Genomic DNA, 72,089 nt, shown 5'->3' with positions numbered 1-72,089 from the left:
TCAGTGTTTCCCCTATAATTGTACAGGCCTAGTGGCCACTAGGCCAATGAGAACCCCTGCCAGGCCAAAAAAATATTTTTCTAATTCCAAAAATGACACCAAACATCCATTCATTCGAAAATCAATAGTGTTTGAGAGCCTCTGTACAGCGCTGTTCCAAAACATGAGTCAACCCCTGTGTTGTTGCCTGGGAAACTCTTGGAGGAATACGGCGGTATGTGATATGTGTGCATAGCAGGGTGAGTGGTTGAGTGAGAGAGTAAGCAGCAGAAAAATTACGGTGAATGCGAGCAGGACAGAGAAAAAGGTTAGCAGTAAGTTGTCAATCTGGCAGTAAATGTACAGTACAGAATCAGTGTGTCAGTTAATAAATGCTGCAGCACCCCCACCCACCAGGCCAAAGCAATCAACCTAGGGGAAACACTGTCCTTTGATTCAACACCGGCAACAGTGGAACCATTTCTGGCCGTGTGACGTTTCTCTCTGCTGCATCATCAGTGACCCAGAGCTAGAGATAGATCCCCATGTTGGTGATGAGTCCTCCGCTTCCTCCAGTACCCCAACGCCACAGCCGTTGTCGGACACCTCAGCTGAGGCTGTCTTAGTGGCTTCACCAATGGATGATGATGACAACCTCTCGTCTATGTCTGTGTCATCGCTGACCTTCAGAAATCCACCTCCAACTTCAGTTTGCCATGATTTCCCAAAGGTTATGGCCATGGCGATGGAGTGTTTAGGGCTCTACTGCCCCCGCCTGTCTCACTCAAACCAGTTAGCCAGCTACGTGAAGGCTTTTACGGCCTGGCTCATCCCACTCAACCCGCCTTTGTTTCGCCTCCTCTCCAAGACATTTGGCAGTGTGTCGAAATGTCCTGGAAGGAGCTGCTGAAAACAGAGTTACCAGTCACAGGACTGATTTCCTTCCTGAGAATGCAGGGCCACAGAGAGACAGGCTGCCCTGGTCTATCCCCTGGAGGAGTGAAACAGACATGATGTCTCCTCTCCTCAGTTCATGTGCAGGCCAAGGGCATTACTCTCTAAAGAGGAAATAACGTCATTGGCTACACTATCATTAACTCGAGAGACAAGCTGTGCTGGTCCCGTGAAGGATAGCGGTGAGAACAGAGGGAAACAGCCCTCACAACCCTCCTGATTCCTCACTCAGCTGACTGCTGAGCAAGCAGGAAGCTGCAGCCTCCACTAGTGCAGGACAGGGACACGCTGGAATATTTTGAGAACATATTCTGGCTGGACATGCAGCTGGCTGCAACAGCCAACAAACTAAGAGTGTTGGGCATTGCTGCAGCTAATATTCTGCTAGAAGTGAAATTTCTAGAGGTCTAGGTCAGCCAGATAAATAACCTGATTCTGGTTATTGCTACTGCCGCAGGGCGTGTGATGTCGCTTGCCACACTGGACTCATGTCATGTGTGTCTGGAACTCACTGCCTTACAGAGAAAAGATGGAGAAGACCTCCTGGGAGCTTTCTTAGCTCCAGATGGGCTTTTCAGGTCTATTTCCTCTGTCACTCAGCACTTAAAGAGGCTGGATGAGGAGAAGGTGCAGCTGAGCTGCCACCTGCCACTCGCCCCTTCTTCTAGCAAGGTGCAGTGCCGCAACACCGTGGCGAGGAGGAGAGCACTCAGGCAGGGCAGAGCACCGTCAGCCCCCACCACATCAGCCTCCTCCTACACTACCTTGATGGAGACACCACAGCACCGACCGTCCTGAGACCACAGAGCAGCCCATGCACGGTCGAAAAATTCAATGTGTGTTGAAAGTGTTTTAATAAAAACAAATGACATTTTTCACCAAAGAGCAAAATCCTCCACCCTCTCCTGTTCCACTTCTCCAGGCCTCTATTACGGTGTGATGATAGCAGCTCAGCCTGCTTTATCCAGTTGGTCACAGAGACTGTGTAATGCAGAAAGCGCTCATTCAGCTGGCGCCCCCACTTCTCTTTCCTCAGTTAGGGATGCAGAAAAAGCTCAGCGCTGAGCTCATTCATGACAGCTATGTTAGGTATGATGTTGTGAGAAAGAAACACATTCTGCCTGACACAGAGAAACAGATCTGTTTTTCGCTGTGCTTTCTGGTACTGTTATTTATCAGATGGTCCAGGTCCAGAAAACAGGGACATCAACCTCATGTGAAGAGGTGGCCCTCTGGCAGACAAGTGGGTGCTGCACCCCGAGGTGGTGCATCAGATTTGGAAACAGTTTGAGAAAGTGGAAGTGGACCTGTTCGCAAGTCAAAACAACACCCACTGCACGTTCTGGTTCCTCCTGATGCTGCAAGATGATCCACCTCTGGGGGGGATGCATTTGCACACGTGCCTTGGCCAAGGGGGCTGCTTTGCACCTTTCTTCCTCTTTGTCTCATTCCCCCTATGCTTAAGAGAGTGAGACTGGCTGAGAGTGAGAGAGTGGCTGTTGGGCATTCTGATAGCCCCAGACCACCATTTGGCACCGTGATGACCCAGATGTTGACAGCCCAACCCTGGTCCATCCCCCAAAATTTGAGGGGCCATGTCCCAGTAGGTGGGCTTGATAGGCACGGTGCCCACACTGGATCAACCTCTCCAGGCTTGTCTCCTAAGAGGGACAGGCTGATGCAGGCTGGACTGTCTGCATAGGTGGTGAAGACCATCCAAGTGGCAAGAGCAGGATCTACCATTGCTTGCTACAAAGAAAATTGTTTGGGATTCCAACGCTGGTTCGAGGAAAGGAGACAAGACCCCCTGACATGCAGTGGGAGAGGTCTTCACCTTTCTGCATGCTTTTCAGGGTCCATGCTTGCAGGGGCAACTCAGGACTTGAAAAGGGTCAGCTGTGGTGCACCTGACTCCCTCCAACCCCCACACCTGGGCAATATGCACCTGCATTTTCCCGTGCACCTGCATTTTCCCATGCTCCATGATGACTTGGGGAATGAAGTGGGCAGGGTGTCTGTCGTATGGTTTTTGACCCCTACGAGGTTAACTGGGCTGGGTTGGGCCCTCTACTGCTCTGCTGAAGTGGCTTGAATTAAAAAGTAGTAGGAGGGCCATGGCGACTAACCTATAGCCGGATGGGCTCAGTGAGGCAGTCTGATGACATGTTGTGGCAGGGTGAAAATTCATCAGGCTCTGCCTGTCTGAGATAGAAGGTTATGATATTGTGACCTTAGTTCTATAAGCACAGGCAAAGCCCTCTGCCTATGGACCAACCACTGAAGTGATTTATGGATGTAAGTGGCAGCGAGATGCTGCCTTATATACTGTGTGAGACACACATAATTGGCCCATCCTGACTGGCCAGCTACATACATTCAAATTTCAGTGGGCGATTGTGTGTATGTGTTTGGAGGAGAGTATTACCCATTTAGCCCAGAAGAGGGCCTTGCATGGAACTAGGGTTACAATATCATAACCTTCCTTTTTCTCTAGTGTCATGATACATCTTGAATAATGAGTACATTCTTGGAGATGATTTTACAATTTACTCAATAAGTAGGCAGAAACTGTACTGTAAAAGGAAACCTTGTTTGTTTCCATGGTATTACCACGTTCCTACCATATCCTTTGTAATAACTGTTACATTGTCTATGCAGTTAACAGGAACTTGTACCATATATGTTCCACAACATTACTAAGTAAAACATGATAATTTAGTCAGTAAGTAAGCTGAAACTCTACTGTAAAAGGAAGCTATATCCTATGTAACTGGTTATTCCCTTTTCCATGCCATAAACACAAACTTTACAAACGTCACTAAGACACTACAATTTAAGAAACTGAACTGTAAAACTGTACTGTAAAAGAAAGCAATGTTTAATCCCATGGTAATACAAAGTCCTTACCACATCCTTTCATCAAAATGGATGGTTTGCTTTCCCATGCAATATAGCCAAACTTATACCATATGTCCCTTAGTGTTACTAACTAAAACATGACATTTTATTGAATTAGTATGCTGAAACAGGAGAACTGCCAAAGAAAGTAATGCTTAATGACATGGTAGTTGCATTGTACTAAAAAAGTGCTTGTGATGTAAGGATCATAAAATAAATGCAAAAACACAATGTAACAGTCTGTACCAACACAAAGATTACATTGTTGCTACCATGTATATGACTATTATACACTTAATAGAAACTAGGTGTAGGAGCCATTTATGTTGATTGTTGGCATGTCATTTGTTTAGTTATAACTTGCAGTATTATTTTGGACACTGGGTGGCGGTCATTAGATGCACAGGGTTGTATATCTAGGGGCATAGGTGACAGGAAACGGGAGGCACAGGCAGGTGGAGCACATACAGTTCTTACTAGATCTGGAACAGACGCACACTACAGCTGGCAGGACAGAAATCCGGTATGTTCATGACATGTACAAAGACTTCAATAAAACAAAAAAACTAAACGGCAGCCAACTGGAAAATCTGTTTTTGAATCTGTGTAAGATCACTCCTAACCTAACCTACCTGTGTATTAATGGCAAACTGGAAAAACAGGGAAAGAAAGGACATTGAAAAATGAAAATTGCCATTACACCTAAGTAAGAACTGTCTCTTCGAGTGAAATTGGAGCTCGTGATTAATTCAGACGGACTGAGCATTGTCTTGTGGAACAACAAAGAGGACGCCGCCATTACCAAACCAGGTGGACATCTTCGTCACCTGCGCTTACCTGACGGTGATTGAAAACCGCAAACTGAGTGAGTACATGCAAGCATTAAGCTTTATTGGAGAAGCTATATGCAAAGCTGTATTGGAAGACGGCTATTATAATGGAGTTGGTTGACTGAAGACTGAAAGCTACGATCGCACATCGATCAGCTGTTTGAAACATTGTGCCAGCAGCATACGGCTTTCGTCGACAAGTCTTAAAGAGACAGTGAACAAATATGTCTGTTGTTAAGTCTGATGACGATGTTGAAAAGGAAAAAAGAGTTATCAAACACACTGCCAAAGGCTTGGAATTGTTCATTGCAAATTGTCAGAAGACAAGAAACAGGAAATGTAAACAAGCTAACAAGTTGATGGAAATGCTGAAAGAGCTCATGAAATCAAAGGAAAATGCAAGAGAAGTACAATCTAATTTGTTTCAATTAATCAAGCTCTGTGATGAAGCCAAGGAAAACCATGAATCACTGGTGAATTTACCACTGCCTGAAGATGAACTTGAAAAGCAAAATCAGTGGTTTCAACGAAAAATGGAAATCTTTAAAGGGTTTATACAAGATGTAAAGGTGTGGTTACCTGAGGCTGGACAGAAAATTGCACACTCCATTGCTGAAAGTGTCATACTACAAAGTGTAGTAAATTCAGATGACATTGGACCTGATGACAGCGTTTCAAATGCCTCAAAACCTAAATCAAAGCACAAATCCAGTTCTTCATCACGTGCATCTTCAACATCCTCTGCTCGCATTAAAGCTCAGGCAGAAAAGGCTGCTCTCATGGAACGTGTTGCTGCCCTGAAGGAAAAACATGAGCTTGAGGCACAAGAACAATTGAAAAGAAAGAAAGAGCAACTGGAACTAGAAACTGAACTGGCAGCAACCAATGCAAAAATCAATATACTTGAGGCCCTGGGATCAAGAAGCAGCTCTAGAGTTACTGATCAGATGAACTCTTATTTGAGAAAAGGAACTGCTCAAAATGAAACATGAGCTAAATTAAATCAACACGCAAATGAATATTTACCAGATCAAGTGCAGCAAAGACAGAATGTGTTGATTGAAACTAACTCTTCTTCCCAGCAACAGGTTGTTAGACCAAAAGAAACAGCTCATGGACCATCTGTTCAACCTCATGATACAACCCATCTAATACAATATTCTCCTCAAAGGCAAAATGTACAGAGTCGTATGCAGGGGCATGTTCGCACTACACCCCCTGTATTGAATGATGGCAATCAAGGTGATATGTGTAACCTAATACAGAGGCAAAATTACATCACTGCTCTCCTGGCTCAACAAAGTCTCTCTTCTACTTAACCACCAAGAGTCATTCCTGTTTATGATGGTGATCCTTTACAGTACGAAGTTTTCATTAGGGCATTTGAGAGAGGAGTGGAAAAAAAGTGTGATGACTACAGTGACTGCTTGCATTTCCTAGAGCAATATACAAGAGGGCATCCAAAAGACTTAGTCCGTAGCTGTCAACATCTGCCCCCAGCCCAGGGCTATCAAAGAGCAAAACATCTGCTCAAAGAACATTTTGGTAATGAATATAGGATTGCCACTGCATATATGGACAAAGCATTTGCCTGGTCAGTGATCAAATCAGAGGATATGGAAGCATTGCAAGCATTCTCACTGTTCCTTAGGGGTTGTTGCACTGCAATGGAACATCTCACCTATATGGAGGAAATGAATGTTGCTTCCAATATGAAGACCATCCTTCTGAAACTGCCTTACAGGCTCAGAGACAAGTCAGTTACAGGAGCAGCGTGGACATCAAGCTAGATTTTCTGACCTGGTAGACTTCATAGAGAGACAAGTGAAGATACTATCAGATCCACTTTTTGGAAACATTCAGGATGCTAAGCCAGCTGCAACTGTCAAAAGGTCTACTAAAACAAGAGAAAAGTCAAGACCTAGAGGAAGCAGTTTTGCAACAGCTGTAACACCTGTAAAAACATCAGTACAAGAAAATTTGAAACAAATGGAATGAAAGGAAATGTACCTACTACCAATTCTCAAAGTTCTTGTTTGTTCTGCAACAAGATGTCCACAGATCAGGAAGAAGATGCACAGAGAAAAAATAGACTTCTTAAAGGAGAAGGGAGTCTGTTTTGGATGTTTAAAAATAGGACACATGAGCAAAGACTGCAAGAGTTGTTTGACTTGTGATGTGTGCAACCAAAATCATCCTGAAATACTTCACATTGAACAAAAGGACAAAGGAAAAAAACAGAACATACAGAACAGAGTGAAAAAGCAACTGGGAGTAATGCTGTTCTCTCACCTCATACATGTGGGCATATTGGGGCCGGTGATGAAAACTGTACCTTTTCCATTGTACCAGTACAAGTAAAGAGCCAAAAGGGGGACACAGTGTTGCAAACATATGCATTTTTGGATCATGGAAGTACATCTACCTTTTGCACAGAAAGCTTGATGAGAAGGCTGAACATAACAGGGCAAAGGACCAATATTCTTTTATGTACCATGAACCAAGTGAAGCCTGTGACCAGTCATCATATCTCAGGTTTGGAAATATCTAGTCTGGACAAAGATTTCATTCAAATATCTGATGTGTTCACACATAAAACCATGCCTGTTTCCCAGCTCAACATTCCCAGACAAGAAGATCTGACACAATGGCCTTACTTGAAGGATATCAAGATTCATGAAATAGACTCTGGCATTGACCTACTCATCGGGATAAATGCGTCAAAGGTATTGGAACCTTGGGAGCTGGTCAACAGCCAAGGGGATGGACCATATGCTTTGAGGACCCTACTGGGGTGGGTCATCTATGGTCCCCTGAGGGGAAACAAAAGCATAAGGGATGAAAATGGCTGCCCTGCTGCTGCTGTCAATCGAGTATCCATTGTAAACTTGGAGGAGCTACTGGTCAAACAGTACAATCATGACTTCAGTGAAGGAACCAGCAAGGAAACAGAGGAAATGTCTAAGGAAGATGTAAAATTCTTGGACATTGTGAATCGTTCAGCAAAAGTGACAGATGGACACTACTGTCTAGACTTACCTTTCACACAAGAAAAGCCCAGCATGCCAAACAAACGTTGCATTGCAGTGCAGCACATCCAGAGCCTGAAACGCAAGTTTGCCAAGAATAAGAAATTTCATGATGAATATACATCTTTCCTCACAGAAATGATTGTCAATGGTTATGCTGAGGTGGTACCAGTCGACCAGCTGAATCGAAGCGATGGAGAACTCTGGTACATCCCACATCACGGAGTGTATCACTCAAAGAAAGGAACATTAAGGGTAGTGTTTGACTGTGGTGCAGTCTTTAAAGGAACATCACTTAACTGCCAATTGCTGCAGGGTCCAGACCTTACCAACTCACTCATTGGAGTTCTCATCAGATTCAGACAAGAGCCGGTTGCTTTGATGGCTGACATCAAAGCAATGTTTCATCAAGTCAGAGTATCAGAAAAGCATGTTGACTATCTGCGATTCCTGTGGTGGCCCGATGGTGATGTGCAGCAAGATCTTGTTGAATACCGGATGAAAGTACATCTCTTTGGAGCCGTGCCGTCACCAAGTTGTGCAAACTTTGCATTAAGGAAGACTGCTGATGACAACAAAGGTCACTTTCCATCAGAGGTGACAAACACAGTAAAGAACAACTTCTATGTAGACGATTGTTTGAAATCCCTGCCTTCGGAGCAGGAAGCAGTTCAAATGGTAAGAGACCTGACTGCTCTCTGCAAAATGGGAGGATTCATGCTGTCAAAGTGGATCAGCAACAGCCGTGTTGTATTGGCATCCATTCCCCAAGAAAACCGAACCAAAGAGACTAAGGAGTTGGACTTGGACAAAGACAATCTGCCAATGGAAAGAGCCCTGGGATTGCACTGGTGTGTTGAAACAGATGTCTTCAAGTTCAAAATTGCTGCACAGGAACGACCATACACCAGACGTGGCATCTTGTCCGTAATCGGCTCTATATACGACACTTTAGGATTTGTAGCACCATTTACTCTGCCAGCCAAACTGATTATGCAGGAGCTCTGTAAGAAAAAACTTGGATGGGATGAAAACATACCCCAAACCTTCTTGCATCGGTGGACAGAATGGCTAGCAGACCTTAACAAGATGGCAGAGTTTAAAGTAGACCGGTGCATGAAGCCCACAAGCTTTGGTCAAATCAGATTTGCACAGCTACACCACTTTTCAGATGCCAGTGAAAGTGGCTATGGTACTGCCTCATATATAAGACTGGAAAACTATAACAGAGAAGTGCATGTTGCATTCATAATAGGAAAATCCAGAGTGGCACCATTGAAACAAATAACGATTCCCCGAATGGAGCTCACAGCTGCAGTCCTAGCTGTCAAAGTTGACACAATGCTGCGAAAGGAATTACAGCTTCAACTGGACAAATCCATCTTCTGGACCGATAGCACAACGGTGCTTAAATACATCAACAACGAAACCAAACGCTTCCAAACATTTGTAGCAAACAGGACCTCTTTTATAAGGGATGCTACTGATGTATCACAATGGAGATATGTTAACACAAAGGAAAATCCTGCAGATGAAGCCTCTAGAGGTCTAACAGCAGACCGCTTCTTGAGCTGCAAAAGATGGATCCAGGGACCAGATTTTCTCTGTAAGCCAGACAGAGAATGGCCAAAACCTCACTTGGAATCTGCAATCTCTGCTAATGATCCAGAAATCAAACAAGACATCACAATAAAGGTTATTGTCCAGAGTCCATCGAACCCCACAAACTCTCTGATCAACTATTTCTCATCATGGAGGAATCTGAAGATTGCTGTAGCTTGGCTTCTTAAAGTAAAGACAACACTCCTGCAGCTGGCTCGAATGAGAAAAGAGATTCAGGCTGCTGTGAGTAGCTTTGAAAAAGATCCTGGCAAGCTAAAAGAAAAAGTTGAAAAAGAGATGCAAGTCTTTAAAACAACACTCTGTGGACAGTGTTTATGTCCTGAAGATCTTATCCAAGCAGAAAGCGCCATCATCTCTTTCAGCCAAAGACAAAGATTCAAAGAAGAGCTTCTTGTACTAGAAGCTGGTAAACATGGCGTAAAAAGAAGCAGTCATTTGTACAAACTGGATCCAGTGTTGGATGATGAACTTCTGAGAGTAGGTGGTCGCCTGAATAGACTAGCGATGCCAGACAAGGCCACGCATCCAATTATTCTCTCAAAGGACTTACACATATCCACACTATTGTTACGACATATTCATGAACAACTTGGACATGGAGGAAGAAATTATATGCTGTCTCGCCTCCGAGACAGCATAGCTTTGATAATCCAATACTGGATTATCAAAGCTAACTTTGCCGCAAGAAAGGTCATTACAGACTGTGTTGTGTGTAAACGACAGCGGGGCAGAGTTGGAGAACAAAAAATGGCAGACTTGCCCCTTGAGAGGATTCTACCAGACAAGCCTCCATTTACAGATGTAGGAGTGGACTACTTTGGTCCTATAGAGATCAAGAGAGGACGAAGTCCTGTGAAAAGCTATGGTGTATCTTCACCTGCATGGCAAGCAGGGCAGTACATCTTGAAGTTGGATGCAGGAGTCTGTGTCAAGTATACACTTGACACAGACTCCTGCATCCATGCATTACGGAGATTCATCTGTCGACGAGGTCAAGTTATGTCTTTAAGATCAGAAAACGGCACAAATTTTATCGGAGCGGAAAGAGAATTGAGAGAAGCACTCAGTGGCTTGAATCATAACAAAATCCAGAGTGCTATGCTTCAGCGAGGGATAAAGTGGTACTTAAATCCCCCAGCAGGATCCCATCACGGCGGTGTTTGGGAACGACTGATCCGCATCGTTCGAAATGTGCTGCGCTCTGTTCTTAAGCAACAAGCTTTGGGTGATGAAGGATTGCAGACTTTAATTTGTGAAGTTGAAGCAATCTTGAATGATCGACCCATTACCAAAATCTCTGATGATCCAATGGATCTGGAAGCACTCACACCAAACCATCTTCTTCTGTTGAAGTCTAAGCCAATACTACCACCTGGACTCTTTGTAAAAGAAGACTTGTACATCAAACGCAGATGGAGACAAGTGCAATACATGGCAGATCTCTTTTGGAAACGGTGGACACAGGAATACTTACCTCTTATCCAAGAACGACAACGGTGGTCAAAGGTGAAAAGAAGCTTTGCTCCAGGTGACGTTGTTGTGGTGGTTGATTCTACTGCACCACGAGGCTCATAGCTAATGGGCAGAATACTGGAAACTAAACCAGATGCACAAGGACTTGTGCGCACAGTTCGACTTCAGACGAAGAGCAGCATCTTGGAAAGACCAATAACAAAGATATGTCTGCTCCAAGAAGCCGAGACCTAAACGGCAAGAAAAAAAAGGAAAAAAAAGGGAAGATTGAAGAATCAGTAAAGAAGATTAATGCCAACATATAGTACATGCCTTTTTTGAAAATTGTATATGTAATGTATAATGGATATGGCACCTTTTTTATGTAGGAGCCATTTATGTTGATTGTTGGCATGTCATTTGTTTAGTTATAACTTGCAGTATTATTTTGGACACTGGGTGGCGGTCATTAGATGCACAGGGTTGTATATCTAGGGGCATAGGTGACAGGAAACGGGAGGCACAGGCAGGTGGAGCACATACAGTTCTTACTAGATCTGGAACAGACGCACACTACAGCTGGCAGGACAGAAACCCGGTATGTTCATGACATGTACAAAGACTTCAATAAAACAACAAACTAAATGGCAGCCAACGGACTGGAAAATCTGTTTTTGAATCTGCGTAAGATCACTCCTAACCTAACCTACCTGTGTATTAATGGCAAACTGGAAAAACAGGGAAAGAAAGGACATTGAAAAATGAAAATTGCCATTACACTAGGTTCAAAGAGATAACTCCCTACTGTAGCACTTTTGTTCAATTTAGGCTATGATGCTACTTTGTTTACCTTGGCTCTGAGGATTAAATATGAAAAGATCGAGTGGTAAATGAAACAGTTGCCAGGTTTGTTAAGTTCTTTCAACATTTCTTTCAGTTTACGAAAATTGAAAAAAAAACAACATAATGAAAAATAATATAACCAAAAATAAAATAAAATAAAATAAAATCTCCTTAGTGTCTCTCTTTTTTCCTTAAATGTCTCTCTATCCAGGTAGGAGAAATTGGTGTGTGATGATCATTCCTTATCTGGCAATTTTCTGCAAATCCATTGTGTCAATCCTGTAGAATGGAATCCGAAGTAGCTGGCCACAGTACTTCCAGGTTTCCCTCAGAATATTTCACCACTTGGACTGGCTTGCCATAATATTCCAGCAAAGAGATAACTCCAAGCTACAAATTCAGACACGTCAAAAAAACAATTTGCACGTACAGTACAGAATAAATTAGAAAAATCATCATACAGTCTACTGTAAGTGAGATCTCATCCACTTCAACTTTTAGCTTAATTTCACACAAAGTAACTGAATTGTTCATATTCTTTTAAGCTAGCAAGATGCTATGCTATTAACTATGCTACTAGTTCAGGCTAATTCAACTCACCAGAGCTTCCAGAGTCAGAAAAAAACACAAACAAGCTCCCTTGATTGTGTACAAGACTGATGGCCTAGTTGAGCTTTATAACTCATTTCTGCACTTGTGCTTTCTTATTTATCAATCAGGGTTTTAGCTTTGCAGTTTCACACACTTCCCTTTGTCTCACGATCGGTGGAATCTGGTGCTAACAGGGGCGCACTCTCTCACTGGGTGAGCTGAAAGGATGCACCAAGGATCAAAACAGCCTGACACGTGAGGAGTTAACCCTTTAGTGCCCATATACTTTTATGTGGGTTACACCACCATAAACAGAACCCTTCAAAATACGAAATATGAATTAAGTGTGCCATATAATTAAAGTGCTGGGTTTGTGGCTAAATTCAGAAAGTGAGGGGCCACACTACTGTTTTTCACATTTCAAATTCATATTTCAAACATATTTTGAAGGGTTCTGTGTTTTTGTTTTCTATGGTTAGAGTTGTCTCTTTGAACCCAGTTTCTATTAAGTGTATAATAGTTATATATTTACATGATAACAACAACTTAAGCTTTGTGTTGGTGTAACACTGCTGTAATTTTAATGTTGTCACTTTCATCCAATACTAACGCTCTTTAAGTGTGACAACAGTACTACTTTACAACCACTTTACAGTGGTTGGTTTGTATGAGAACTTGCTGGTAGGCTCAGATGGTTGTAGCTGTAGCAGAGTAAGCCTGAGAGAGCTAGTTGCTCAGTCTCTGCACTCACTGGCCTCAAATTACCTGCTTATGTGATATTTTCCTGTTAGGTGAGCATTCATATTTAAGATGTATAAAATGGTCTGTGTTACTGTAATGTGTTTCTACTTTTTGTGCTAAGTTTACATATCAGGACCAACCCCCTCTTTCAGCTGCGGAGTGGGGCGTTTCAGTAGACTGCTCAGCCTCAACACCTGGCTCTCATCTACACACGACTCCAACAGCATGCACTTCGTTGACAATTTCAATCTCTTCTGGGAACGTGGACATCTTTTCAGAGCAGATGGTCTCCATCTGAACAATGCTGGCTCATGTATGCTTTCTGCCGACCTGGCTTACAACATCCACCATCCTCGTGCGCCCATGTCCACCTGCCCATCACGTCACCACAGCATGCCCACCCACTGGTCAAGTGCTGACCAGTCCGTCGGTCATTGATGCTCCCCTGGTCCTGGTCCCTACCACAATTGTTCCATCGCTTACAGCGGTACACTTTCTACTGGACTCGGACCATCAAATGTCACTTTTAAAATCCCTGTCAGGATTGGCAACAGGCAGTTGCAGGAAAACATTATTATTAATTGTTTCTCTTCACTCCCAGTATCTTCTCCTTTACCTCCTTCACCACTGGTCTGTGCCACTGGCTCCCCCTCCAGGCCAACTTATTTTTATGACAGCCCAGAGAGCAGAGGTGTCATTTCTTAAAATCTTATCATTATTAAATCAATCAGTTTACCTCTTCAAACCCCAACCAGAGTTGCTTTACTGAATGTGAGGTCCCTATCAAATAAATCATTTATATGTCAAGACATTATCTCCTCCAATCAGCTAGATATGTTTTTTGTCATGGAAATGTGGCTAAATACAGATATCATTCCACTAATAGAAGCCACGCCCCCAGGTTATGACTATTTCCATCCGCCAAGACTTTCTGGTCACGGTGGTGGTGTTGCCATAATCTTTAGGAATATTTTAACTTGCTCTCTTGCTTCCTTTGGTGCTTTCTCTACTTTTGAATCTCTGAGTTTTGTACTAAATGGTAAATTATCTGTATTGTGTGTTACAGTCTATAGACAAATCTGTGACCTGCAAAACACATGTTAAAAATCATACTTTGGACCTTAGTCCTCTCCTTTGGCCTTTCACTTAGTGATTGTGTTCTACATGACATAAGGTTATTTTATTTGACACTCAGCTTCCTCTATCCATACCATAACTGCCTACCACAACTCACTCCCATCTAATCAACTCTACCACACCCGTCCTGTTTTCCAGTGCCTATAGTGCTGATTCCACAGTCCCAGTTATTGAATCTTTCTCTACCCATTTAAACATAAATGAACTAATAGACCTCTTCCATAAGTATTGTCTGTCTGTCTTCACTGTCAAACTCTGAGCTTCACAACACAGGTTTGTGGAAGTGTGTCATGGCTCAAACAAAGGAGACTAAAATCGAACTTTTTGGCTTGAATGAGAAGCGTTCTGTTTGGCGATGAGCAAACACTGCATTCCAGCATAAGAACCTTATCCTATCTGTGAAACAAGGTGGTAGTATCATGATTTGGGCTGCTTTGCTGCCTATGAACCTGGACAGCTTGCAATCATTGATGGAGCTATGAGTTCTGAGTTGTACCAGCAAATTCTACAGGAAAATGTCAAGGTATCTGTCTGTGAACTGAAGCTCAACAGAAAGTGGGTCATGCAGTAAGACAACGACATTAAATGACAAGTCATTCTACCAAAGAATGGTTAAAGCAGAAGAAAGATAATGTTTTGGAATGGCTGAGTCAAAGTCCTGACCTTAATCCTAAAGAAATGCTGTGGAAGGACCTGAAGCATGTAGTTCATGCAAAGAAGCCCACAACATCCCTGAGTTGAGACTGTTCTGTAAGGACGAATGGGCTAAAATTCCTCCAAGTTGATGTGCAGGGCTGATAAACAGTTACCGGAAATGTTTGGTTGAAGTTATTGCTACAAAAGGGGGTCACACTAGTTACTGAAAGCAAGGGTTCATATACTTTTGCCCCCCACAAATGTGTAAGATTGGATACTTTTCCTCAATAAATAAATGAAAAAGATGCAAAAAATTATTTTTTTGTCTCATTTGTTTAATTGGGTTCACTTTGTCTAGTTTTAGGACATGTGTAAATATCTGATCACATTTTAGGTCATATTTTTGCAGAAATACAGAAAATTCTAAAGGGTTCACAAACTTTCAAGTAGCACTGTATATGTGTTTATGCTTGTATGTGTATACATAGGCCTGTCTTTGTGAAGCTCTTTGGTGCAAAACCTGTTTGCTTTAAAAGTGCTATATAAATAAAATGAACTTGAAACTTGTTACAGTTATATAGTCTCAGTGATTATTTTATAATAAGCTGAAGCAGCAGTTACATTGGTACATGTTCTTATATTGTATTATCACATTTATTTTATGATCCTTACATCACAAACATTTTTTAATACAATCTAACTGCCATATCATTGTTACTTTCTGTGACAGTTCTCCTGTTTCAGTGTATTCTTCAATAAAATGTCATGTTTTAGTTAATTATACTGTGGAACATATGGTACACAGGTACATTTGTCTGTATTGCATGGGAATGGAAACCATCCATTTTGATGAAAGGATGTGGTAAGGACTTTGTAAAACTATGGGATTAAACATTGTGTTCCTCTGGTTCCAAAGTACCTGGAACTTTTGATCGAAACAAGCCTTAGGATACTAGTGTATTCTGGACCCATAATAAGTCAGTTCAAACCTAATGGGATATGACAATTTGATTCATGAAGCTTGTTACATGGCCTCAAAAGATTCCCCTGATAAATTTACTGAGAAGTGAAATATTATTAACATTTACATAATAAAGAAATAAATGTAAGATGCTTTAACCACTTAAATTAGTAGTAGTACTAAAGTTACTCAGTTTATTGGAAAATAACGCAAAGCAGTTCCCAAATTGCACAGCAAACAGCAAATTCAGTCATACATGGCAAATAATTACAGGCAAAAGTATCTCCTGCTGGGAATAATACTGTATATATCTGTGTACAAGTTTGTTATGAAAATGGACCACATTAGTGTTGTTTCCTCCTTTATTCTGTAACAGTGTGACATTTTAGATGTACTGAAAAGGGCTTTTTCTAATCTTTGGCCATATGTCCCCTAGGAGAACAGCAAGGTGGAGGGGGAGGAGTGGGATGGAATATGTAAGTCAGCCTGAAACACAGGCGTGGTGAAAGAGTGGTGAACTAATCCTTGTTGCCAAACTGTAAGCTAAAGCACTATCTCAGCAGTAAAGCACCATTTGAGTGTGGACACGTTGAGAAACATGGATGGTTGTCTGTGCTATAGTGAATACAAAGAGTTCCATGCATACTCAACTTAAAGTTCTGGATGATGATAACGCTGATGTAATGATGAAGGTGACTGTATACTCCTTCAGACATGCTTGTCGGACGGTGGAAATGCTGATGCATTCACACTTTTGTTCTTCAAATCTCTTATTGTTATTATTATTATTGTATAATCTTTGTTCTTCTTGCTCTTTATTCTGATTATTATTATGATCCTGCTGCCCCGAATGATGTACAAATATGTGGGCCATATGTAGGCAAATCAATTTCTCCTTAACAAATAGGGAGCTTTTTTTCTCCCATTTCATTGTTTACTTGATTGTCTGCCAACTCAGTGGTTTAGAATACTGTTCTTGTGGTCTGCTTTCCCCATTAGATGAAAAGCTTCTGCATTTGATACCTGCTCTTGGCAGTGCTCTTCATAATATTACTCTTATGAACAAAGTTGCATTAGATATTTATCATGTACCATCATTCAATGCGACTTGAGTGCTCTTTAATATTATTTCCTAAAGTGTGGATTCATGCATGCTTAAATCATCTTTTCTTGTGACATAAAGTCTATCTGAGTAGTCTACTGATTTAAGATCATACCACTTCTGTGTAAGATATTGGTTCTGAGTTTTCCAGGTACTTATCTTAAAAATTATATGTATGTGTTTGTGCATGCCAGTATCTGATGTTGTTTTTGTATGTCTTGTTTGTGTCTGTGAGATAAAGACAGTTTTGAACTGTGAATGAAACCTGAAGGTTTGAGATGATTAACAGTTAAAAACAGAAAGAGAGAGTGAGAAGTCTCTTAACTAAAAATAGGGTATTTGTGAATGTTCAAATCCTCTTCAACACAATGTCAAAATGTACATCTCCATAAGGAGATGTATGATATTACTTTTCTTATCTCTAACGTATTCCAGTGATTTTATATTATTTTTTAAAGTATTAAAACTATGGGAGCAATGTTTGAAAGCTCATATCTTAAAAACTAAAAGTGCTGAAGTGTTCAAACTTGATTGACAGGTGACCCATGTGGAACTGCTCAATGTTTGGTAAAATGGGACCTATAGCGCTACCATGTGGTCAATTATGACATGTTTTACATTTTGGCTTATAACTCATTAACCGTGAGGCCTCTCCAAACTATTTTTGCACAGTGTATTCCTTAGGTGATACCAAGTAGACTGATGTAGGCCACTCCCATTTATGCCTAAAATATTTTCTGCCATTTTGAATTTTTTCATAAACACATTTTTTGCTTCTTTTGACACATTTTTTATTCAATCTTAACCAAACTTGGTACATTCCATATTTAGATGACCCCAAATAGAGCTTATGAGTTTGTTTTTTGGTATCGCTTACCGTTTGTCTGTAATTGCTTACCAAACTTTTGAAGGTGTGGCCCGATGCACTTAACGAGCCATAACTCTTCAATGCTAATTCGGATTGACCAAATTTGGGAATCTTGTACAGACCATGACAGTGCACTAATGTGTAAAATTTGACAAGTCTGTGGTATTTGATACAATTTCACCTGTAGGTGGTGCTACAAAATTTTAAATAATTGCTGCTGAAGCAGAAATTTGTAGCGACAATAGCAATGAAAGCAGTGGCAGCAGCCAGCAGTAGCAGCGGCTGCGTCTGGCAGTTTGCAGCTCTTGTTATCATTGTGTGAGAGCTGAGAAGCAGCTCACACACTATGTTATCTTTGCTCTTTATTTTGTGATTGCTGAAAGCAAATGTCAATCTGTGCAGCTCATTCAGCAGATGTTTGCTTGTATTGTACTTTATAGTATTGACAGGTGCTGTCAATCTGGTAATTGAGACTGCAAAACACAATCCTTGTGATACAACCTCTCTCTTTCTGTGTTTTAAACTGTTAGTCACCTCAAACCTTCAGGTTTCATTTACAATTCAAAATTGTCTTCATCTCAGAAACACAAAAAAACAATTCATACATAAACAACATCAGATACTGGCATGTACAGAGACATGCACATAATAGTCGAGAAAACTTTCTGCCTGAAAAATTACAACCCATATATTTCATGCAATTGAAATTCTAAACACCAAAATCTGACCTGGCATTGTTGTGTGACATGTTAGCTTTGTGTATAACATGTCTGACTTATAAACATGAGGAGAGTGTAGGGTCAATTCCACCTGTAGCTGATTTTACTCTTGGTAGATTTTTCAATAGAAATCAGCTTCCAGTAATGCAATCTAAATCAGCTTTCAGCAATCACACCCAATTTCTTTGGAAATTGCATTTTCTAGTTATTGTGTGAGATCTGCAAAGCATTTTTGCTTCTTTTGGTACATTTGTCATCCAATCTTAACCAAACTTAGTACATACCATATTTAGATGATCTCAAATGGAGCTTATGTGTTTTTTGGTATCATGTATTTTTTGTAATTGGTTACCAAACTTTTGAAAGTGTGGCGTGATGCATTTAATGAGCCATAACTCTTCAGTGCTAATTCAGATCGACACCAAATTTGAGAATCTTGTACATTTAATGAAAGTGCACCATTGTGTAAAATTTGATACAATTCTACCCGAAGGGGGTGTTGCTGTAATATTATAACATGATATTTCTACAGTTCTATTGTCTTTAATGAAATTAAACTTGGTACACAATGTGTATGACATATTGACAATGGCGCCGATAGCCCCACCTTGTGGCCATTAGTGAAACACCGCCATACTACTTATCAAGTTCTTATTTCTTAAATTCAACATTCCATAGTGAACAAATACAGCAAAATTGTACAGATGGGGATACTGAACAAGTCTGTGGTATTTGATAAAATTTCACCTGTAGGTGGCGCTACAAAATTTTAAATGATTTCTGCTGAAGCAGAAATTTGCAGTGACAGTAGCAATAACAGCAGTAGCAGCAACTGGCAGTGGCAGAAGCCAGCAGTAGCACTAGCTGTATCTGGCAGTTTGCAGCAGAATTTCCTAGTTATTATTATTATTATTATTATTATTGTTATTATTATTATTATTATTTTGCTGTTTTTTGGCATCTAACTAGTCCTATATGATTTGTTGTATTAATTTCAAAGTCAAAACATACATCTCCAGAAGGAGATGTATGCTATCACTTTTCTCATTTCTAGCATACTTCAGTGATTTTATATAATTTTTTTAAAGTATTAAAATTTAAAATGGAAAGTCTATGGGTGCAATGTTTGAAAGCTCATATCTCAAAAACTAAACATACTAAAGCGTTCAAACTTCATGGAAAGGTGTGGAAATGCTTAACATATTGAAACATGGGATCAACTATCTTTAGGAAGATGTTTATTTTACTTAACACTCATATTTACTTTCCAATCCTTTTGTTAAGTTATCAGTCTTTCATAATTGTCCTTTGTGATATTACCTTGTTTCAACTTAAACAATATCTCATTTTAAACAGAAAAATACTTTCTTTAGATTTTTTCCCATTCAGCCGAATATGTTTTCTAACTCAACCTTTTATGATCTATGTTCAGCTAAACTAGTACCCAATAACAAAATCCTTCAGGTACCTCGCAGTGTGGCTAAGCAATTAATAGCCATGTTGATAATACAATGGCTAGTCTACAGGCAAACGGAGCAGAGAAGAATGCTTGGATCTCATCTGTCAGGTGTTTTCAGCACTGAACACTAAAGCCACTGAGTGCCATTAGTCGCTGGCGTTTCTGTTGTGGTCTGCAGTCGCCTTTAGTCATCTTGACAGTGGAAAATAAATGTTCATACATAGTGAAGGCATTAAAGGGCAAATTTCTTTGTGAGGATATTAGGAATAACCTTCAATACCTTCAGTGCCAAATCATCTGCTTTTACTTTGTGGCCTCTCTATCCATTTCTGTGGCACAAGGCACACACACAGGCAATGTTGTGTGAGCTTTATGTCTGCCTGTGCATCATCTCCTTCCTAACTTGCATCTTGGCTTGAATTAACTACTGGAGGATAGCAGATACATTTTCTTATATGCATATCTACTGTTGCATATTTAGATAAATAGCTTATAACTACATGGATGCAGTCAGAGTCCTTGTTGCATAACCTGTATTAACTATGCTCTTATTATTTGGGTTGTATTATCTAACCAGTGATGTAAAGAACAGAATTTATAGAAACAAAATAATTACAGTTGATTAATGAACTTTACACTGGTTCGTGGTGTGTCGGGGGGGATGGAAATGGATTGAGACAAAAGTCCACGGATTAAAATACTTGTGTAATTATGTCATACCATTTTATCAAAGTCTGGAATATCATGGTATTATGTTTAAGTCAGATTATTCAGCTCTGCCATTTGTCTGAACTGAACAGGAAATGAGCAGTAGTAGTGGAGGTACTGACTTGCAATAACCAATTCAATTCAATACACACATTTCAATTCATAGTGCACGCCAAGGTAGGTAGTGGGTAGTATAGGTAGTGTGATAACTAATGTCAGTCAGCTGACTAAAGGAAATTTTACTTGGAAAAATAATGTTTTTCTAAAGATATACTGAAAAGGGCTTCATCATAAGGCCGTTGAAACTGGCCTTATCATGAAGTCATAGCTTATTCTAATGCAAATATTTGTTAAGCTCAATTACTAAATAAACAGAGGAGGGATTGGCAAGTTTACAAAAAGAACATACTAAAACATCTTGTTATTAACCTTCATTATTTTTATTCACCTTTTTATCTACTACTACAATGTGACCTCCTATTGTGTTCTCTTTAGGCAATGGCCTGATACTGCAGATATCACAGCTGAGTAATTGGATATCTTCCACCTCGGATTATCTGGAAATCTCTGGGTAGTTTTTCCAGTTTCTCTGCAGCAACCCACTACCACCACACACAAGCACACAGTGATGGTGTTGGGGTTGGCTCTGCCACAGTCTTTCAGTTCAGAGAAGGATTTTTCAGCACATACTGGTTCCTCTACTTGTACTGACTGTTGACAGCATCAGGGTGGCTGTTTGTGAGGGACCCCCAACAGGCCCAGGATGCCTTTCACTCAGGACAACGCCCTCGGCATCCTCCCGCTGCTTGAGGAGTGGCTCATGGCTCAGACCAGAACATCACAGCCAGACCACCACCTGAATCAGGACACTTCTTACTACAAGGTACTCCACCTCCTCCTGTTTTTTTATCCACCTTACCTGATGACCTGATGACCTAAAGGCACATTTGTATCTGTTTAGCAAATACAAACCTGAATACACTTGAATTACATCTTTGTGCTTGATTCTACTTAAATATGGAATATCAAATGCAGCATAGCCAATATATAAAAGGTTAACTTTTTTAAGAACCTTTAAAAACCCTAGTTGATTTACCTATGTAACCTTAGCAAGTCCAGTTGCCTTTTGCCTTGCATTTTATTTACTGGGACCATGTACAGTGTTAAACATAAATGTTAACATTTGATGTACTGCACCAGGTTTAGCTTAAAGCTAATTTTCATCTGCAGTCCCTTACAATTAAAACATATAACAGCACAATAACAAACAGTACAAGGCAAAAAAACACACAGGACACAGTATACAAAATACAAAGCTACACACAATAGCACATCATATACACCCACAATGTCAACTAGAAATTAATAATGTAAGCTTGTCAAATTAAAAGCAAGACTTTTTGACATAGCACCTCTAGATATACCGTGACCTGAGTGATTGAGGCTTTTGGCAGAGTCACTACATATATTTGTTAGCCATGCCCTGTGGAGTTTTTTTTTTTTTTTTTTTTTTACAATAAGTTGAGCTACTTAGAAATACCATTATTTGGCATGTGAGTGGTATTATACTGTACATGGTCTATGATATTTTTTATTGAAAAGTGAACTTTACTGTTGGTTGCACTTCCTGATACATAATTACAACTATACAGTATAGTAATATATGATGGATCTAACATTCTGTCTACTCTAAACATGTAGCTCAAGCAGCACATAAACATACAGCATCCATATCTTTCAGAGTTGTAACATAGGTAACTGTAGTATAACAGGCCCCCACCAATCACAATGTTTCATGGAGGTTGGGTATGAAGTTGTCTGAAGGAGGACAGTTTCTACAGTCCGCTAAATTAAAAACCACTTTCTTTCACAAAAGCATGTCAGTAGTTCTGGGTGCTGAAATATACCGTATGTAGAGATGAGTGTCAATTGGCAAGATGGTGGTGCACATGAGTGCAGTGGCTCTTAGCTCTTCAGTTCATTGTTTTTTTGTGTGTCTGTTGCTTTTGCTTGTTGAGTTTTGTCAAGCAAAACAATCATGTCTACAGTCGCCAGGACTTACTTAACTTTGGTCTACAATACAATACAGGTATCACAAGTGACTTTCAACAGACTCACAAATACCAGGGGACAAATTGAGACTACTGGGGTCTCCGTGGATTGTTTTCGGGACTGACAAGCGGCGAAGATGGCACAGGGAGAGAAAGCAGAGGCAAGAATGCCAGGTGGGACTGCTGGCTTGGTTGAGGAAACAACCACACAAACCTCCAACCGAGCATCTTCCTCTGCAATGCCAGATCCATCACTCACAAAATGGACTAATTGGACCTGCATATTACTGCAAAAATTTCATCCAAAATTGCTGTGTGATGATAATAGCGTAAACTTGGCTTCACCTGTCAAGCCCCGACACTGCAATACAGCTAGCAGGCCGCACACTCCACCACGAAGGCAGACACAAAAACTCGATGAGAGCAGAGGAGGAGGACTTTGCATTTATGTGCACAGTGACTGGTGTATACACAGCCGAATGATAGACAATCACTGTTCCCTTTCTATTTGCTAAGAGAGATAACTGTAGTAATTGTCTACTAGAGGTGGGCCTGAATACAAATACATTATTCAGCAAAGCACAAATAGTGGGTCTTTTACGAACGTTTATTTCGTACAAATATTGAAAAAATTATTTGTTTTCAAGAAGAAAAAAAACATGTTATGTACCAGCACACAGGTTGGTTACATCGTTATCTCAGTCTCTCTCCTCTGCTCCACTGTTACGTCTATCAGTAGGTCTCAACGAGGGGAGTCACATCCACCTGCTACATGACGCACATTTCCTTATTTGGACATCACTCCCGGCGTTGGAGGTGTTTCCCAGAGAAGCTGAGCTACTGACACAAGCAAAGTGCTCTCAAGGGACTCTCCATAACCTGTTGTTCCCTTTCTCCTTTCCACAAAGTTAGGTTGTAAAAAATAGGCAATAAATGAAAAGTGCAAAGCAAGAATTGCCTTTGAAGTTCTCTACACATTACACGCTGTGCTGTCTCTGTGTTGTGGGTGTATAAATAAGTAGAGGTCTATCTGCGCATTTGCAATGCACTTGGTTTTAGCTCAATAGTCAGTGTAGTCATCTATGATCTGGGAGACTTGAGTTCAAGACCTAGTGTGGGGACCTCCTTCGTAAGATAGTTTATTCATAAACACTTATTTTAACTCTTTAATATCCTAAAATAAGCATAATAATAGCATAATGAAAACAAAAACTGTATTTTTACACTTATTTCCTCTTATTCATATACAAATACAAATATAAACTAGAAAATGCAATTTCTGTAGAAATTGTGTGTGATTGCTGAAAGCGAATTTAGATTGCATAACTGGAAGCTGAACATTATTGAAAAATCTACCAAGATTAACATCAGCAATGGGTGGAATTGAACCTACACCGTCATGTTTGTAAGACAGAAATGTTATGCACTGAGCTAACATGTCAAATAGTAACATTGGGCCAGATTCTGGAATTTAGCCTGTCCCTTGCATGAAATTGACAAAAAAAGCAGTTCAGCTCAGCTCGCAGATTGACATCACCTGGACTCCTTCATCCTTCAACTCGACTGAGTTCTGCCCTAAGCAGGGCTTGAACTCACAACCTTTGGATCTAAAAGGCAGTCAGAAACAACATGAGCTTAAACCACTGGACTACTCAGACATGCTATATGGCTGGGGAAAAGATGTCTTTAACAAGCATATCAATCCACATTTTAGGTAATAATGTTAAGGTGAGCGGAATTGTGGAATTGAATTATGGTACAGGATAAAGATGTGAAGCAACTTTGTACATGAGAACAATGTTATGAGGAGCACTACAGTGAGCAGGTATGGAACACACAACCTTGTCATCTAAGGTATTGCTGATCATGAGAGCAGTGTTCTAAACCACTGACCCAACAGACATTCACAAAAATGAGAGGAAAAAATCTCCATTTTGATGAGGAAAATGTATTTGTCTCAAACCAGAGCTTGAAGCCCAGAGATTTGTACATCATTAGTGAAAGCAAGACCAGTTTAACATGAGAATGAATTATATGTGTAAAAAGTGTTTGAAGGAAGAGAGAATCTGTAAGTTTAAGAAAGTGCAGTGAGAGAAGACACACATCCTGCAGACTGTATTGCAGTCAATGAGAACATGACAGGGACTCTCTATCAATTAAGGTTCAGATCTCAAAAACTATAAGTCCTATGTGAAATGTACTTACATTTTGAGAGAGAGGAGGCTTGTGGCAACATACTGAGACAAGATATGTGCTTGAGGAGTTAAAATTGTGGGAGTGACAGCAGTTTAGAAAAACATTTCTGGTCTAAAATTATCTGTGCTCTCCACTGTGCCTGATCACATGACACACTGGTGAGACCTGAGAAAGTCTGAAACACCCCTGACTTTGGGCTTAAATTGCTGAAAATTACAAAAGATATCACTAAACAACATGATAACTTCAAAGTGCAAAGCTTTGTGAACATTTTACAGTTTGAATGGCGTCTGTATGATAAGGGACTTCCGAGCAGTTGAGTGTCAAAGTGACCAAGGTTCCAACTCAGTTGGATGGTTCGTCCCATAGACTGCCATTATAAATTTTAATGTTTTAAAAAATTATATAAAATCACTGAAACATGTTACATTTCAGAAAAATACAAGCACACATCTGCTGAATGAGTTGCACAGATTGACAGTTGAATAGTTTTTATAGCACAAAGTATGCAGCAGTTGAAACGCAGCAAAAAACGTACGGAAGACGGAAAAAGAATAAAGAGTGAGAAGAACAATGTTCCAGCAATCACACAATAATTTTTCTGCCTCAACAAATATAGATACAAACACAAATACTGGGCTCTCTGCTCATCCGGACTGTCTACATTCCACCAGATGCTAACGTTAGCACAGCCCTTGCCCACCTACACAGTACCATAAAGAAACAGCAGTGTGCCCATCCTGATGGAGTTTACATTGTAGCTGGGGACTTTAATCAAGCATGCTTAAGGAAAGTAGTCCCCAAATTCAACCAATATGTGAACTGTTCCACCAGGGGGAATAATACACTTGACCATTTGTATTCCAACATAAAGCGTGCCTACAAAACTGTGCCTCTTCCACATCTAGGCCAGTCAGATCATCTCTCATTGCTCCTCATCCGAGCATACACTCCCCTCTAAGGAGGAGGAAAACAAAGTCCAACACAAAGATTATTAAACCTTGGCCTGAGGGAGCTCTCTTTCAGCGACAATACTGCTTTGCATGAGCTGGAATTTATTTGAACAGCAGGACTTGGAGGAATACACAGAAGCTGTACTGTTTTACATCACAACCTGCGCTGACAATGTCACCATGAACAAAGGTATTTAGGTTTTTCCCAGCCAGAAATCCTGAATGACGAATTAAGTCCAGACACTCGTCAGGGACCAAAATACCACCTTTGAGTCAGGGGACAGGGCCTTGTGCAACACTGCTAGAGCTGATTTGAAGAGAGATATAAAGAATGCCAAATGGGTCTACAAGAGGAGAATCGAGGACCACCTCACAGACAACAACCCAAGGCAGGTCCTCCCTCCCACCTTCGACTCACATCAGTTTGCATACAGAGCAAACAGGTCCATGGAGGACGCCATTGCTATAGCTCTCCACATGACACTGAGCCACTCAGATCACAGAGGGAGTTACATAAGGATGCTCTTCATAGATTACAGCTCGGCATTTAACACAATCACAATCGTCATATACTAATGATGATCATATACTATCACAACTGTCTGTGCAGGGCCTCCCCACTCACACCTGCACCTGGATTAAGGACTTTCTTACAAACGGCCCACAAACTTGGCTCCCATCTCTCCTCCACCCTGACACTCAGCACTGGCTCCCCACAAGGCTACATGCTGAGTCCACTACTCTACTCACTTTACACTTTCGACTGTACACCAACCCATCCCACCAACACCATCATTTGTGGTGACATGACTGTGGTCTGGTCTGTGGGATCAATCTGCCTACTGAGATGAGGTCCAGAAACTGACGGCAAGGTATTCAGCAAACAATCTGGCATTTAACACCACAAAAACCATGGAACTCATTATAGATTTCATAAACCACAGCGCAGAGCCCCTCCCTCTATTCATCAATGGAGACTGTGTGGAAGGGGCTCACAACTTTAAATTCCTGGGAACCCACATTTCTGACAACCTCTCCTGGTCTGCCAACACCATGGCTGCTGTCAAGAAGGCACAGCAGCGTCTGCGCTTCCTGAGAGTACTCAGGAAAAACAGACTGAATGAAAAGTTGCTGGTGGCCTTTTATTGCTCCTTGATAGAGAGCATTCTATCTTATTGCATCACAGTGTGATATGCCAACTGCTCAGCAGCAGAAAAGAAGCAGATTAAAAGCTCGATAGCGCCCCCTAGATAATTTCAAATTCAGAGCCCCTCCTTCAGAATTGACATAGATGAACGAAATTTGGTAGGCAAATGTATTATGTCTAGACAGACAAAAAAGCCTCTTGGAGCCATACCCTTAGTCCAACAGGAAGTCAGCCATTTTGATTTTACTTTGCAATTTTTGCACAAGCTTTGCCATTTCCAAGTGTTGAGCCTTGAGATATAAACCGACCAACTTGAAATTTGGTGAATGTCATCTAAAGACCTTTGCGATGAAAATGTATCAAAATGGTGAGTTTTCATTGAACTCCGTTGCTGTGGCGACGTGGCGAACTTCGATGATTCGCCATGTTGTTGTAACTTGAATGTACATCATCCAATCTGCGCCAAAGTTCTGGTGCTTGTTCAGAGTGCTGGTCTGAACACATCTACATGTCAATATTTAGTCACAGTCATAGCACTACCTACTGGCAACAGAAAGTTAAGAGTCTGTGTATTTTTATGAGCTCTGCCCAGGACCTTGACCAGATCCAGGTCAAATTTGGTCAGAAAAGCCTTAAGACCATGGTGATGCTATATTGTCAATCTTGTGAATTTTCAGGAACACCGTTACCTTGGTGATGTGGCGAATTTTGATGTTTCAACATGAAAATATAAACTGTCCTAACTTGACTCCACATCATCAGATCTACCCCAAATTTCACATGCTTGATAAGAGTCCCGGTCTGACGATACGTACAGGCCAATAATGAATCATAATCACAGCGCCACCTACTGGCAACAGGAAGTAGTATAATGCCATTCTTTTACTAACTACTCCTATCAGCTCAACCAGACCCACCTAAAATTTGGTAACTAAGTTGTAAGACCTTGATGATGCTAAATACTGAGGCTTTTGAGTTTTCACCAAAAGCTGTTGCCATGGCGATGCATTGTTTGCCATGAAACAGGAAGCTGTTTTTGAGGGGCTAGGGGTGCTCCAAAACTCACAAAACTTGGCACATACATCAGAAGGTCTGCATTTAGTTGTCTGATATGGTTTTTGGACTTGGATGTGGCAAAATGACTCGAGGGCACCCCCTAGAATACTCTTACTCCATTGGGGCTTGGGGTGCTCGAAAACTCACAAAAATTGGCACCTAAATCAGAACTGGCGAAAACTGCAAAATTCTGTAGTGACTGGGCTCAGTCAGTTCTTTTGATGCTCAATGGGATCATTGCCCTCATCATTCTGGATACATAGTTTTTCACATTTTTTGCCCACCAGGAAGTCAGCCGTTTTGGATTTCTCAATTTTCATTTTACGAACACATGCTTGAGGCCTTTAGGATGTGCACCAACTCATGCAACTTTGCACCCATGTTTGAACTAGTAAGTATTTCAATTAGTAACGCAACTGGGCTTGGGCATGGCATTTCGGCTCCAAAGTGTCCACTAATTACTTTTAGCAGGTAGAGGTAGAGTTTTAGAGGTACTAGGGGTGCTCAAAAACTCACAAAACTTTGCATATGCATCAGAAGTGGTGTAACTTGATATCTGATATGGCTCTTGGGCATGGGTGTGGCACTATTTCAAAGTCCTAACCCCCACCTTTAAATCTGACATATATCTACAAACTTTGGTAGGCAGATGTAACATCTCCAGACTTTAAAAAAAGCCTCCTGGAGCCATACCCTAAATCCAACAAGAAGTCAGACATTTTGAATTTATCGTGCAATTTCTTTTTTGCAAAGTGAAGCCATTTATAGGCATTATACTTTAATGAACTTTAATGAAGATTCAACCAAGCGAATTCAAATTTGGTAGTTGACCTTTGAGATGCTAAATTGCGAATCTTTTGATTTTACAGGGAATACCCTTGGTGTCGCATGCCTGTCAATTATTCCCTAAACATTTTTGGGGCAGTAAAAGGAAGTTGTTACATTTTCCAGTCTGCCCCAAATTTCTCATTCTTCATAGAGTCTTGTCTAGGCCTGAACACATCTCCATGTCAATATTAAGTCATAGTCATAGCGCTGACAACACATACTGACAACACGAAGTCAACCTATTGTGACATCGTTCCATTTACATGAAATTTACATGGTGAGGTCTACACATGATATACAGCAACATGATGTATAATGAATGTTTAATTACATCATCATTTAATTAGTGTTTTCTAGCATCACATAGTGGACACAGAATTGATAGCTATCTCCTACATGAAACTCCAATTCATGAAAATTTATATCCATATCAGTTGCCCTCTGGTATTGCTGCATTAATATCTGACTTATGTAGTATTTTGTATGGGCAACAGGAAGTGAAGCCTAATGACACATAGTTCATCAAATGTATACATAATATCCAATATGTCATCCTGCTGTTTACTGCACACAGGAAAAAAATATTTTACCCATTCACACAGTGTCCAACAATCTTGAAAATTCAGAGCTGTGTCTGCAGACCTCCATTAGCGATACCATGGCTGCTGCTCCCTCCGACACATCTGAGGTGCAAAGGCCCGTTCATTGCTGCTTGCAGCTTTAATTGTTATTATAGTACACCATTGCATTTTTAGGGGGCTTGGGATGCTGAACAACTTGCATAAATTGGTGCACACGTCAGAACTGGTGAAAATTGCAAAGTTCTGTAGTGATTGGGCTCAGGCGTGGCCAGCAGGTTCCATAGGTCCATAGGATCCAAAGACAGGGCCATGTTTGGATAAAGTTGCTTTGATATTCATCCAGTAGGATCATGGCTACATCATTTTGGCCATAATACATATTTCTTGAAATTTTTTCGCCAGACAGGATGTCAGACATTTTGAATGTTGTGCGTCAATTTTCATTTAACAAACACATATTTGAGGCCTTTAGGATGTGTGAAGACTCACAAAGCTTTGCACCAATGTTTGAACTAGTAAGTATTTTGATTTGATATCACAATTGCGCTTGGGCGTGGCATGTGAGTTCTGTAGTGCCCCCTAATTACTTCTAGCATTTTTGAGGTGCTAGGGGTGCTCGAAAACTCGAAACTTTGCAAATGCATCATAAGTGGCATCAATTGAGATCTGATATGGGTCTTGGCTCGAGCACGCCCCCTATAAAATTTCAAAGTCAAAGCCCCCACCTTTAAATGTGATGTAGATGTACAAAATTTGGTAAGCAGATGTAACATCTCCAGACTTAAAAAAAGCCTCTTGGAGCCATACATCCAAAAAGAGGTCAACCATTTTGAATCAAGTTTGCATTTTTTGGCAAAGTGAAGCAACTGACAACGATTGTACTTTAACAAACTCCTCCTTTAGAGATTTACCCTTCAAATTTGGTAGGTGACATCTATAGACCTTTGCAATACTAAATTGTGAAGCTTTTTAGTTTTCATGTAATACCCTTGGCATGGTCAATTTTGCCCAAAACATTTTTCAATTTTGTTTTGACTCGACATTACATTGTTCAATCTGCCCCAAAGTTCTTATGCTTGATAAGTGTCCAGGTCTGAACACATCTATATGTCGATATTGTGTCATAGTGAAACCTACTGACAACAAGAAGTCCGTTTTATGTGACAAACATCATCCGATTTACATGAAATTTACATGGCATTGTCTACATATGATATACAGCAACGTGACATAGTTAGTGAATGTTCTCCAGCTCCACATAGTAGGCACAAGAATTGATAGTAATCTCCTATATGCAATGTTCAAATTCATTCATGAATATACATATGCATGTTAGTTTTCCTTTGGTAAATGTGTTGCTACATTGTGTTGCTCCACAATAACAGCATTTCGACTGCAACACGCCCCAGAGTGAACAAAGGTGTGAGGGTCTGATCATTGCTGCTTGCAGCTTTAATTTTTTTTTTGACCATCTTTTTAACTGCATTTTCCCATTTAGTTTGGTAGAATTGTTTGATGTCGGATACAATCTTTTTGACAGTTCAGTATTTTACTATATGTCATGGATGAAATTTGTGACCCTTTATAAAATATTCAACATGATGTGTTTATGAAATCCATTCATCCATCCACCCACTGTGAAAACCATGCAACATTAAAACAAGAAAAGTTCAGTAAAAGAATGTTTTGTTGTTAATGCTTTTCATCAAATGTTATTTTCCAGCTTCATTGATTGGTCACTCTTCTTCTTCTTCCTCTAGCATGTGGATCAGGACATGTCCCTGTGTCTAGCTGCAATTCAGAAACTAGTGGAGTACATCAACTTCAACTTCATGGAGGGTGACACAGCTCCATCAGCCTGCCCGACCTCCTACAGAGAGGGGTTAGATGTTGAGGTTCATGCTGTTTTCCTCAGTAAAGACGAGGGGGATACAGCTGAGTTTGGACTTGCCTTTGGGAACATCCCTATTTTTGGGGGCCCTGAAGGAAGAAAGAAGGGAGGCCTGAGGAGGAGGAGAGACCAGAGCCCCATCCTGGATGTGGGCTGCATCTGGGTGACAGAGGTGAGGAAGAGGAGCCCAGCCTCCCGCTGCAGGAGGATCAAACTGAGAGATTAACTGCTTTCACTGAAAGGGCAGCTGATGGTGGGAGTAGATGTCAGTGGAGCCAGGTAAGACTACTTTACTGAAAACTGGAACCATGAACCAATCATTTGAAGTGAAGAATGATTGCAATGATGGAATGCAAAGTAAAAAATAACCTGATATTCCAGTAAATGAAACACATTACAAATCACTGTACTTTATCACATTAAAACAACAATCCTGTAAATCCAACACTACCATTAAGCTGTCTTGGCGAACCACTGATACAAATGCAATTGATGCAGGACCCTGCTAAGACTCTCATGTTTATATGCATGAGAGAGAGACAGAGGGAGACAGAATAACAACAATAATAACAATAACAAAAATAATTAAAGCTGCAAGCAGCAATGATCGGGCCCTCGCGTCCTTGCGTATGTCGGGGCACGGCGCTGGTGAAGGGCTTCTGTCACGGGCATGTGGATGTCCCCAGACATGGGCTGTTTTCAGACAGTGCAAGGGGAGATTAACGTCACTTCCTCAATCACCTATTCTGCCTGCTGCTGGATCTCCTGCATTTAAATATCGTAGGGGGCGCTATGGAGCCAATTTGCATCACTGACTGAATATTATCATGTAGACGTGTTCAGGCCTGGACTATTCTCAAATGTCAAGTTTCAAGCAGATCCGACCATGTACACTAAAGTTATAGCAATTTCCTCTGTCATGGTGAAACATCAAAACTCAACGCCACGCCACGGCCACATGATTCAACGATAGATAAATCTTTCAATAACTTTTGATCATACCACACTAGTGTAGATGACACACACTGATTTTGAAGTCGTTTCGATGAATTCTGTAGGAGGAGTTCGTTAAAATACGAGGTATGCAAAATGGCCAAAAAAACACGAAAAATGACCACTTTTATCAAGATGGCCGACTTCCTGTAGGACTTACAATATGGCTCCAAGAGGCTTTTTTGTGCGTCTTGAGATGACATATAAGCCTCCCGAATTTCATCTTTCTACGTTAATCTGGAAGGCGGGGCTACAATTTTGAAATATTCAAGGGGGCGCTGTTGAGCCATATTGTCACGTCTATGCAAATGACCTATCCAGGATTTTAACTGGTGTCACTCCAGACATGTGTGCCAAGTTTCGTGACTGTAGACCCATCCCTTGTCCCTAAAATACAGCATTGTATTTCATGGTGAAGGATGTGTCGCCATGGCAACGGCGTTTTGATATGGGTCATGACCTGCTAATTGTAGCATCACCAAGGTCTTCCATCTTAGCTGAGTCAATTTCAGGTGCAGCGGCCAAATTTCCTAGGAGTAATACAACAAAGAACGACGCATGATACTTCCTGTTGCCAGTTGTGTGTGTGTGTAGTCCGTCTTAATGTCCATCTTTGTTCTTGGCTCGGAGGCAGACGGTGCCGTTCTCGCACGTCGTCGAAAACACGGCAGCTGGCTCTGAGTGGAGTGGCGGATAGAACAGCAGAGACGACTCGGCGAAGACGCGCAGGGCAGAGCCGGTCCACGTTATCCCGAAGTAACTTCATTTCCTCTTTCTCGGGGGAATTTGAGGACGCTGGTTGCAGCAGCGGTCTCTCTCGGGTCCAGGAATGTGTTCGGGTGAACACGGGCAAAGTCTCGTCTCGTCCGACGAGGGGAGTCTTCGATGAGGGGAAAACATGTTCGTGGGGTAGTCAAGCTAACTCACAGGGGAACAGGAGTTACCCCTAGCTCAGTGACATGGGAAAGACGTGTAGTTTGGGCGTGCTCGCTTATAAAGGGGTGGTGATGTCATGGCTGCGTCCTCAGGACGCTCCGCTGTGCAGGAGCGTCTCCGCCAATGAGGGACCGATGTTGACTGCTCCCTGCTGAAGTGTGAAAATCGCAAAGCATCCTTGGAAATGGAGTTTGCTCCACCCTCATGGCAGGTCCATTACAGTTTTAATACGGAGCTCCGGAACTCCAGCCTTCCTGAGTTTTTCCCTCATATAGGCTATAGTTTTTCTTAATCATTACTACAATATATGATTACATATGTAATAGTCTCCTCAGCCAAGTTAGAAAAAATATGTGCATGTATGAACAACAGCAATTGGAGAAGATGACAGTCAAAAAGTAATCATGTTAAATAATCATGATCTCAATATTGAACAAAAATGATTGTGATTATAATTTTTGCCATAATCAAGCACCCCTAAAAACAGCAAATTGTGATTTACATACACACACACACACACACACACACATACACACAGAGTTTAAATATGTATGTGATCAATTGTAAATATGTATGTAATGAATTGTTTTCTTTAAGAAACTCTTACTTGAACATTTTTCAGTGTGCTCCTAAAGTTATATGTATGCTCCTAATTTCTGTCGTTTAGGAGCACATGTACTCCTTGAAAAAAAGTAAGGATTGAACACTGCTGTCAGATATGTAGAAGCATTAACTAACTGGAGTGTGGTGCAGTCCAAGGGCTTCTGTCACAGGCAGTAGATGTTTACTTTACCCATCCCCCCCCTCCCATTCTCTCTCTCTCCCTCACAGCTGCAGAGAAGGATATTAGTGTACTCTACTTGTGAAAAATCCTCATAAATCCCATAACTTTGGCCAAATCCTACATAAAAATATCATTTTTTTGTAGGAATTTTCGTCGCGAATCCATTGATACAGGTTTGAAAGTGGTGGGACTTATAGTTTAGACGCCAGATGCCCCAGTTTGGCACAAAGTCCATGCCCAGAATTTGCCTCCCCATTGGTTTACATTGTAAGGTGTAATGTCGCACTCCAACTTTCAGGGCTTACTAAATCTAAACCGTTCGAGTTATTACAAAGTTTTTAATAACTTTTGCTCAACACAGTGTGATAAGTCATGTATTAAAGTTTGAAGCCGATACCATTAACGCCCTAGGAGGAGATAGCGTTTATTCAAGGTCCAAAATTGGCAAAAAATCATACTTTGAAATGGACATTGCGGATTTCCTGTTGGATTTAGGTCAGGGGTGTCAGCGTATGATTTGTAGGTCTTGATGAGACGAATAATTGAGTTTTGGTTCGATCTCTCTACGACATTCCTACGGGCCGTGGTGGCCGTTTTAGATACATAGGTGGCGCTAGAGAGCACATTTTGGCACTTTGGGGTTTATTTTTTACATTTTATCAAATTTTTCACCATTCCTGATGTGCGTGCCAAATTTGGTGAGTTTTTGAGCATGTTTAGGGGGTCAAATTTAGAGTTAAAGTGGCGTAATAATAAAGAATTAAAGCTGCAAGCAGCGATGATCGGGCCCTCGCACCCCAGCGCATGTCGAAGTGACGCTCAGTCGAAGGGCTTTTGTCAGTGACTTGTTGTGTAAAGTTTGAGGCAGATCCAACCATGTACACTCAAGTTATATCAATTTCCTCTGTCATGGCGAAACATCAAAACTCAACGCCACGCCACGGCCAAACCATCATGATCATACACTACTCTAGATGACACACACTGATTTTGAAGTCCTTACGATGAAATCTGTAGGAGGAGTGCGTTAAAATACAAGGTATGCGAAATGGCCAAAAAAAGGCGAAAATTGACCAGTTTTTCAAGATGGCCGACTTCTTGTTCAACTTACAATAAGGCGTCAACAGACTTTTTTGTGCGTCTTGACATTATACATGTGCCCTGTCAATTTCATCTCTCTACGTTAATCTGGAAGGCGGGGCTTCAATTTTGAAATTTTAAAGGGGGTGCTGTTGAGCCATTTTGTTACGCCCATTAAGAGGAACTACATAGGTTTTTAGCTGGTGTCTCTCCAGACATGTGTGTCAAGTTTCGTGACTGTAGAGCAATCCATTCTCCCTGTAAAACAGTATTGTATTTCATGGCGAAGGATGTGTTGCCATGGTAACAGCATTCAGTTTTGGGTCATGAGCTGCCAAATGTAGCATCACCAAAGTCTCGTTTATTAGCTGACTTAATTTCAGGTGCATCAGCCAAATTTCCTAGGAGTAATTAGACAAAGTACGACGCATGATACTTCCTGTTGCCAGTAGGTGGCGCTATGACTTTCGCTAAATATGAGACTGAACATGTGTTCAGATCGGGACTCTTAACAAGCATATGAAATTTGGAAAAGATCAGACCACGTGGAGTCAAGTTATAAGGCATTGAAATTTCATGGCGTCACATCGAAATTCGCCGCGTCGCCATGGCAACACCTTTCAACGAAGGGTCACCAACTTCATAATATAAGATCTCCAAGGTCTTGAGGCTATTCTCAGTAAATTTCAGCTGGATTCGATCACCGTGCTGCCCACAGGGCGTCAGAGAGTAAAACATGTAACTTCCTGTTGCCAGGAGGTGGCGCTATGACTCATATCCTGTATTGTCACATGGACCCGTTCAGGGCGGGACTCTTATGAAGCACAAAAGGTTTGGCTCTCTTAGGATCATGTATGCCGGAGTTATAGCCGTTTCATTTTTCATGGCGAAGGATCGAAATTCGCCGCCCAGCCACGCCCCCTAGGAAAGACTAATGAGAATTGTTTTGATAACTTTTAATCTCCTATGCCTGTAGATGATACGGACCGAATTTGAAAGTCCTGGGGTCAAATCTCTAGGAGGAGTTCGTTAAAGTATGCGGGCTGGAAATGACAAAATCGGTGCAAAATTTCAACTTTGATACAAAATGGCCGACTTCCTGTTGGAGTTAGGCTATGTGTCCTTGAGACTTTTTGGTGCGTCTGGTCATGATACATATGCATACCGAATTTCGTTCTCCTACGACAATCTGTATCGAGGGGCTCAATTTTCTTGACTTTCTAGGTGGCGCTGTCGAGCCATTTTGTCCCGCTTTATTTCGAGACCCATAAAATATCGAAATTTTCGCCAGTCCTGACATCTGTGCAAATTTTCATGAGTTTTCGTGCATGTTTAGGCCCTCAAAAATGCGTTTGTTTCGGAGGAATAATAATAATAATAACTCCTTCAGTTTCAATAGGGCTTCGCACCGGTCGGTGCTCGGGCCCTAATTAAAGCTGCAAGCAGCGTTGAACGGGCCTTCGCGCCCATACGCACATCGGCCGCGGCGCAGTCAGCTGAGCTTCTGGGAACCAAGAAAACGTTTGGAGATGATCAGTGTGCTGTGCAGGAGCGTCTCCGCCAATGAGGGACCGATGTTGACTGCTCCCTGCTGAAGTGTGAAAATCGCAAAGCATCCTTGGAAATGGAGTTTGCTCCACCCTCATGGCAGGTCCATTACAGTTTTAATACGGAGCTCCGGAACTCCAGCCTTCCTGAGTTTTTCCCTCATATAGGCTATAGTTTTTCTTAATCATTACTACAATATATGATTACATATGTAATAGTCTCCTCAGCCAAGTTAGAAAAAATATGTGCATGTATGAACAACAGCAATTGGAGAAGATGACAGTCAAAAAGTGATCATGTTAAATAATCATGATCTCAATATTGAACAAAAATGATTGTGATTATAATTTTTACCATAATCAAGCACCCCTAAAAACAGCAAATTGTGATTTACATACACACACACACACACACACACAGAGTTTAAATATGTATGTGATAAATTGTAAATATGTATGAAATGAATTGTTTTCTGTAAGAAACTCTTACTTGAACATTTTTCAGTGTGCTCCTAAAGTTATATGTATGCTCCTAATTTCTTTCATTTAGGAGCACATGCGCTCCTTGAAAAGAAGTAAGGATTGAACACTGCTGTCACATGTGTGAAAGCACTAAGTAAGTGGAGTGTGGTGCAGTCCAAGGGCTTCTGTCACAGGCAGTAGATGTTTACTTTACCCATCCCCCCCCTCCCATTCTCTCTCTCTCCCTCACAGTTGGAAGGAAAGATTTCAAAGTGATCTTCTTGTGAAAAATCCTCATAAATCCCATAACTTTGGCCAAATCCTACATAAAAATATCATTTTTTTGTAGGAATTTTCGTCGCGAATCCATTGATACAGGTTTGAAAGTGGTGGGACTTATAGTTTAGACGCCAGATGCCCCAGTTTGGCACAAAGTCCATGCCCAGAATTTGCCTCCCCATTGGTTTACATTGTAAGGTGTAATGTCGCACTCCAACTTTCAGGGCTTACTAAATCTAAACCGTTCGAGTTATTACAAAGTTTTTAATAACTTTTGCTCAACACAGTGTGATAAGTCATGTATTAAAGTTTGAAGCCGATACCATTAACGCCCTAGGAGGAGATAGCGTTTATTCAAGGTCCAAAATTGGCAAAAAATCATACTTTGAAATGGACATTGCAGATTTCCTGTTGGATTTAGGTCAGGGGTGTCAGCGTATGATTTGTAGGTCTTGATGAGACGAATAATTGAGTTTTGGTTCGATCTCTCTACGACATTCCTACGGGCCGTGGCGGCCGTTTTAGATACATAGGTGGCGCTAGAGAGCACATTTTGGCACTTTGGGGTTTATTTTTTACATTTCATCAAATTTTTCACCATTCCTGATGTGCGTGCCAAATTTGGTGAGTTTTTGAGCATGTTTAGGGGGTCAAATTTAGAGTTAAAGTGGCGTAACAAGAAAGAATAATAATAATTAAAGCTGCAAGCAGCGTTGAACGGGCCTTCGCGCCCTTGCGCACGTCGGGCCGCGGCGCAGTCAGTTGAGCTTGTGGGAACCAAGAAAACGTTTGGAGATGATCAGTGTGAGAGTCTTTTGACACACAATACTAACTACTTTCTCTCCGTGAGCGCACGCCTCTGTTTATCACAGATAATTATGGCTTATGAAATTAAAATATTGTTAACCTTAATCAATAATTCAGGCACCAACTGTAGCATGTATGAGGAGCACAGTTGATTATTTGCCATAATTATCAATTATCTATGATAATTAACTAATTATAATAATTAATAGAATTATTAATATGAACTAACAAGCACGGAGCACCACCCGGAAACCAGGACCAATAACCGAACAAGGTAATCTCATAAATGGGATTTCACCTAGAATGCTAATATCTGCGAGATATCAACATTCAAGGGTGAACAAAGAAGGGTTGAATTCAAGCTCTGACTCCTTTAATCAGCCACTTCTCACAATATGTTACACACAATAATGACAAAAGAACTTCTCTTTAAAGATATAACATTGTTTATTAAACTTAGCAAAATTAACAAAGTTAACAAATACTTCATTCAATAAACAGCTATTCTAAAATCTAATTCTACCAAACAAAACACAAACAGCTTTGCACAGAGTTGGACACTTGCAGGGGAATGCGTGTGTGTGTGTGTGTGTGTGTGTGTGTGTGTGTTAGTAGCAAGAGAGGAAGGAGGGAAAGCGATCGTGAGAGGGAGAGAAGCGGCACTTTTGACCACAGAGAGCGCACGTACGGACGGCAGTCTGTAACGTACGTTGTCTGGTTTCTGATCGACAAATCAATTTACTTTCTCACTCACGGTGGCACAAAAGTAGCAGTTGTCCCGACCGGGAAAAACACAAAATAGTCTAGCGTGGTGAACACAACTAACAGGCAGCAAACTTAAAATACTCCTCAGAGTAAAGCAGAGAAAAATGGACTCGGCGGTCCGTCAACTCACACAACAAGAACAACAGCAATAAAGCTAAAAAGGCTAAATGCTAAACAACAGCAACTGATGCTGAAAAGAACACACAACTAACACTGCCTATGCCCAGACTTATGCCTCTTACTTGGTCGCTTCAGAAAGTGCGCAGGTTGTGTGTGTGTGTGTAGTCCGTCTTAATGTCCATCTTTGTTCTTGGCTCGGAGGCAGACGGTGCCGTTCTCGCACGTCGTCGAAAACACGGCAGCTGGCTCTGAGTGGAATGGCGGAGAGAACAGCAGAGACAACTCGGCGAAGACGCGCAGGGCAGAGCCGGTCCACGTTATCCCGAAGTAACTTCATTTCTTCTTTCTCGGGGGAATTTGAGGACGCTGGTTGCAGCAGCGGTCTCTCTCGGATCCAGGAATGTGTTCGGGTGAACACGGGCAAAGTCTCGTCTCGTCCGACGAGGGGAGTCTTCGATGAGGGGAAAACATGTTCGTGGGGTAGTTAAGCTAACTCACAGGGGAACAGGAGTCACCCCTAGCTCAGTGACATGGGAAAGACGTGTAGTTTGGGCGTGCTCGCTTATAAAGGGGTGGTGATGTCATGGCTGTGTCCTCGAGACGCTCCGCTGTACAGGAGCGTCTCCGCCAATGAGGGACCAATGTGGACTGCTCCCTGCTGAGGTGTGAAAATCGCAAAGCATCCTTGGAAATGGAGTTTGCTCCACCCTCTGTCACAGGCAGTAGATGTTTACTTTACCCATCCCCCCCTCCCATTCTCTCTCTCTCCCTCACAGTTGGAAGGAAAGATTTCAAAGTGTGGAAAATCCTCATAAATCCCATAACTTTGGCCAAATCCTACATAAAAATATCATTTTTTTGTAGGAATTTTCGTCGCGAATCCATTGATACAGGTTTGAAAGTGGTGGGACTCATAGTTTAGACGCCAGATGCCCCAGTTTGGCACAAAGTCCATGCCCAGAATTTGCCTCCCCATTGGTTTACATTGTAAGGTGTAATGTCGCACTCCAACTTTCAGGGCTTACTAAATCTAAACCGTTCGAGTTATTACAAAGTTTTTAATAACTTTTGCTCAACACAGTGTGATAAGTCATGTATTAAAGTTTGAAGCCGATACCATTAACGCCCTAGGAGGAGATAGCGTTTATTCAAGGTCCAAAATTGGCAAAAAATCATACTTTGAAATGGACATTGCAGATTTCCTGTTGGATTTAGGTCAGGGGTGTCAGCGTATGATTTGTAGGTCTTGATGAGACGAATAATTGAGTTTTGGTTCGATCTCTCTACGACATTCCTACGGGCCGTGGCGGCCGTTTTAGATACATAGGTGGCGCTCTCGAGCACATTTTGGCACTTTGGGGTTTAACTTTTACATTTTATCAAATTTTTCACCATTCCTGATGTGCGTGCCAAATTTGGTGAGTTTTTGAGCATGTTTAGGGGGTCAAATTTAGAGTTAAAGTGGCGTAACAAGAAAGAATAATAATAAAGAAACAAACGGACGAAAAACAATAGGGTCTTCGCCCTTTGGGCTCAGGCCCTAATTAAAGCTGCAAGCAGCGTTGGACGGGCCTTCGCGCCCTTGCGCACAGCGGGCCGCGGCGCAGTCAGCTAAGCTTCTGGGAACCAAGAAAATGTTTGGAGATGATCAGTGTGAGAGTCTTTTGACACACAATACTAACCAGTGTCTCTCTGTGAGCCCACCCCTCTGTTTATCACAGATAATTATGGAGTATGAAATCAAAATATTGTTAACCTTAATCAATAATTCAGGTACCAACTGTAGGATCTGCGAAGAACACAGTTAATTATTTGCTATAATTATCAATCATCAATAATAATTAATTATAACAATTAACAGAATTATTCATATGAACTAACAGATACGAAGCACCACCCCGAAACCGGGACCAATAACCGAGCAAGGTAGTCTCATAAATGGGAGTTCACCTAGAATGTTAATATCTGAGAGATAATCATTCAAGGGTGAACAAAGAAGGGTTGAATTCGAGCTCTGACTCCTTCAATCAGCCACTTTTCACAATATGTTACCAATAATGACTAAAGAACTTCTCTTTAAAGATATAACAGTGTTTATTATCTTAGCAAAATTAACAAAGTTAACAAATGCTTCATTCAATAAATAGCTATTCTAAAATCTAATTCTACCAAACAAAACACAAACAGCTTTGCACAGGGTTGGACACTTGCAGGTTGGACACTTTTGTCCGACGTTATCTGACCATCAGATGTGCAAAACGATGTCGGTGCGTGTATCTGTGCGCACGAGTGTGGTGTTAGTCACAAGAGAGAGAGGAGGGAAAGCGATCGTGAGAGAGAGAGAAGCGGTTCTTTTTCCACAGAGAGCGCACGTATGGACAGCAGTCTGTAACGCACGTTGTCTGGTTTCAGATCGACAAATCAGTTTACTTTCTCACTCACGGCAGCACAAACACAGTAGTCCCGAGCGGGACAAACACAAAATAGTCTAGCGTGGTGAACACAACTAACAGGCAGCAAACAGGCAGGAGCGGAGCGTTAACTGCAGCATGACCGAAAGAAGCACAACCAGTTAGCCTCTGCTAGCCTCTCAGCTAACCCCGGCTCTCTGTTTAGATCCAAACGGAGCACCGAGTCCCGAATTGTTATTTAGGTTAAAGCGGAGAACAGGCAGCAAACAGGCAGCAGCGGAGCGTTAACTGCAGCATGACCGGAAAGAAGCACAACCAGTTAGCCTCTGCTAGCCTCTTAGCTAACCCTGGCTCTCTGTTTAGATCCAACCGGAGCACCGAGCCCCGATATGTTATTTAGGTTAAGGTGGAGAGAACCAGCGGGTCTGTCGGCCAGCTGAGTAAGTGAAACCTACGGAAAAAACACCGTGACCATCACGGTAAAACAGTACGTAGAGAACTGCTGTGTTCAGCTGCACAGATAGGAAATCCCTCGGCTGACAGGATGTACCACTCTGTGCGGGAAAATATTTTACCCTCCTATTTCTGGTTTATAACAATGATTGACAACCAGAATATTAGGTGCATTACTGCCACCCTCCGCTTCAGGCTGTGAACCAATGATTAAATCCTACACATTATTCCTGTCTGTCTAATAAACTACATAACGAACCTGCTGCTCCACCCATCCCCCCCCCCCCCCTCATTCTCTCTCTCTCCCTCTCAACTGCAGAGAAGGATATTAGTGTACTCTACTTGTGAAAAATCCTCATAAATCCCATAACTTTGGCCAAATCCTACATAAAAATCACATTTTTTTGTAGGAATTTTCGTCGCGAATCCATTGATACAGGTTTGAAAGTGGTCGGACTTATAGTTTAGACACCAGATGCCCCAGTTTGGCACAAAGTCCATGCCCAGAGATTGCCACCCCATTGGTTTACATTGTAAGGTGTAATGTCGCACTCCAACTTTCAGGGCTTACTAAATCTAAACTGTTCGAGTTATTACAAAGTTTTTAATAACTTTTGCTCAACACAGTGTGATAAGTTAAGTATTAAAGTTTGAAGCCGATACCATTAACGCCCTAGGAGGAGATAGCGTTTATTCAAGGTCCAAAATTGGCACAAAATCATATTTTGAAATTGAGATTGCGGACAATGATGAGATACATAAACGCAAAAAATGACCACTTTTATCAAGATGGCCGACTTCCTGTAGGACTTACAATACGGCTCCAAGAGGCTTTTTTGTGCGTCTTCACATGATACATAAGCCTCCCGAATTTCTTTTTCCTAGGTTAATCTGGAAGGCGGGGCTACAATTTTGAAATTTTCAAGGGGGCGCTGTTGAGCCATATTGTCACGTCTATGCAAATGAAGTATCGAGGATTTTAACTGGTGTCACTCCAGACATGTGTGCTAAGTTTTGTGATTGTAAACCCATCCCTTGTCCCTAAAATACAGCATCGTATTTCATGGCGAAGGATGTGTCGCCATGGCAACGGCGTTTGGTCATGGGTCATGACCTGCCCAATGTAGCATCACCAAGGTCTTACATCTTAGCTGAGTGAATTTCAGGTGCATCGGCCAAATTTCCTAGGAGTAATACCACAAAGAACGACGCATGATACTTCCTGTTGCACTCTGGCCCGTCGGGATCAGATCACGCTTTTTAAAAATGAGGGATATTTCTTACAAGTGTGGTGTGCTTTTATTTTGAAAGTTTGATTGACATGTGTACTGTCAGGTGTGTAGAGACAATAAGTAACTGCAGCTGGACACAGAAAAATACTCATATATTTGAATGGAGAGTGTGAGCGAACCCACACCTTTTTGAACATTTACTGCTTCCACATAATTTTAGATACAAACTTCATTTGAACTTTAAATGAGCCACGAGACTTTGACCTACAAATCTTGAATTTACATGTTTTTTCTATCTTTTATTGTTTTTGAGATATTAGAGTGTGAGTTTTAAAGTCTTTTCTTGCTCCTCCTATGATTTTATAATGAGTGTGTATTGCGGAATGTTTCAGAGCACTGAGGGAGTGACATCACCAGGAGCAGTTGGAGAGGAGGATATTAGAGAACGCTTCTTGTGAAATATCCTCATAAATCCCATGACTTTGGCCAAATCCTACATAAAAATCACATTTTTTTGTAGGAATTTTCGTCGCGAATCCATTGATACAGGTTTGAAAGTGGTCGGACTTATAGTTTAGACGCCAGATGCCCCAGTTTGGCACAAAGTCCATGCCCAGAGATTGCCTCCCCATTGGTTTACATTGTAAGGTGTAATGTCGCACTCCAACTTTCAGGGCTTACTAAATCTAAACCGTTCGAGTTATTACAAAGTTTTTAATAACTTTTGCTCAACACAGTGTGATAAGTCATGTATTCAAGTTTGAAGCCGATACCATTAACGCCCTCGGAGGAGATAGCGTTTGTTCGGGGGCCAAAATTGGGGCAAAGTCTTATTTTGAAAAGCTGATTGCAGACTTCCTGTTGGATTTAGGTCAGGGGTGTCAGCATATGATTTGTAGGTCTTGATGAGACGAATAATTGAGTTTTGGTTCGATCTCTCTATGACATTCCTGCGGGCCGTGGCGGCTGTTTTAGATACATAGGTGGCGCTAGAGAGCACATTTTGGCACTTCGGGGGTTAATTTTTACATTTTATCAAATTTTTCACCAGACCTGATGTGCGTGCCAAATTTGGTGAGTTTTTGAGCATGTTTAGGGGGTCAAATTTAGAGTTAAAGTGGCGGATTAATAAAGAAAGAATAATAAAGAAACAAACGCACGAAAAACAATAGGGTCTTCGCCCTTTGGGCTCAGGCCCTAATTAAAGCTGCAAGCAGCGTTGAACGGGCCTTCGCGCCCTTGCGCACGTCGGGCCGCGGCGCAGTCAGTTGAGCTTGTGGGAACCAAGAAAACGTTTGGAGATGATCAGTGTGAGAGTCTTTTGACACACAATACTAACTACTTTCTCTCCGTGAGCGCACCCCTCTGTTTATCACAGATAATTATGGCTTATGAAATTAAAATATTGTTAACCTTAATCAATAATTCAGGCACCAACTGTAGCATGTATGAGGAACACAGTTGATTATTTGCCATAATTATCAATTATCTAAGATAATTAACTAATTATAATAATTAATAGAATTATTAATATGAACTAACAAGCACGGAGCACCACCCGGAAACCAGGACCAATAACCGAACAAGGTAATCTCATAAATGGGACTTCACCTAGAATGCTAATATCTGCGAGATATCAACATTCAAGGGTGAACAAAGAAGGGTTGAATTCAAGCTCTGACTCTTTCAATCAGCCACTTCTCACAATATGTTACACACAATAATGACAAAAGAACTTCTCTTTAAAGATATAACATTGTTTATTAAACTTAGCAAAATTAACAAAGTTAACAAATACTTCATTCAATAAACAGCTATTCTAAAATCTAATTCTACCAAACAAAACACAAACAGCTTTGCACAGGGTTGGACACTTGCAGGGGAATGCGTGTATGTATGTATGTGTGTGTGTGTGTGTGTGTGTGTGTGTGTGTGTGTGTGTGTGTGTGTGTGTGTTAGTAGCAAGAGAGGAAGGAGGGAAAGCGATCGTGAGAGGGAGAGAAGCGGCTCTTTTGTCCACAGAGAGCGCACGTACGGACGGCAGTCTGTAACGTACGTTGTCTGGTTTCTGATCGACAAATCAATTTACTTTCTCACTCACGGTGGCACAAAAGTAGCAGTTGTCCCGACCGGGAAAAACACAAAATAGTCTAGCGTGGTGAACACAACTAACAGGCAGCAAACTTAAAATACTCCTCAGAGTAAAGCAGAGAAAAATGGACTCGGCGGTCCGTCAACTCACACAACAAGAACAATAGCGATAAAGCTAAAAAGGCTAAATGCTAAACAATAGCAACTGATGCTGAAAAGAACACACAACTAACACTGCCTATGCCCAGACTTATGCCTCTTACTTGGTCGCTTCAGAAAGTGCGCAGGTTGTGTGTGTGTGTAGTCCGTCTTAATGTCCATCTTTGTTCTTGGCTCGGAGGCAGACGGTGCCGTTCTCGCACGTCGTCGAAAACACGGCAGCTGGATCTGAGTGGAGTGGCGGATAGAACAGCAGAGACGACTCGGCGAAGACGCGCAGGTAACTTCATTTCCTCTTTCTCGGGGGAATTTGAGGACGCTGGTTGCAGCAGCGGTCTCTCTCGGGTCCAGGAATGTGTTCGGGTGAACACGGGCAAAGTCTCGTCTCGTCCGACGAGGGGAGTCTTCGATGAGGGGAAAACATGTTCGTGGGGTGGTCAAGCTAACTCACAGGGGAACAGGAGTTACCCCTAGCTCAGTGACATGGAAAAGACGTGTAATTTGGGCGTGCTCGCTTATAAAGGGGTGGTGATGTCATGGCTGCGTCCTCAGGACGCTCCGCTGTGCAGGAGCGTCTCCGCCAATGAGGGACCGATGTTGACTGCTCCCTGCTGAAGTGTGAAAATCGCAAAGCATCCTTGGAAATGGAGTTTGCTCCACCCTCATGGCAGGTCCATTACAGTTTTAATACGGAGCTCCGGAACTCCAGCCTTCCTGAGTTTTTCCCTCATATAGGCTATAGTTTTTCTTAATAATTACTACAATATATGATTACATATGTAATAGTCTCCTCAGCCAAGTTAGAAAAAATATGTGCATGTATGAACAACAGCAATTGGAGAAGATGACAGTCAAAAAGTAATCATGTTAAATAATCATGATCTCAATATTGAACAAAAATGATTGTGATTATAATTTTTGCCATAATCAAGCACCCCTAAAAACAGCAAATTGTGATTTACATACACACACACACACACACACACACACACACACACACAGTTTAAATATGTATGTGATAAATTGTAAATATGTATGTAATGAATTGTTTTCTTTAAGAAACTCTTACTTGAACATTTTTCAGTGTGCTCCTAAAGTTATATGTATGCTCCTAATTTCTGTCATTTAGGAGCACATGTACTCCTTGAAAAAAAGTAAGGATTGAACACTGCTGTCACTGCTGCAGTCCAAGGGCTTCTGTCACAGGCAGTAGATGTTTACTTTACCCATCCCCCCCCTCCCATTCTCTCTCTCTCCCTCACAGCTGCAGAGAAGATTTTAGTGTACTCTACTTGTGAAATATGCTCATAAATCCCATAACTTTGGCCAAATCCTACATAAAAATATCATTTTTTTGTAGGAATTTTCGTCGCGAATCCATTGATACAGGTTTGAAAGTGGTCGGACTTACAGTTTAGACGCCAGATGCCCCAGTTTGGCACAAAGTCCATGCCCAGAGATTGCCTCCCCATTGGTTTACATTGTAAGGTGTAATGTCGCACTCCAACTTTCAGGGCTTACTAAATCTAAACCGTTCGAGTTATTACAAAGTTTTTAATAACTTTTGCTCAACACAGTGTGATAAGTCATGTATTAAAGTTTGAAGCCGATACCATTAACGCCCTAGGAGGAGATAGCGTTTATTCAAGGTCCAAAATTGGCAAAAAATCGTACTTTGAAATTGACATTGCAGATTTCCTGTTGGATTTAGGTCAGGGGTGTCAGCGTATGATTTGTAGGTCTTGATGAGACGAATAATTGAGTTTTGGTTCGATCTCTCTACGACATTCCTACGGGCCGTGGTGGCCGTTTTAGATACATAGGTGGCGCTAGAGAGCACATTTTGGCACTTTGGGGTTTAATTTTTACATTTTATCAAATTTTTCACCATTCCTGATGTGCGTGCCAAATTTGGTGAGTTTTTGAGCATGTTTAGGGGGTCAAATTTAGAGTTAAAGTGGCGTAATAATAAAGAATAATAATAATAATAATAATAATAATAAGAAACAAACAAACACGAAAAACAAGAGGGTCTTCGCCCTTTGGGCTCAGGCCCTAATAATTAAAGCTGCAAGCAGCGTTGGACGGGCCTTCGCGCCCTTGCGCACGTCGGGCAGCGGCGCAGTCAGTTGAGCTTGTGGGAACCAAGAAAACGTTTGGAGATGATCAGTGTGAGAGTCTTTTTACACACAATACTAACCAGTGTCTCTCTGTGAGCCCACCCCTCTGTTCACAGACAATTATGAATTATGAAATCAAAATATTGTTATCCTTAATCAATAATTCAGGTACCAACTGTAGGATCTGCGAAGAACACAGTTAATTATTTGCTATAATTATCAATGATCAATAATAATTAATTATAACAATTAACAGAATTATTAATATGAACTAACAGATACGAAGCACCACCCCGAAACCGGGACCAATAACCGAGCAAGGTAGTCTCATAAATGGGAGTTCACCTGAATGTTAATATCTGAGAGATAATCATTCAAGGGTGAACAAAGAAGGGTTGAATTCGAGCTCTGACTCCTTCAATCAGCCACTTTTCACAATATGTTACCAATAATGACTAAAGAACTTCTCTTTAAAGATATAACAGTGTTTATGAAACTTAGCAAAATTAACAAAGTTAACAAATGCTTCACTCAATAAATAGCTATTCTAAAATCTAATTCTACCAAACAAAACACAAACAGCTTTGCACAGGGTTGGACACTTGCAGGTTGGACACTTTTGTCCCACGTTATCTGACCATCAGATGTGCAAAACGATGTCGGTGCGTGTATCTGTGCGCGCGTGAGTATGGTGTTAGTCACAAGAGAGGGAGGAGGGAAAGCGATGGTGAGAGAGAGAGAAGCGGTTCTTTTTCCACAGAGAGCGCACGTATGGACGGCAGTCTGTAACGCACGTTGTCTGGTTTCAGATCGACAAATCAGTTTACTTTCTCACTCACGGCAGCACAAACACAGTAGTCCCGAGCGGGACAAACACAAAATAGTCTAGCGTGGTGAACACAACTAACAGGCAGCAAACAGGCAGCAGCGGAGCGTTAACTGCAGCATGACCGAAAGAAGCACAACCAGTTAGCCTCTGCTAGCCTCTCAGCTAACCCCGGCTCTCTGTTTAGATCCAAACGGAGCACCGAGTCCCGATTTGTTATTTAGGTTAAAGCGGAGAACAGGCAGCAAACAGGCAGCAGCGGAGCGTTAATTGCAGCATGACCGAAAGAAGCACAACCAGTTAGCCTCTGCTAGCCTCTCAGCTAACCCCGGGTCTCTGTTTAGATCCAAACGGAGCACGGAGTCCCGAATTGCTATTTAGGTTAAAGCGGAGAGAATCAGCGGGTCTGTCGGCCAGCTCAGTGAAGTGAAACCTGCGGAAAAAACACCGTGACCATCAAGGTAAAACAGGTCGGCGAAAACACGGCAGCTGGCTCTGAGTGGAGTGGCGGAGAGAACAGCAGAGACGACTCGGCGAAGACGCGCAGGGCAGAGCCGGTCCACGTTATCCCGAAGTAACTTCATTTCCTCTTTCTCGGGGGAATTTGAGGACGCTGGTTGCAGCAGCGGTCTCTCTCGGGTCCAGGAATGTGTTCGGGTGAACACGGGCAAAGTCTCGTCTCGTCCGACGAGGGGAGTCTTCCATGAGGGGAAAACATGTTCGTAGGGTAGTCAAGCTAACTCACAGGGGAACAGGAGTTACCCCTAGCTCAGTGACATAGGAAAGACGTGTAGTTTGGGCGTGCTCGCTTATAAAGGGGTGGTGATGTCATGGCTGCGTCCTCAGGACGCTCCGCTGTGCAGGAGCGTCTCCGCCAATGAGGGACCGATGTTGACTGGTCCCTGCTGAGGTGTGAAAATCGCAAAGCATCCTTGGAAATGGAGTTTGCTCCACCCTCATGACAGGTCCATTACAGTTTTAATACGGAGCTCCGGAACTCCAGCCTTCCTGAGTTTTTCCCTCATATAGGCTATAGTTTTTCTTAATCATTACTACAATATTTGATCACATGTGTAATAGTCTCCTCAGCCAAGTTAGAAAAAATATGTGCATGTATGAACAACAGCAATTGGAGAAGATGACAGTCAAAAAGTAATCATGTTAAATAATCATGATCTCAATATTGAACAAAAATGATTGTGATTATAATTTTTGCCATAATCAAGCACCCCTAAAAACAGCAAATTGTGATTTACATACACACACACACACACACAGTTTAAATATGTATGTGATAAATTGTAAATATGTATGTAATGAATTGTTTTCTTTAAGAAACTCTTACTTGAACATTTTTCAGTGTGCTCCTAAAGTTATATGTATGCTCCTAATTTCTGTCATTTAGGAGCACATGTACTCCTTGAAAAAAAGTAAGGATTGAACACTGCTGTCAGATATGTAGAAGCATTAAGTAACTGGAGTGTGGTGCAGTCCAAGGGCTTCTGTCACAGGCAGTAGATGTTTACTTTACCCATCCCCCCCCTCCCATTCTCTCTCTCTCCCTCACAGTTGGAAGGAAAGATTTCAAAGTGATCTTCTTGTGAAAAATTCTCATAAATCCCATAACTTTGGCCAAATCCTACATAAAAATATCATTTTTTTGTAGGAATTTTCGTCGCGAATCCATTGATACAGGTTTGAAAGTGGTGGGACTTATAGTTTAGACGCCAGATGCCCCAGTTTGGCACAAAGTCCATGCCCAGAATTTGCCTCCCCATTGGTTTACATTGTAAGGTGTAATGTCGCACTCCAACTTTCAGGGCTTACTAAATCAAAACCGTTCGAGTTATTACAAAGTTTTTAATAACTTTTGCTCAACACAGTGTGATAAGTCATGTATTAAAGTTTGAAGCTGATACCATTAACGCCCTAGGAGGAGATAGCGTTTATTCAAGGTCCAAAATTGGCAAAAAATCGTATATTGAAATTGACATTGCGGATTTCCTGTTGGATTTAGGTCAGGGGTGTCAGCGTATGATTTGAAGGTCTTGATGAGAAGAATAATTAAGTTTTGGTTCGATCTGTCTACGACATTCCTACGGGCCGTGATGGCCATTTTAGATACATAGGTGGCGCTAGAGAGCACATTTTGGCACTTTGGGGTTTAATTTTTACATTTTATCAAATTTTTCACCATTCCTGATGTGCGTGCCAAATTTGGTGAGTTTTTGAGCATGTTTAGGGGGTCAAATTTAGAGTTAAAGTGGCGTAACAAGAAAGAATTAAAGCTGCAAGCAGCGTTGAACGGGCCTTCGCGCCCTTGCGCACAGCGGGCCGCGGCGCAGTCAGTTGAGCTTGTGGGAACCAAGAAAGCGTTTGGAGATGATCAGTGTGAGAGTCTTTTTACACACAATACTAACCAGTGTCTCTCTGTGAGCCCACCCCTCCGTTCACAGACAATTATGAATTATGACATCAAAGTATTGTTAACCTTAATCAGTAATTCAGGTACCAACTGTAGGAATCTGCGAAGAACACAGTTAATTATTTGCTATAATTATCAATTATCAATAATAATTAATTATAACAATTAACAGAATTATTAATATGAACTAACAGATACGAAGCACCACCCCGAAACCGGGGCCAATAACCGAGCAAGGTAGTCTCATAAATGGGAGTTCACCTAGAATGTTAATATCTGAGAGATAATCAGTCAAGGGTGAACAAAGAAGGGTTGAATTCGAGCTCTGACTCCTTCAATCAGCCACTTTTCACAATATGTTACCAATAATGACTAAAGAACTTCTCTTTAAAGATATAACAGTGTTTATGAAACTTAGCAAAATTAACAAAGTTAACAAATGCTTCATTCAATAAATAGCTATTCTAAAATCTAATTCTACCAAACAAAACACAAACAGCTTTGCACAGGGTTGGTCACTTGCAGGGGAATGCGTGTATGTATGTATGTATGTATATATGTATGTGTGTGTGTGTGTGTGTGTGTGTGTGTGTGTGTGTGTGTGTGTGTGTTAGTAGCAAGAGAGGAAGGAGGGAAAGCGATCGTGAGAGGGAGAGAAGCGGCTCTTTTTCCACAGAGAGCGCACGTATGGACGGCAGTCTGTAACGCACGTTGTCTGGTTTCAGATCGACAAATCAGTTTACTTTCTCACTCACGGCAGCACAAACACAGTAGTCCCGAGCGGGACAAACACAAAATAGTCTAGCGTGGTGAACACAACTAACAGGCAGCAAACAGGCAGCAGCGGAGCGTTAACTGCAGCATGACCGAAAGAAGCACAACCAGTTAGCCTCTGCTAGCCTCTCAGCTAACCCCGGCTCTCTGTTTAGATCCAAACGGAGCACCGAGTCCCGATTTGTTATTTAGGTTAAAGCGGAGAACAGGCAGCAAACAGGCAGCAGCGGAGCGTTAACTGCAGCATGACCGAAAGAAGCACAACCAGTTCGCCTCTGCTAGCCTCTCAGCTAACCCCGGCTCTCTGTTTAGATCCAAACGGAGCACCGAGTCCCGATTTGTTATTTAGGTTAAAGCGGAGAACAGGCAGCAAACAGGCAGCAGCGGAGCGTTAATTGCAGCATGACCGAAAGAAGCACAACCAGTTAGCCTCTGCTAGCCTCTCAGCTAACCCCGGCTCTCTGTTTAGATCCAAACGGAGCACCGAGTCCCGAATTGCTATTTAGGTTAAAGCGGAGAGAATCAGCGGGTCTGTCGGCCAGCTGAGTGAAGTGAAACCTGCGGAAAAAACACCGTGACCATCAAGGTAAAACAGGTCGGCGAAAACACGGCAGCTGGCTCTGAGTGGAGTGGCGGAGAGAACAGCAGAGAGGACTCGGCGAAGACGCGCAGGGCAGAGCCGGTCCACGTTATCCCGAAGTAACTTCATTTCCTCTTTCTCGGGGGGAATTTGAGGACGCTGGTTGCAGCAGCGGTCTCTCTCGGGTCCAGGAATGTGTTCGGGTGAACACGGGCAAAGTCTCGTCTCGTCCGACGAGGGGAGTCTTCGATGAGGGGAAAACATGTTCGTGGGGTAGTCAAGCTAACTCACAGGGAAACAGGAGTTACCCCTAGCTCAGTGACATGGGAAAGACGTATATTTCGGGCGTGCTCGCTTATAAAGGGGTGGTGATGTCATGGCTGCGTCCTCAGGACGCTCCGCTGTGCAGGAGCGTCTCCGCCAATGAGGGACCGATGTTGACTGCTCCCTGCTGAAGTGTGAAAATCGAAAAGCATCCTTGGAAATGGAGTTTGCTCCACCCTCATGGCAGGTCCATTACAGTTTTAATACGGAGCTCCGGAACTCCAGCCTTCCTGAGTTTTTCCCTCACATAGGCTATAGTTTTTCTTAATCATTACTACAATATATGATTACATATGTAATAGTCTCCTCAGCTAAATTAGAAAAAATATGTGCATGTATGAACAACAGCAATTGGAGAAGATGACAGTCAAAAAGTGATCATGTTAAATAATCATGATCTCAATATTGAACAAAAATGATTGTGATTATAATTTTTACCATAATCAAGCACCCCTAAAAATAGCAAATTGTGATTTACACACACACACACACAGAGTTTAAATATGTATGTGATCAATTGTAAATATGTCTGTAATGAATTGTTTTCTTTAAGAAACTCTTACTTGAACATTTTTCAGTGTGCTCCTAAAGTTATATGTATGCTCCTAATTTCTTTCATTTAGGAGCACATGCGCTCCTTGAAAAGAAGTAAGGATTGAACACTGCTGTCACATGTGTGAAAGCACTAAGTAAGTGGAGTGTGGTGCAGTCCAAGGGCTTCTGTCACAGGCAGTAGATGTTTACTTTACCCATCCCCCCCCTCCCATTCTCTCTCTCTCCCTCACAGTTGGAAGGAAAGATTTCAAAGTGATCTTCTTGTGAAAAATCCTCATAAATCCCATAACTTTGGCCAAATCCTACATAAAAATATCATTTTTTTGTAGGAATTTTCGTCGCGAATCCATTGATACAGGTTTGAAAGTGGTGGGACTTATAGTTTAGACGCCAGATGCCCCAGTTTGGCACAAAGTCCATGCCCAGAATTTGCCTCCCCATTGGTTTACATTGTAAGGTGTAATGTCGCACTCCAACTTTCAGGGCTTACTAAATCTAAACCGTTCGAGTTATTACAAAGTTTTTAATAACTTTTGCTCAACACAGTGTGATAAGTCATGTATTAAAGTTTGAAGCCGATACCATTAACGCCCTAGGAGGAGATAGCGTTTATTCAAGGTCCAAAATTGGCAAAAAATCATACTTTGAAATGGACATTGCAGATTTCCTGTTGGATTTAGGTCAGGGGTGTCAGCGTATGATTTGTAGGTCTTGATGAGACGAATAATTGAGTTTTGGTTCGATCTCTCTACGACATTCCTACGGGCCGTGGCGGCCGTTTTAGATACATAGGTGGCGCTAGAGAGCACATTTTGGCACTTTGGGGTTTAATTTTTACATTTTATCAAATTTTTCACCATTCCTGATGGGCGTGCCAAATTTGGTGAGTTTTTGAGCATGTTTAGGGGGTCAAATTTAGAGTTAAAGTGGCGTAACAAGAAAGAATAATAATAATTAAAGCTGCAAGCAGCGTTGAACGGGCCTTCGCGCCCTTGCGCACGTCGGGCCGCGGCGCAGTCAGTTGAGCTTGTGGGAACCAAGAAAACGTTTGGAGATGATCAGTGTGAGAGTCTTTTGACACACAATACTAACTACTTTCTCTCCGTGAGCGCACCCCTCTGTTTATCACAGATAATTATGGCTTATGAAATTAAAATATTGTTAACCTTAATCAATAATTCAGGCACCAACTGTAGCATATATGAGGAACACAGTTGATTATTTGCCATAATTATCAATTATCTAAGATAAATTAACTAATTATAATAATTAATAGAATTATTAATATGAACTAACAAGCACGGAGCACCACCCGGAAACCAGGACCAATAACCGAACAAGGTAATCTCATAAATGGGATTTCACCTAGAATGTTAATATCTGCGAGATATCAACATTCAAGGGTGAACAAAGAAGGGTTGAATTCAAGCTCTGACTCCTTCAATCAGCCACTTCTCACAATATGTTACACACAATAATGACAAAAGAACTTCTCTTTAAAGATATAACATTGTTTATTAAACTTAGCAAAATTAACAAAGTTAACAAATACTTCATTCAATAAACAGCTATTCTAAAATCTAATTCTACCAAACAAAACACAAACAGCTTTGCACAGAGTTGGACACTTGCAGGGGAATGCGTGTATGTATGTATGTGTGTGTGTGTGTGTGTGTGTGTGTGTGTGTGTGTGTATGTGTGTGTGTGTGTGTGTTAGTAGCAAGAGAGGAAGGAGGGAAAGCGATCGTGAGAGGGAGAGAAGCGGCTCTTTTGTCCACAGAGAGCGCACGTACGGACGGCAGTCTGTAACGTACGTTGTCTGGTTTCTGATCGACAAATCAGTTTACTTTCTCACTCACGGTGGCACAGAAGTAGCAGTTGTCCCGACCGGGAAAAACACAAAATAGTCTAGCGTGGTGAACACAACTAACAGGAAGCAAACTTAAAATACTCCTCAGAGTAAAGCAGAGAAAAATGGACTCGGCGGTCCGTCAACTCACACAACAAGAACAATAGCGATAAAGCTAAAAAGGCTAAATGCTAAACAACAGCAACTGATGCTGAAAAGAACACACAACTAACACTGCCTATGCCCAGACTTATGCCTCTTACTTGGTCGCTTCAGAAAGTGCGCAGGTTGTGTGTGTGTGTAGTCCGTCTTAATGTCCATCTTTGTTCTTGGCTCGGAGGCAGACGGTGCCGTTCTCGCACGTCGTCGAAAACAAGGCAGCTGGCTCTGAGTGGAGTGGCGGATAGAACAGCAGAGACGACTCGGCGAAGACGCGCAGGGCAGAGCCGGTCCACGTTATCCCGAAGTAACTTCATTTCCTCTTTCTCGGGGGAATTTGAGGACGCTGGTTGCAGCAGCGGTCTCTCTCGGGTCCAGGAATGTGTTCGGGTGAACACGGGCAAAGTCTCGTCTCGTCCGACGAGGGGAGTCTTCGATGAGGGGAAAACATGTTCGTGGGGTAGTCAAGCTAACTCACAGGGAAACAGGAGTTACCCCTAGCTCAGTGACATGGGAAAGACGTGTAGTTTGGGCGTGCTCGCTTATAAAGGGGTGGTGATGTCATGGCTGCGTCCTCAGGACGCTCCGCTGTGCAGGAGCGTCTCCGCCAATGAGGGACCGATGTTGACTGCTCCCTGCTGAGGTGTGAAAATCGCAAAGCATCCTTGGAAATGGAGTTTGCTCCACCCTCATGGCAGGTCCATTACAGTTTTAATACGGAGCTCCGGAACTCCAGCCTTCCTGAGTTTTTCCCTCATATAGGCTATAGTTTTTCTTAATCATTACTACAATATATGATTACATATGTAATAGTCTCCTCAGCCAAGTTAGAAAAAATATGTGCATGTATGAACAACAGCAATTGGAGAAGATGACAGTCAAAAAGTAATCATGTTAAATAATCATGATCTCAATATTGAACAAAAATGATTGTGATTATAATTTTTGCCATAATCAAGCACCCCTAAAAACAGCAAATTGTGATTTACGTACACACATACACACACACAAAGTTTAAATATGTATGTGATAAATTGTAAATATGTATGTAATGAATTGTTTTCTTTAAGAAACTCTTACTTGAACATTTTTCAGTGTGCTCCTAAAGTTATATGTATGCTCCTAATTTCTGTCATTTAGGAGCACATGTACTCCTTGAAAAAAAGTAATGATTGAACACTGCTGTCACTGCTGCAGTCCAAGGGCTTCTGTCACAGGCAGTAGATGTTTACTTTACCCATCCCCCCCCTCCCATTCTCTCTCTCTCCCTCACAGTTGGAAGGAAAGATTTCAAAGTGATCTTCTTGTGAAAAATCCTCATAAATCCCATAAATTTGGCCAAATCCTACATAAAAATATCATTTTTTTGTAGGAATTTTCGTCGCGAATCCATTGATACAGGTTTGAAAGTGGTGGGACTTATAGTTTAGACGCCAGATGCCCCAGTTTGGCACAAAGTCCATGCCCAGAATTTGCCTCCCCATTGGTTTACATTGTAAGGTGTAATGTCGCACTCCAACTTTCAGGGCTTACTAAATCTAAACCGTTCGAGTTATTACAAAGTTTTTAATAACTTTTGCTCAACACAGTGTGATAAGTCATGTATTCAAGTTTGAAGCCGATACCATTAACGCCCTAGGAGGAGATAGCGTTTATTCAAGGTCCAAAATTGGCAAAAAATCATACTTTGAAATTGACATTGCAGATTTCCTGTTGGATTTAGGTCAGGGGTGTCAGCGTATGATTTGTAGGTCTTGATGAGACGAATAATTGGGTTTTGGTTCGATCTCTCTACGACATTCCTACGGGCCGTGGTGGCCGTTTTAGATACATAGGTGGCGCTAGAGAGCACATTTTGGCACTTTGGGGTTTAATTTTTACATTTTATCAAATTTTTCACCATTCCTGATGTGCGTGCCAAATTTGGTGAGTTTTTGAGCATGTTTAGGGGGTCAAATTTAGAGTTAAAGTGGCGTAATAATAAAGAATAATAATAATTAAAGCTGCAAGCAGCGTTGGACGGGCCTTCGCGCCCTTGCGCACAGCGAGCCGCGGCGCAGTCAGTTGAGCTTGTGGGAACCAAGAAAACGTTTGGAGATGATTAGTGTGAGAGTCTTTTGACACACAATACTAACCAGTGTCTCTCTGTGAGCCCACCCCTCTGTTCACAGACAATTATGAATTATGAAATCAAAATATTGTTAACCTTAATCAATAATTCAGGTACCAACTGTAGGGTCTGCGAAGAACACAGTTAATTATTTGCTATAATTATCAATCATCAATAATAATTAATTATAACAATTAACAGAATTATTAATATGAACTAACAGATACGAAGCACCACCCCGAAACCGGGACCAGTAACCGAGCAAGGTAGTCTCATAAATGGGAGTTCTCCTAGAATGTTAATATCTGAGAGATAATCATTCAAGGGTGAACAAAGAAGGGTTGAATTCGAGCTCTGACTCCTTCAATCAGCCACTTTTCACAATATGTTACCAATAATGACTAAAGAACTTCTCTTTACAGATATAACAGTGTTTATGAAACTTAGCAAAATTAACAAAGTTAACAAATGCTTCACTCAATAAATAGCTATTCTAAAATCTAATTCTACCAAACAAAACACAAACAGCTTTGCACAGGGTTGGACACTTGCAGGGGAATGCGTGTATGTATGTATGTATATATATGTGTGTGTGTGTGTGTGTGTTAATAGCAAGAGAGGAAGGAGGGAAAGCGATCGTGAGAGAGAGAGAAGCGGTTCTTTTTCCACAGAGAGCGCACGTATGGACGGCAGTCTGTAACGCACGTTGTCTGGTTTAAGATCGACAAATCAGTTTACTTTCTCACTCACGGCAGCACAAACACAGTAGTCCCGAGCGGGACAAACACAAAATAGTCTAGCGTGGTGAACACAACTAACAGGCAGCAGCGGAGCGTTAACTGCAGCATGACCGAAAGAAGCACAACCAGTTCGCCTCTGCTAGCCTCTCAGCTAACCCCGGCTCTCTGTTTAGATCCAAACGGAGCACCGAGTCCCGAATTGCTATTTAGGTTAAAGCGGAGAGAATCAGCGGGTCTGTCGGCCAGCTGAGTGAAGTGAAACCTGCGGAAAAAACACCGTGACCATCACGGTAAAACAGGTCGGCGAAAACATGGCAGCTGGCTCTGAGTGGAGTGGCGGAGAGAACAGCAGACACGACTCGGCGAAGACGCGCGGGGCAGAGCCGGTCCACGTTATCCCGAAGTAACTTCATTTCCTCTTTCTCGGGGGAATTTGAGGACGCTGGTTGCAGCAGCGGTCTCTCTCGGGTCCAGGAATGTGTTCGGGTGAACACGGGCAAAGTCTCGTCTCGTCCGACGAGGGGAGTCTTCGATGAGGGGAAAACATGTTCGTGGGGTAGTCAAGCTAACTCACAGGGGAACAGGAGTTACCCCTAGCTCAGTGACATGGGAAAGACGTGTAGTTTGGGCGTGCTCGCTTATAAAGGGGTGGTGATGTCATGGCTGCGTCCTCAGGACGCTCCGCTGTGCAGGAGCGTCTCCGCCAATGAGGGACCGATGTTGACTGCTCCCTGCTGAAGTGTGAAAATCGCAAAGCATTCTTGGAAATGGAGTTTGCTCCACCCTCATGGCAGGTCCATTACAGTTTTAATACGGAGCTCCGGAACTCCAGCCTTCCTGAGTTTTTCCCTCATATAGGCTATAGTTTTTCTTAATCATTACTACAATATATGATTACATATGTAATAGTCTCCTCAGCCAAGTTAGAAAAAGTATGTGCATGTATGAACAACAGCAATTGGAGAAGATGACAGTCAAAAAGTAATCATGTTAAATAATCATGATCTCAATATTGAACAAAAATGATTGTGATTATAATTTTTGCCATAATCAAGCACCCCTAAAAACAGCAAATTGTGAATTACATACACATACACACACACACACACACACACACACACACACACAGTTTAAATATGTATGTGATAAATTGTAAATATGTATGTAATGAATTGTTTTCTTTAAGAAACTCTTACTTGAACATTTTTCAGTGTGCTCCTAAAGTTATATGTATGCTCCTAATTTCTGTCATTTAGGAGCACATGTACTCCTTGAAAAGAAGTAAGGATTGAACACTGCTGTCACTGCTGCAGTCCAAGGGCTTCTGTCACAGGCAGTAGATGTTTACTTTACCCATCCCCCCCCTCCCATTCTCTCTCTCTCCCTCACAGCTGCAGAGAAGATTTTAGTGTACTCTACTTGTGAAATATGCTCATAAATCCCATAACTTTGGCCAAATCCTACATAAAAATATCATTTTTTTGTAGGAATTTGCGTCGCGAATCCATTGATACAGGTTTGAAAGTGGTCGGACTTATAGTTTAGACGCCAGATGCCCCAGTTTGGCACAAAGGCCATGCCCAGAATTTGCCTCCCCATTGGTTTACATTGTAAAGTGTAATGTCGCACTCCAACTTTCAGGGCTTACTAAATCTAAACCGTTCGAGTTATTACAAAGTTTTTAATAACTTTTGCTCAACACAGTGTGATAAGTCATGTATTCAAGTTTGAAGCCGATACCATTAACGCCCTAGGAGGAGATAGCGTTTATTCAAGGTCCAAAATTGGCAAAAAAATCATACTTTGAAATGGACATTGCAGATTTCCTGTTGGATTTAGGTCAGGGGTGTCAGCGTATGATTTGTAGGTCTTGATGAGACGAATAATTGGGTTTTGGTTCGATCTCTCTACGACATTCCTACGGGCCGTGGCGGCCGTTTTAGATACATAGGTGGCGCTAGAGAGCACATTTTGGCACTTTGGGGTTTAATTTTTACATTTTATCAAATTTTTCACCATTCCTGATGTGCGTGCCAAATTTGGTGAGTTTTTGAGCATGTTTAGGGGGTCAAATTTAGAGTTAAAGTGGCGTAATAATAAAGAATAATAATAATAATAATAATAATAATAATAATAAACAAACAAACACACGAAAAACAAGAGGGTCTTCGCCCTTTGGGCTCAGGCCCTAAATAAAGAAACAAACGGACGAAAAACAATAGGGTCTTCGCCCTTTGGGCTCAGGCCCTAATAAGAAACAAACAAACACACGAAAAACAAGAGGGTCTTCGCCCTTTGGGCTCAGGCCCTAATTAAAGCTGCAAGCAGCGTTGGACGGGCCTTCGCGCCCTTGCGCACGTCGGGCCGCGGCGCAGTCAGTTGAGCTTGTGGGAACCAAGAAAACGTTTGGAGATGATCAGTGTGAGAGGCTTTTGACACACAATACTAACTACTTTCTCTCCGTGAGCGCACCCCTCTGTTTATCACAGATAATTATGGATTATGAAATCAAAATAATGTTAACCTTAATCAATAATTCAGGCACCAACTGTAGAATCTATGAGGAACACAGTTGATTATTTGCCATAATTATCAATTATCTAAGATAATTAACTAATTATAATAATTATTAGAATTATAAATATGAACTAACAAACACGGAGCACCACCCGGAAACCAGGACCAATAACCGAACAAGGTAATCTCATAAATGGGACTTCACCTAGAATGTTAATATCTGCGAGATATCAACATTCAAGGGCGAATAAAGAAGGGTTGAATTCAAGCTCTGACTCCTTCAAGCAGCCAATTCTCACAATATGTTATACACAATAATGACAGAGAACTGCTCTTTAAAGATATAACATTGTTTATTAAACTTAGCAAACTTAACAAAGTTAACAAATACTTCATTCAATAAACAGCTATTCTAAAATCTAATTCTACCAAATAAAACACAAACAGCTTTGCACAGAGTTGGACACTTGCAGGGGAATGCGTGTATGTATGTATGTATGTATGTATGTGTGTGTGTGTGTGTGTGTGTGTGTGTGTGTTAGTAGCAAGAGAGGAAGGAGGGAAAGCGATCGTGAGAGGGAGAGAAGCGGCTCTTTTGTCCACAGAGAGCGCACGTACGGACGGCAGTCTGTAACGTACGTTGTCTGGCTTCTGATCGACAAATCAATTTACTTTCTCACTCACGGTGGCACAAAAGTAGCAGTTGTCCCGACGGGGAAAAACACAAAATAGTCTAACGTGGTGAACACAACTAACAGGCAGCAAACTTAAAATACTCCTCAGAGTAAAGCAGAGAAAAATGGACTCGGCGGTCCGTCAACTCACACAACAAGAATAATAGCAATAAAGCTAAAAAGGCTAAATGCTAAACAACAGCAACTGATGCTGAAAAGAACACACAACTAACACTGCCTATGCCCAGTCTTATGCCTCTTACTTGGTCGCTTCAGAAAGTGCGCAGGTTGTGTGTGTGTGTGTAGTCCGTCTTAATGTCCATCTTTGTTCTTGGCTCGGAGGCAGACAGTGCCGTTCTCGCACGTCGGCGAAAACACGGCAGCTGGTTCTGAGTGGAATGGCGGAGAGAACAGCAGAGACAACTCGGCGAAGACGCGCAGGGCAGAGCCGGTCCACGTTATCCCGAAGTAACTTCATTTCCTCTTTCTCGGGGGAATTTGAGGACGCTGGTTGCAGCAGCGGTCTCTCTCGGGTCCAGGAATGTGTTCGGGTGAACACGGGCAAAGTCTCGTCTCGTCCGACGAGGGGAGTCTTCGATGAGGGGAAAACATGTTCGTGGGGTAGTCAAGCTAACTCACAGGGGAACAGGAGTTACCCCTAGCTCAGTGACATGGGAAAGACGTGTAACTTGGGCGTGCTCGCTTATAAAGGGGTGGTGATGTCATGGCTGCGTCCTCAGGACGCTCCGCTGTGCAGGAGCGTCTCCGCCAATGAGGGACCGATGTTGACTGCTCCCTGCTGAAGTGTGAAAATCGCAAAGCATCCATGGAAATGGAGTTTGCTCCACCCTCATGGCAGGTCCATTACAGTTTTAATACGGAGCTCCGGAACTCCAGCCTTCCTGAGTTTTTCCCGCATATAGGCTATAGTTTTTCTTAATCATTACTACAATATATGATTACATATGTAATAGTCTCCTCAGCCAAGTTAGAAAAAATATGTTCATGTATGAACAACAGCAATTGGAGAAGATGACAGTCAAAAAGTAATCATGTTAAATAATCATGATCTCAATATTGAACAAAAATGATTGTGATTATAATTTTTGCCATAATCAAGCACCCCTAAAAACAGCAAATTGTGATTTACATACACACACACACACACACACACACACACAGAGTTTAGATATGTATGTGATAAATTGTAAATATGTATGAAATGAATTGTTTTCTGTAAGAAACTCTTACTTGAACATTTTTCAGTGTGCTCCTAAAGTTATATGTATGCTCCTAATTTCTTTCATTTAGGAGCACATGCGCTCCTTGAAAAGAAGTAAGGATTGAACACTGCTGTCACATGTGTGAAAGCACTGAGTAAGTGGAGTGTGGCCAGTCCAAGGGCTTCTGTCACAGGCAGTAGATGTTTACTTTACCCATCCCCCCCCTCCCATTCTCTCTCTCTCCCTCACAGTTGGAAGGAAAGATTTTAAAGTGATCTTCTTGTGAAAAATCCTCATAAATCCCATAACTTTGGCCAAATCCTACATAAAAATATCATTTTTTTGTAGGAATTTTCGTCGCGAATCCATTGATACAGGTTTGAAAGTGGTGGGACTTATAGTTTAGACGCCAGATGCCCCAGTTTGGCACAAAGTCCATGCCCAGAATTTGCCTCCCCATTGGTTTACATTGTAAGGTGTAATGTCGCACTCCAACTTTCAGGGCTTACTAAATCTAAACCGTTCGAGTTATTACAAAGTTTTTAATAACTTTTGCTCAACACAGTGTGATAAGTCATGTATTAAAGTTTGAAGCCGATACCATTAACGCCCTAGGAGGAGATAGCGTTTATTCAAGGTCCAAAATTGGCAAAAAATCATACTTTGAAATGGACATTGCAGATTTCCTGTTGGATTTAGGTCAGGGGTGTCAGCGTATGATTTGTAGGTCTTGATGAGACGAATAATTGGGTTTTGGTTCGATCTCTCTATGACATTCCTACGGGCCGTGGCGGCCGTTTTAGATACATAGGTGGCGCTAGAGAGCACATTTTGGCACTTTGGGGTTTAATTTTTACATTTTATCAAATTTTTCACCATTCCTGATGTGCGTGCCTAATTTGGTGAGTTTTTGAGCATGTTTAGGGGGTCAAATTTAGAGTTAAAGTCGCGTAACAAGAAAGAAAGAATAATAATAATAAAGAAACAAACGCACGAAAAACAATAGGGTCTTCGCCCTTTGGGCTCAGGCCCTAATTAAAGCTGCAAGCAGCGATGATCGGGCCCTCGCACCCCAGCGCATGTCGAAGTGACGCTCAGTCGAAGGGCTTTTGTCAGTGACTTGTTGTGTAAAGTGTGAGGCAGATCCAACCGTGTACACTCAAGTTATATCAATTTCCTCTGTCATGGCGAAACATCAAAACTCAACGCCACGCCACGGCCAAACCATCATGATCATACACTAGTCTAGATGACACACACTGATTTTTAAGTCCTTACCATGGATTCTGTAGGAGTTCTTAAAATACAAGGTATGCGAAATGGCCAAGAAAAGGCGAAAATGTACCATTTTTTTCAAGATGGCCGACTTCCTGTTCGACTTACAATAAGGCTTCAAGAGGCTTTTTTGTGCGTGTTGACATTATACATGTGCCCTGTGAATTTCATCTTTCTACGTTAATCTGGAAGGCGGGGCTGCAATTTTGAAATTTTAAAGGGGGCGCTGTTGAGCCATTTTGCCACGCCCATTCAAAGTGACCACATAGGATTTTAGCTGACATCACTCTAGACATGTGTGTCAAGTTTCATGACTGTAGAGCAATCCCTTCTCCCTGAAAAACAGTATCGTATTTCATGGCGAAGGATGTGTCGCCATGGTAACAGCATTCCGTTTTGGGTCATGAGCTGCCAAATGTAGCATCACCAAGGTCTCGTTTATTAGCTGACTTAATTTCAGGTGCATCAGCCAAATTTCCTAGGAGTAATTAGACAAAGTACGACGCATGATACTTCCTGTTGCCAGTAGGTGGCGCTATGACTTTGGCTAAATATGAGACTGAACATGTGTTCAGATCGGGACTCTTAACAAGCATATGAAATTTGGAAAAGATCAGACCACGTGGAGTCAAGTTATAAGGCATTGAAATTTCATGGCGTCACATCGAAATTCGCCGCGTCGCCATGGCAACACCTTTCGACGAAGGGTCACCAACTTCATAATATAAGATCTCCAAGGTCTTGAGGCTATTCTCTGTAAATTTCAGCTGGATTCCATCACCGTGCTGCCCACAGGGCGTCAGAGCGTAAAACATGTAACTTCCTGTTGCCAGGAGGTGGCGCTATGACTCATATCCTGTATTGTCACATGGACCCGTTCAGGGCGGGACTCTTATGAAGCACAAAAGGTTTGGCTCTCTTAGGATCATGTATGCCGGAGTTATAGCCGTTTCATTTTTTAAAGGGGGCGCTGTTGAGCCATTTTGCCACGCCCATTCAAAGCGACCACACAGGATTTTAGCTGACATCACTCTAGACATGTGTGTCAAGTTTCATGACTGTAGAGCAATCCCTTCTCCCTGAAAAACAGTATCGTATTTCATGGCGAAGGATGTGTCGCCATGGTAACAGCATTCCGTTTTGGGTCATGAGCTGCCAAATGTAGCATCACCAAGGTCTCGTTTATTAGCTGACTTAATTTCAGGTGCATCAGCCAAATTTCCTAGGAGTAATTAGACAAAGTACGACGCATGATACTTCCTGTTGCCAGTAGGTGGCGCTATGACTTTGGCTAAATATGAGACTGAACATGTGTTCAGATCGGGACTCTTAACAAGCATATGAAATTTGGAAAAGATCAGACCACGTGGAGTCAAGTTATAAGGCATTGAAATTTCATGGCGTCACATCGAAATTCGCCGCGTCGCCATGGCAACACCTTTCGACGAAGGGTCACCAACTTCATAATATAAGATCTCCAAGGTCTTGAGGCTATTCTCTGTAAATTTCAGCTGGATTCCATCACCGTGCTGCCCACAGGGCGTCAGAGCGTAAAACATGTAACTTCCTGTTGCCAGGAGGTGGCGCTATGACTCATATCCTGTATTGTCACATGGACCCGTTCAGGGCGGGACTCTTATGAAGCACAAAAGGTTTGGCTCTCTTAGGATCATGTATGCCGGAGTTATAGCCGTTTCATTTTTTAAAGGGGGCGCTGTTGAGCCATTTTGCCACGCCCATTCAAAGCGACCACACAGGATTTTAGCTGACATCACTCTAGACATGTGTGTCAAGTTTCATGACTGTAGAGCAATCCCTTCTCCCTGAAAAACAGTATCGTATTTCATGGCGAAGGATGTGTCGCCATGGTAACAGCATTCCGTTTTGGGTCATGAGCTGCCAAATGTAGCATCACCAAGGTCTCGTTTATTAGCTGACTTAATTTCAGGTGCATCAGCCAAATTTCCTAGGAGTAATTAGACAAAGTACGACGCATGATACTTCCTGTTGCCAGTAGGTGGCGCTATGACTTTGGCTAAATATGAGACTGAACATGTGTTCAGATCGGGACTCTTAACAAGCATATGAAATTTGGAAAAGATCAGACCACGTGGAGTCAAGTTATAAGGCATTGAAATTTCATGGCGTCACATCGAAATTCGCCGCGTCGCCATGGCAACACCTTTCGACGAAGGGTCACCAACTTCATAATATAAGATCTCCAAGGTCTTGAGGCTATTCTCTGTAAATTTCAGCTGGATTCCATCACCGTGCTGCCCACAGGGCGTCAGAGCGTAAAACATGTAACTTCCTGTTGCCAGGAGGTGGCGCTATGACTCATATCCTGTATTGTCACATGGACCCGTTCAGGGCGGGACTCTTATGAAGCACAAAAGGTTTGGCTCTCTTAGGATCATGTATGCCGGAGTTATAGCCGTTTCATTTTTCATGGCGAAGGATCGAAATTCGCCGCCCAGCCACGCCCCCTAGGAAAGACTAATGAGAATTGTTTTAATAACTTTTAGTCTCCTATGCCTGTAGATGATACGGACCGAATTTGAAAGTCCTGGGGTCAAATCTCTAGGAGGAGTTCGTTAAAGTATGCGGGCTGGAAATGACAAAATTTCAACTTTGATACAAAATGGCCGACTTCCTGTTGGAGTTAGGCTATGTGTCCTTGAGACTTTTTGGTGCGTCTGGTCATGATACATATGCATACCGAATTTCGTTCTCCTACGACAATCTGTATCGAGGGGGTCAATTCTAGGTGGCGCTGTCGAGCCATTTTGTCCCGCTTTATTTCGAGACCCATAAAATATCGAAATTTTCGCTAGTCCTGACATCTGTGCAAATTTTCATGAGTTTTCGTGCATGTTTAGGCCCTCAAAAATGCGTTTGTTTCGGAGGAATAATAATAATAATAATAATAACTCCTTCAGTTTCAATAGGGCTTCGCACCGGTCGGTGCTCGGGCCCTAATAATAATAATAAGAAAGAAACAAACACACGAAAAACAAGAGGGTCTTCGCCCTTTGGGCTCAGGCCCTAATTAAAGCTGCAAGCAGCGTTGAACGGGCCTTCGCGCCCTTGCGCACAGCGGGCCGCGGCGCAGTCAGTTGAGCTTGTGGGAACCAACAAAGCGTTTGGAGATGATCAGTGTGAGAGTCTTTTTACACACAATACTAACCAGTGTCTCTCTGTGAGCCCACCCCTCCGTTCACAGACAATTATGAATTATGACATCAAAATATTGTTAACCTTAATCAGTAATTCAGGTACCAACTGTAGGAATCTGCGAAGAACACAGTTAATTATTTGCTATAATTATCAATTATCAATAATATTTAATTATAACAATTAACAGAATTATTAATATGAACTAACAGATACGAAGCACCACCCCGAAACCGGGACCAATAACCGAGCAAGGTAGTCTCATAAATGGGAGTTCACCTAGAATGTTAATATCTGAGAGATAATCAGTCAAGGGTGAACAAAGAAGGGTTGAATTCGAGCTCTGACTCCTTCAATCAGCCACTTTTCACAATATGTTACCAATAATGACTAAAGAACTTCTCTTTAAAGATATAACAGTGTTTATGAAACTTAGCAAAATTAACAAAGTTAACAAATGCTTCATTCAATAAATAGCTATTCTAAAATCTAATTCTACCAAACAAAACACAAACAGCTTTGCACAGGGTTGGACACTTGCAGGTTGGACACTTTTGTCCGACGTTATCTGACCATCAGATGTGCAAAACGATGTCGGTGCGTGTATCTGTGCGCACGTGAGTATGGTGTTAGTCACAAGAGAGGGAGGAGGGAGAGCGATCGTGAGAGAGAGAGAAGCGGTTCTTTTTCCACAGAGAGCGCACGTATGGACGGCAGTCTGTAACGCACGTTGTCTGGTTTAAGATCGACAAATCAGTTTACTTTCTCACTCACGGCAGCACAAACACAGTAGTCCCGAGCGGGACAAACACAAAATAGTCAAGCGTGGTGAACACAACTAACAGGCAGCAAACAGGCAGCAGCGGAGCGTTAATTGCAGCATGACCGAAAGAAGCACAACCAGTTAGCCTCTGCTAGCCTCTCAGCTAACCCCGGCTCTCTGTTTAGATCCAAACGGAGCACCGAGTCCCGAATTGCTATTTAGGTTAAAGCGGAGAGAATCAGCGGGTCTGTCGGCCAGCTGAGTGAAGTGAAACCTGCGGAAAAAACACCGTGACCATCAAGGTAAAACAGGTCGGCGAAAACACGGCAGCTGGCTCTGAGTGGAGTGGCGGAGAGAACAGCAGAGATGACTCGGCGAAGACGCGCAGGGTAGAGCCGGTCCACGTTATCCCGAAGTAACTTCATTTCCTCTTTCTCGGGGGAATTTGAGGACGCTGGTTGCAGCAGCGGTCTCTCTCGGGTCCAGGAATGTGTTCGGGTGAACACGGGCAAAGTCTCGTCTCGTCCGACGAGGGCAGTCTTCGATGAGGGGAAAACATGTTCGTGGGGTAGTCAAGCTAACTCACAGGGGAACAGGAGTTACCCCTAGCTCAGTGACATGGGAAAGACGTGTAGTTTGGGCGTGCTCGCTTATAAAGGGGTGGTGATGTCATGGCTGCGTCCTCAGGACGCTCCGCTGTGCAGGAGCGTCTCCGCCAATGAGGGACCGATGTTGACTGCTCCCTGCTGAGGTGTGAAAATCGCAAAGCATTCTTGGAAATGGAGTTTGCTCCACCCTCATGGCAGGTCCATTACAGTTTTAATACGGAGCTCCGGAACTCCAGCCTTCCTGAGTTTTTCCCTCATATGGGCTATACTTTTTCTTAATCATTACTACAATATATGATTAGATGTGTAATAGTCTCCTCAGCCAAGTTAGAAAAAATATGTGCATGTATGAACAACAGCAATTGGAGAAGATGACAGGCAAAAAGTAATCATGTTAAATAATCATGATCTCAATATTGAACAAAAATGATTGTGATTATAATTTTTGCCATAATCAAGCACCCCTAAAAACAGCAAATTGTGATTTACATACACACACACACACACACACACACACACAGTTTAAATATGTATGTGATCAATTGTAAATATGTCTGTAATGAATTGTTTTCTTTAAGAAACTCTTACTTGAACATTTTTCAGTGTGCTCCTAAAGTTATATGTATGCTCCTAATTTCTTTCATTTAGGAGCACATGCGCTCCTTGAAAAGAAGTAAGGATTGAACACTGCTGTCACATGTGTGAAAGCACTAAGTAAGTGGAGTGTGGTGCAGTCCAAGGGCTTCTGTCACAGGCAGTAGATGTTTACTTTACCCATCCCCCCCCTCCCATTCTCTCTCTCTCCCTCACAGTTGGAAGGAAAGATTTCAAAGTGATCTTCTTGTGAAAAATCCTCATAAATCCCATAACTTTGGCCAAATCCTACATAAAAATATCATTTTTTTGTAGGAATTTTCGTCGCGAATCCATTGATACAGGTTTGAAAGTGGTGGGACTTATAGTTTAGACGCCAGATGCCCCAGTTTGGCACAAAGTCCATGCCCAGAATTTGCCTCCCCATTGGTTTACATTGTAAGGTGTAATGTCGCACTCCAACTTTCAGGGCTTACTAAATCTAAACCGTTCGAGTTATTACAAAGTTTTTAATAACTTTTGCTCAACACAGTGTGATAAGTCATGTATTAAAGTTTGAAGCCGATACCATTAACGCCCTAGGAGGAGATAGCGTTTATTCAAGGTCCAAAATTGGCAAAAAATCATACTTTGAAATGGACATTGCAGATTTCCTGTTGGATTTAGGTCAGGGGTGTCAGCGTATGATTTGTAGGTCTTGATGAGACGAATAATTGAGTTTTGGTTCGATCTCTCTACGACATTCCTACGGGCCGTGGCGGCCGTTTTAGATACATAGGTGGCGCTAGAGAGCACATTTTGGCACTTTGGGGTTTAATTTTTACATTTTATCAAATTTTTCACCATTCCTGATGGGCGTGCCAAATTTGGTGAGTTTTTGAGCATGTTTAGGGGGTCAAATTTAGAGTTAAAGTGGCGTAACAAGAAAGAATAATAATAATAAAGAAACAAACGGACGAAAAACAATAGGGTCTTCGCCCTTTGGGCTCAGGCCCTAATAATAATAATTAAAGCTGCAAGCAGCGTTGGACGGGCCTTCGCGCCCTTGCGCACAGCGGGCCGCGGCGCAGTCAGTTGAGCTTGTGGGAACCAAGAAAACGTTTGGAGATGATCAGTGTGAGAGTCTTTTTACACACAATACTAACCAGTGTCTCTCTGTGAGCCCACCCCTCTGTTCACAGACAATTATGAATTATGAAATCAAAATATTGTTAACCTTAATCAATAATTCAGGTACCAACTGTAGGATCTGCGAAAAACACAGTTAATTATTTGCTATAATTATCAATGATCAATAATAATTAATTATAACAATTAACAGAATTATTAATATGAACTAACAGATACGAAGCACCACCCCGAAACCGGGACCAATAACCGAGCAAAATAGTCTCATAAATGGGAGTTCACCTAGAATGTTAATATCTGAGAGATAATCATTCAAGGGTGAACAAAGAAGGGTTGAATTCGAGCTCTGACTCCTTCAATCAGCCACTTTTCACAATATGTTACCAATAATGACTAAAGAACTTCTCTTTGAAGATATAACAGTGTTTATTAAACTTAGCAAAATTAACAAAGTTAACAAATGCTTCATTCAATAAATAGCTATTCAAAAATCTAATTCTACCAAACAAAACACAAACAGCTTTGCACAGGGTTGGACACTTGCAAGTTGGACACTTTTGTCCGACGTTATCTGACCATCAGATGTGCAAAACGATGTCAGCAGGCAGCAGCGGAGCGTTAACTGCAGCATGACCGAAAGAAGCACAACCAGTTAGCCTCTGCTAGCCTCTCAGCTAACCCCGGCTATCTGTTTAGATCCAAACGGAGCACCGAGTCCCGATTTGTTATTTAGGTTAAAGCGGAGAACAGGCAGCAAACAGGCAGCAGCGGAGCGTTAACTGCAGCATGACCGAAAGAAGCACAACCAGTTCGCCTCTGCTAGCCTCTCAGCTAACCCTGGCTCTCTGTTTAGATCCAAACGGAGCACTGAGTCCCGATTTGTTATTTAGGTTAAAGCGGAGAACAGGCAGCAGCGGAGCGTTAACTGCAGCATGACCGAAAGAAGCACAACCAGTTCGCCTCTGCTAGCCTCTCAGCTAACCCCGACTCTCTGTTTAGATCCAAACGAAGCACCAACTCCCGATTTGTTATTTAAGTTAAAGCGCAGAGAATCAGCGGATCTGTCGGCCAGCTGAGTGAAGTGAAACCTGCGGAAAAAACACCGTGACCATCACGGTAAAACAGTCCGTAGAGAACTACCGTGTTCAGCTGCACAGATAGGAAATCCCTCGGCTGACAGGATGTACCACTCGATGAGGAAAAATATTTTACCCTCGCCTTTTTGGTTGGCAACAACGGTTGGCAACCAGCATATTGGGTGCATTACTGCCACCCTCTCCCTGAGTTTTTCCCTCATATCAGCTATAGTCTTTCTTGATCATTAGTACAATATATGATCACATATGTAATAGTCCCCTCAGCCAAGTTAGAAAAAATATGTGCATGTATGAACAACAGCAATTGGAGAAGATGACAGTCAAAAAGTAATCATGTTAAATAATCATGATCTTAATATTGAAAAAAAATGATCGTGATTATATTTTTTGCCATAATCAAGCACCCCTAAAAACAGCAAATTGTGATTTACATACACACGCACACACACACACACACACACACATACACACACACAGAGTTTAAATATGTATGTGATCAATTGTAAATATGTTATAATGAATTGTTTTCTTTAAGAAACTCTTACTTGCACATTTTTCAGTGTGCTCCTAAAGTTATATATATGCTCCTAATTTCTTTCATTTAGGAGCACATGTACTCCTTGAAAAGAAGTAGGGATTGAACACTGCTGTCAGATATGTGGAAACACTAAGTGGAGTGTGGCCAGTCCAAGGGCTTCTGTCACAGGCAGTAGATGTTTACTTTACCCATCCCCCCCTCCCATTCTCTCTCTCTCCCTCACAGCTGCAGAGAAGGATATTAGTGTACTCTACTTGTGAAAAATCCTCATAAATCCCATAACTTTGGCCAAATTCTACATAAAAATCACATTTTTTTGTAGGAATTTTCGTCGCGAATCCATTGATACAGGTTTGAAAGTGGTGGGACTTATAGTTTAGACGCCAGATGCCCCAGTTTGGCACAAAGTCCATGCCCAGAATTTGCCTCCCCATTGGTTTACATTGTAAGGTGTAATGTCGCACTCCAACTTTCAGGGCTTACTAAATCTAAACCGTTCGAGTTATTACAAAGTTTTTAATAACTTTTGCTCAACACAGTGTGATAAGTCATGTATTAAAGTTTGAAGCCGATACCATTAACGCCCTAGGAGGAGATAGCGTTTATTCAAGGTCCAAAATTGGCAAAAAATCGTACTTTGAAATGGACATTGCAGATTTCCTGTTGGATTTAGGTCAGGGGTGT

Source organism: Thunnus thynnus, chromosome 2 (genome assembly GCF_963924715.1).
Source record: "Thunnus thynnus chromosome 2, fThuThy2.1, whole genome shotgun sequence".
In the NCBI taxonomy this organism is placed as follows: domain Eukaryota; kingdom Metazoa; phylum Chordata; class Actinopteri; order Scombriformes; family Scombridae; genus Thunnus; species Thunnus thynnus.
This window is presented reverse-complemented; position numbering follows the sequence as displayed.